The sequence below is a fragment of the Bidens hawaiensis genome, unplaced genomic scaffold (genome assembly GCF_021521415.1).
Source record: "Bidens hawaiensis isolate Kalapana, Puna unplaced genomic scaffold, B.hawaiensis_p1.1 tig00000237_1, whole genome shotgun sequence".
NCBI classification, from domain to species: domain Eukaryota; kingdom Viridiplantae; phylum Streptophyta; class Magnoliopsida; order Asterales; family Asteraceae; genus Bidens; species Bidens hawaiensis.
The window spans coordinates 3,108,356-3,180,444 of NW_027491021.1; the positions used below are offsets into that span (position 1 = coordinate 3,108,356).

A 72,089-nucleotide genomic window follows, 5' to 3' on the forward strand; every position below is an offset into this window, starting at 1 on the left:
TAATCGAATAAACCAAACCTATTAACCGAAAACCGATCAGTTGATTCGGTCCCAGCCGTTAATATCATGGACACGGTAACTCCATAAAACATATAGTAATTACTACAATTTTGAGCTATGTGGTTTGGCATTTTTAACCCTTTCAGCCCGAAAAGGAATCTTTACCTTTACTCAACTGTTTGATGTTAATAAAATAAGGATCAACACTGAGCCCGCAAGCCACATCATCCGTCTTGATTTCTGTTAATTTTCCATTATTGCTTGTGAATGAATATTCACGTTTTTTTTTTTTTTTTGTCAATTATAATAAAACATGAATTTCTGGGCCGGTAAAAGCATACTACGCAAAGTTGTTGTATTTTCTTTACCCAAAGCCTGTAACAAACCATCCATCATCAGTTATCATGTTTCGCCAAGATTTTACTATGTCGCCTGCCACCTGTTCGACGAAATGCCTCAGAGAACACAATCTTTAAACACTACTGGGTTTTTTGATGTTCTTAATCTTATTGAGCATTGTAAACTGAGACCCTGTTTACAAAGTGTGGTAAATGCTCATGCTTTAGCATTAAAAGTTGGTGTTCTTGCTCATTTACCCGCCTCCACGTCTCTCGTGATGGCCTACTCCAGAGCGGGAGATTATTCTTCTTCGGTGGCGGTTTTTGGTGAGGTTTCTTGTTAAGATGTGGTAGTGTGGAATGCGATGGTCACCGGTACGGTTGAACACGGACTGTTTGTAAATGCAATAAGTGTGTTTGGTAAAATGCTGCAGGAGGGAATCAAGTTTGATTCTTTAACTCTTGTGATTGTTGTTTCAGCTGTTTCGAGAGTGAAGAGGTAGGTCCCAGCAAAGCCATGTTGGACCCGCAAGACTCACCTTGAAGAGGGACGTCTGCGCAAAGACCAACTGGATCCGCAGGACCCACCATGCTCAGAGAAATGAAGACCTTACACGCAGTAAGCCAGCTGTTCCTGCAGGAAAGCCTCCCTTGGTAAAGTACCCTGCCTGTTCCCGCAGCTGCAGATACAAGCCAAGAAGGAGGGCTACCCGCACTAACAGTAAGGCTACACGCATAAGGCACTAACTCTTATACTTCAGTAATGTCACCTGAAGAAGGAATGAGCAGGGCGGGAATATTCCCGCCTAAAAGAGCCAGTCCGTACGCTTCTAGAAGATCTTTTGTACTATACCTACCAAGGTATGGACAAATAGACAAGATCTGGCAAAAGCAACCCATGAACCAATCACAGGGTGACAGCTCACCGACAATAGTACGAGGAGCAGCACGCTCCAGTACAAAATGTCACTATCAGCCGCTGCCTACCCACCAACTCCCATCGTGGCACGAACATAGCCCGTAGTTGGTAGAAAAGGAATATTATACAGCTGGCCGTACCTGCTTGGAAACCTACCTTCGGCTATAAATACTCCAACACCTTGGAACGGTATAATCATCTTATCTTCTCTCTAGCTATTTCTCTCTATATACACTTATATTCAGAGCAATCTAGTCTGATTCGCACGCCGGAGGGTGGTCACAAGGAGGAACCCCCCCCCCCTTCTCAGTGACGAGCTCACGGTGTCTGTTTTGCAGGTCGAGAAGAATAACCATCTTTGCTGGACCTAACCCTCGTGGGAAACATCTACTTAACCCCCAGATTATCCTTAATCTACCGGGGTCATCTAGTGTTTCTTCATTGGCGCCATCCGTGCATTAAGCTAGAACTTATTCATCTTTTTTCTCAGTTTTTTCAAACTTCTGGAAAGATGGTTAGGGTTACTCCGATGCCAAAGCCACCGAGTGACCAAGAAACTCCGGTAACCACAACCCCAGCTACTGGGGGAAACACCGGTGAATACACGATTTTTACGAACACTACCCCGGTTACCCAAGCCGGGGCAAGTGCAGTAAACGATCCTCCCCTGGGATTCATTGATACCCAGTTGGAGAAACAACAGATGAGGCTTCCCCGCCAAACACTAGAACAAGTTAAAGCTTGGGCGGAAACACGTCAGAAAGAATTCCAAGCCGAGTTGGATGAACGTTTACGTTCATTCCAACAGGCCAATGACGAATTCGGAAACACTCGACAACAGCTCAACATGAGCAATGATTGCGAGTATTTGGATGATGAAGATTGGGAAGAATCTGATAGTGACGCAAACCCTCGTCGTAAGGCGAAAGGGAAGCGTAAATAAACAGACTTCCACTCGAGAAGAAATCTCGAAGAAACGTTCAAACCAAAGAACACAGAGGGAAACCCACGTGACTTCTCCAAAACTTTCAGACCAACAGCTGCGAATGCGGGAACGTCCAAATTTGCAAGGGACATTGTGGAAGCAATCGCCCCAAAGAGTGCCAAACAGATGTCCAACATAGGCACTTATGATGGCGTATCTGACCCGGACGATCACTTGAACAGATTTATAGCGGGGGCAACCGTCAGTAATTGGACGGAACCCACATGGTGTTACATGTTCCAGATGACGCTCGTCGGGGCAGCCAGAGCGTGGTTTGATCGTCTACTGGTCCACCACATCTATGATTGGGCAGACTTCCAGCACAAATTCAGCCAACACTTCAGTCAACAAAGAAAATATACTAAAGAGCAATGGACGATCCTCAACTGCATCCGGGAAGAAGACGAATCTTTGCTAGACTTCATCACTCGCTTCAACTCAAAGAAGCTAAGTCTGGGCAATATTAGCGAAGATCTTGTTCGCGCCGCTTTCATCCAGGGCGCTGAGTACCCAGAGCTCATCCGCACCTTGACAGGTAAAGACGGCATGCCATCCACGTGGGATGCCATCATGACGGCAGCTAAACGCTTTGCCGAAACGAAGAAGCAACTGGGTAGAGATCTTCCCCGGAGCACAAATCTCTACACCCAGAGGACAAGAGAAAATAACGCCCATACCGCCCGACAAAACAAAAAGAGGAAGCTTGGTATTTGGCAGTCAAGGGTAAACTTTGACACCTCATCCAACTCTCGCCCTCTCTTAGGCGGAAGGGACAACATGCAGTCGTCGAACCAGAATCCCAGATGGACGCCACTCACCAAAAGCGTCACCGAAATATTTGCCACCGAGAGGCTCCCATGGCCAAAGGCTCCAATAATTCGACAGCGTCAAAACGCTGATCAGAGCAAATCCTGTGACTTCCACGGGACAAAAGGACACACCACGGAGGAATGCATATCCTTAAAGGATGTCGTCGAAACATTCGTCAGAGATGGGAAACTCACACACCTCGTGGCGTAATGGGTGCTGAGCAGGCTAACGCGTGTAGAACCCCAGTTGAGGAAACAACTACAGCACGCGGGTGAAACTCTGCAACTACAATGTCGGAGACTACATACTGCGTAACAACGAGATTCCGAACCAGGAGCGCCCAGGAAAGCTGGCCCCGGTTTGGGAAGGGCCATACATTAATTTCTGGGAAAGGGCGCATACCGGCTCGAAAGGCTCGATGACATCCCCATCCCAAGAACATGGAATGGAGCTCAATTACGCAGATGCTACATGTAGATCAATTCCAAACTTGTAAAGAAAAGGCCTAGAGCCACTTCTAATGGAAATGATTCTCCTTATCACATTGATGTTGATAGCCTTACCTTTATACTTATGAACTGACCACACTGATATGCCGGTATTCACCGCATAAACACAAAAACGGTAGAAAATTTCTAAGGAAAAGATGAGGAAAACCTTCACGCAAGTCAGATATAGGTGAAGTTTGGTCATCCTACTAAGTGAAAGTGACGGTCCTACCCGCACAATCATGATAGAGGAAACTGAACATTAACCTATTATCAATCACGCGTCGAAAGGTTAACTTACTCAAAACACTTAGAAAATTGTTAAGTTAAACTAAAATATGCATGAGCAAATCATATAACGTTTATAAAGCAAGCCATTAAGTGAAAGTGACAGTCCTACCCCGCACAATCATTTATATTCACGATAAAAGCTGTTCAAACATTACAAAATGGCCAGGTATCTACCCGCCTACAAAAAATACAAATTTATCCTAACGGCTTGGAGGAATCTCAAGATTCAGGCTTCGGGACCACTCCCTCCAAACCCACTTGAACCCGCACCATCAGTTGGCTGCGGCTGTTCAAGGAAAGATTTGAGAACAGTTAGCCCGTCATCAGCAGCAGCAACTTCGTTCACCTTCTCCGCAACCGGATGAGAAAAAGCAGCATACTGGTTCACAGCTTGGTCGTAGGCAGCTTCAGTGTCAACATCATATAGAGGAAATTTGGAAGGCGGGATGCCTTTCTCTGCAAATCCTAGACCAAGCAAGAATCTAGCTCTCTCTCCATCCTCATGAGAAGCGTTGAGGGCTACACTCATGGCATCATCATAGGATGTGTTCGCGAAAATCCGATGCACAACCTACACAAAAAAAAAAAAAAAAAACTTTTCTAAGTATAAAGAAAAAGAGCAAAAAGCAAAGAGTTACGGAGCTATGCGTACCTGCGGCAACGCTTCTCGCAGAAGCCAATCCTTATGGGACAGAGCCTCCTGAAGGGTAGCTTGAGTTTGATCGTGTGCGCGTTCAGCTTCATTCTTATTAAGGTTGGCAAGCAACACCTCCTTGGCAGTAGCTTCCTCAACGCCTTTAAGCTTGCGCTCAGTGCGATCAAGCACACCCTTCTAATCCAAGAGCTCTTGTAGCTTCTTGGCGTCCTCCAAAGCCAAAGCATCATGAGCCTGCTGAAGCTTCTCCAATTTGGCTTTCAGCTCTTCATTCTCAGCGCGCAGAGGCTCAGCAACAGCTTCAGCTTTGGTGGCCCTTTCAGTTGCATTACGCGCAGTTTCCTTGGCCAACCTAAGCTGTTCGTTAATAGCTTGGGTAGCCTTGGAACGAGCCTCATGCCTAGCTTGAATTTCAGCCTCAAGAGCCTTGAAGGCCTTCTCTTTCTCCGCAGCGGTGGCGGCAAGCTTCTTGTTCTCCTCCCGCAGCGATCGAACCTGAGCCCCCTCCAAGCTACGCGCAGTCTTTAACTTGTCGTTTTCACGACAAAGTAACTCGACGCGCGGCTGCATCCGGGCGAGAAGGATTCGGAGCTCGTTGGACAACCTGCCCTCCTGGTAGCTAGCCATGGCCTCCCCCAATGCACCGTTTGGAGCGGCATGGCGCGCCCAGTCAACGCAGTCTGCAGCCGTCCTCAGAGTTGTCCCTCGGCGGATATTCCACCTTGGCGCATAGACCTCATTGGAATCCGAAACTGCGAAAACAAAAAACAGTTAGGAAAAAATGACAAGGAGGGATAAGAGACCAAAGTAACCCCACGCACCTGTAGGGTCGATAACAGGCCGATAGCCGCTAAACCCATCACCTGAACCTAGAAGATATCCATCCAATATGTCAAGGAGATGGGAAGGAGGCAAAGATGGGACTCCCTCATCAACAGAGGTAAGTCTAGAGGTCCCAACTCTAAACATACCTGAAGAACCGGCCGTAGACGAGGTAGTCGCCGACGCCGAATGTGACGCTGTAGAAGCCACTGAGGTAGAGACCATCGGAGATGAACTCATTTGAGATGAACTCATAACCGTGGTAGCCGCCGCAGATGAGCTCGCAGGAAAAGTCACCGCCGGTCCGGTGAAGGATGTAGTAAAGATGGCACTGACGGCCGGCGGAGACGTTGAACTGCTCAACGCGGCAACAAAACTGGACGCCATCGTCGGCACAGCAGCCATGACAGATGACGTCATAACTGGAACAGTTGCTTCAACAGTATGAGCAACTGAACCAGCACCAGAAACAGGCGCAACCGCCTGGGTCATCGCCTCGGATAGGTTGACCAAACCTATCGTCGTGGGTCCTGAACCGCTTCCTCCCGCACCGCTCTCGAAAGCGGATAAGTCCACTCCTGCATGAAGAAAAACAAAAGATAAAAAAAAAACAAAGGCGGAAGGAAATGCGGAAAAGGTACACAAAAAATATACTTACTGGCTTTCTTGATCCTGAAAGACCTGACAGGCGGAGATAGACCCGATGAAACTGGCCTCTTCGCGCCAGTCACCTTCGCAGCGCTTGGTGGCTCGGAAGTGACAGCCGTTGTCTAAACCTCTGAGACAATGGTCTCGTCACCACCACCAAGGTTCCCCGCCGCCTCCTCACTTTCAGTCTCGGAATCAGACTGATTCCCCAGGTCGACGACGGAAGCAACCTTCGCCTTGCCCTTCACGCCAACAGCCTTCTTTTTCCTCACAAAGAAAGGCCCATCTGCGGATCCCTCATCAGAAGATGACAAAATCAGAGGAATTCCAGCAGAAGTTTGAGCATGGAGAGGACGAGGATTAAAGAACTCCTTACCTGGCCGAGTGGCGCTTAAAATTTCGTGGCCCGGCGGGTAGACCTCTACGAATCTATCTGCCGTCTGCTCCAAAATGGGCAACTCGTTCTCATCGAGATCACGAGTACCCAACCGTGCGGGACCACCAGTCTCCCGCGGATGCAAGAGCGACTGTAAGTCGTTCCCCTCTGAAATAAAACGATAAAAATGTTAGAAGGAAAACCCTAAACCAACACAAAAGACGGGGCGTACCAAAAGGAAGATAGTTCAAACCGTATTCGAGAACGATGGGTGTTTGCGGCGTCCCGGACCCAGCATCCTTCCACACACGGCTCATCCCAAGCATCACCATCCCAGACTCCGCGAAGCGATAAACCGGAGTCTGAATCTGGGAGATCTTGGTGAACCATTCCGTCTCCTGGTAGTTGGAGGCGTGAAGGTTAGGAAGTGCCCTCCCATTCTTGAACGTCATCGCGATGGGGACGACGCGAGCGGAGATGTAGAAAAACTCCCACTTCCAAGAACGAAGACTACGCTCAGTAGCGCAGATCTTCAAACCCTTGATCCGAGTAACAAGGGTATACCAACCCTGGATGCACCTCCAAGTATAGAAGGTTATCAGGCGGTCGACGCGAGGCTCGATACCCAAAATACGGCACACCCATTCGAAATGGCGAACTTTGGCAATTGCCATTGGGTGCACCTCCATCAAATGAACACCGTGTTTCTCCAAAACACGGTACACGAACTTCGTTAATGGGAATCTTAGATTCCCATATAAAAAGAACGAAGCGTAAACCCCTATCTTGCCCTTAGGGGCATCGTACACCGTCTGGTTGGCCTCCGGAAACTCAGGCTCATACGGCTCCAGCATGAACTTATTGACGATGTAATGGTATACATCGACAGAAAGAGTACACTGACACTCGCCAGCAGTACTCTTATCGTCCTTATCAGACGTGGACGTCGAGTTCTCGAGGTATACGTCGGACTCCTTGACGTTAACCTCAGGGTCATGAGTAGAAGACATTTTTTAAATGTTAATGAAAGAAAGCGGTTTCATGAGAATGCTCGCCGGAAAAGATGAGTATTCGCCGGAAATCGCTTAAAAGGAAAAGAAAGGTGAAGTGAAGGTATGGGACGAGATAAACCCTCTCCCCCCCTTATATACTCATCGCAATAAATGCGATGAATTTAATGCGGATGAAAGAGAAAGCGCAGGCGCAATGACACGGCGACACGTGTGGATACAGCAAGCTGGCAACAGGTGTCGGAATGGCGCGTGTCATGAAACTCGCGCCCACGCGCCTGAAAAAGCGTCCTGATTGACCACATGCTGTCACGTCGTCATAACTTCCTGCACGTCCTGAAACCGTCAGAAGACGCCAACGTCCCTTCAACCGTTTGGACTGTCCTTATCCTTTCACCAACTCTCCGAATTCCAAAAAGATTCAAAAAGATTCAAAAATAAGAGGGAATATACCCCCTTACCTTGGAAAACAAGAAACCGTAAGACAAGTGCGGGTACAGTGTCAAGGCGGAACCCTTCACATACTTAGCACTTGCAGGGAATTGAAGCCAAGAATACCTTGGAAAGCAAGGAACCATAAGACAAGTGCGGGTACAGTGTCAAGGCGAAACCCTTCACATACTTAGCACCTGCAGGGAATTGAAACCAAGAAGGATCTTATGGGCCATGCTTGCGGAAAGAGAAATAGCACCCCCGCATGGCGGGAACGTTGAGAACTAGATTGTTTGAAGCTTCAAGGTGGAATTGGTTGTTTAACATAACTAATCACTATGTCAAACTACCAAAACCTCGTGGAGAATCTACACAAGTGAAACTCAACGCTCCCGACTTGCGAGGAGGTTACACACCTACCCGTATCATACCCAAAGATCAGGCAGAAAAGTCGGGAATTTCTGCAAGTGACATTAGGAAAACTGCGGGAAGAATCCCCACGGAAAACCTTAAAAAACGAAAAACCCTTTTCAAAACCCCTTGCTTAAAGTCCAAAAGTTCCCCTCATTAACAATTCATGAGAAGAACAATGGACTGGGGGGACTTGAAGAGGTAGGTCCCAGCAAAGCCATGTTGGACCCGCAAGACTCACCTTGAAGAGGGACGTCTGCGCAAAGACCAACTGGATCCGCAGGACCCACTATGCTCAGAGAAATGAAGACCTTACACGCAGTAAGCCAGCTGTTTCTGCAGGAAAGCCTCCCTTGGTAAAGTACCCTGCCTGTTCCCGCAGCTGCAGATACAAGCCAAGAAGGAGGGCTACCCGCACTAACAGTAAGGCTACACGCATAAGGCACTAACTCTTATACTTCAGTAATGTCACCTGAAGAAGGAATGAGCAGGGCGGGAATATTCCCGCCTAAAAGAGCCAGTCCGTACGCTTCTAGAAGATCTTTTGTACTATACCTACCAAGGTATGGACAAATAGACAAGATCTGGCAAAAGCAACCCATGAACCAATCACAGGGTGACAGCTCACCGACAATAGTACGAGGAGCAGCACGCTCCAGTACAAAATGTCACTATCAGCCGCTGCCTACCCACCAACTCCCATCGTGGCACGAACATAGCCCGTAGTTGGTAGAAAAGGAATATTATACAGCTGGCCGTACCTGCTTGGAAACCTACCTTCGGCTATAAATACTCCAACACCTTGGAACGGTATAATCATCTTATCTTCTCTCTAGCTATTTCTCTCTATATACACTTATATTCAGAGCAATCTAGTCGGATTCGCATGCCGGAGGGTGGTCACAAGGAAGAACCCCCCCCCCCCCTTCTCAGTGACGAGCTCACGGTGTCTGTTTTGCAGGTCGAGAAGAATAACCATCTTTGCTGGACCTAACCCTCGTGGGAAACTTCTACTTAACCCCCAGATTATCCTTATCTGCCGGGGTCATCTAGTGTTTCTTCAGAGAGTTACAAATAGATTAAGATGTTTACAGGCTGTTCATAGTTTAGGTGTGAAGAACGGTTTGCTTTCGGATTGTGATCTGTGTAATGCTCTGATCAATGCATATGCGAAATGCGGTGAGTTAGGATCGTCAGAAAGAATGTTTCTTGAAACGAAAATCAAAGATAAAGTTTCTTGTAACTCTATGATAAGTGGTTGTTTAAGCAACGATCAGCCCCATAAATCTTTTTGGTATTTTAAGAAAATAGTTTCTTGTGGGACCGAGGTTGATAATGTGGGCTTATCATGTACTATTTCAGCTTCTACTTCTTTGCAAGATTTGAGTAACGGAGAAGTTGTTCATGGGTTCGCGATAAAACTAGGGTACGACGAGACGGCTCATGTTTCTGTACTGAATTCTCTTGTTTCGTTGTACTCTAAATGTGGAGATGTTGATGCAGCCGGCGCTGTTTTTAATGGGATTAATGTCAAAGATTTGGTTTCTTGGAATACGATGATTAACGGGTTTGCTTCAAATGGAATGATTCTTGAAGCATTTCATGTTTTAAGAGAGATGCAGTTAAGAGGATCGATCGAACCGGATAAAGTGACTATACTTTCTTTGCTTTCATTATGTGCAGAATCGATGCTTTTAATAGAGGGGAAAACACTTCATGGGTTTTTGATAAGAAAATTTAACCGATCATGCGGTTTAGTGATCAACAGTCTTATGAACATGTACTCCAAATGCAACCAAATGAAAAAAGCTGAGATTTTGTTCATGTCTTCACAAGATAAAGACTTGGTTTCTTGGAATACAATGATATCCGGATATGCCCAAAATGGGAATTCTTGGTTTGCTCAAATTCTATTCAAGAAACTGATGGATCAGTGTTTGAAATGCACTCTATCAACTGTTTTAGCAGTTCTTTCGTCTTGTAATTCACCAAAGTTTCTGAAATTTGGTAAATCTGTACATAGCTGGCAACTGAAATTAGGGTTTTCAAACAATGTTCTTACAGTGAATTCATTAATCTGCATGTACACTAACTGTGGAGATTTGAAAGCTTCCTATGCATTGTTACAAAGTGTTTCAACAGTTGCTGACACCGCTTGCTGGAATGCCATGATTGCAGGCTGCACGCAAAATGGATACTTTTCAGAATCTTTAGAAACTTTCAAGTTAATGAGACGAGAATCGGATGCAAAACATGATTTTGTTACACTGGTCAATGTGATATCAGCTTGTGGAAACCTTAATTTGGTGTTTCATGGGAAACTGGTTCATGGATTTGCTCATAAAACTTTAGTTGATCAAGATTTCTGTGTAATGAATGCGTTAATTACAGTGTATGGTAGATTTGGGGATGTTGACTGTGCAATGTTGTTGTTTGACTTATGTTCAAACCGCAATCTTTGTTCGTGGAATTGCATCATTTCAGCTCTTTCTCAAAACAAGAAAGCGAAAACCGCATTACAACTGTACCAAAATCTTGATTTTGAACCTGATGAGATCACAAATTCCACAATTCTGTCAGCATGTACACAACTTGGATCAATTAGACATGGAAAACAGATTCATGGGCATATTCTAAGATCCAATTTTCACAAAAACTGTTTCATAACCGCTGCTCTTATCGACATGTACAGCAACTGTGGAAGATTAGATACAGCTGTTCATATATTCAACTCTTCACCCATAAAGAATATTGCAAGCTGGAATTCAATGATATCTGCATATGGGTTTCACAGTAAAGGTCAAAAAGCCATGACTTTATTCGACGAAATGATTGAATCTGGTGAGAAACCAACAAAAACCACTTTTATCAACTTATTATCAGCTTGTGCTCATTCGGGTTTTGTCAATGAAGGCTTGAATTATTACAACCGTATGTCTGATGAATTTGGTGTCAAGCCTGTTACAGAGCACCACATTTGTGTGGTTGATATGTTGGGTCGATCGGGGCGGTTAAACGAGGCTTATGAGTTCATAGAGAAGATGGTGGTGAAACCAGATCATGGTGTTTGGGGGGCCATGTTGAGCTCATGTAATTATCATGGAGATGTTGAAATGGGGAAAAAAGTGGGACAGATTCTGTTTGGTTTGGAACCTAATAATGTCGGGTACTATGTTTCTTTAGCGAATACATATGTTGCTATTGGAAGTTGGAGTGATGCGGTAAAGTTACGAAACTTTGTGCAAGATTTGCGGTTAAAGAAGCCTGCGGGTTACAGTCTTGTTGATGTTGGCTTGCATTAACTTTGTATCATAGTAACAAAATAGATCAAATTTATTGTACCAAATATTGTACACTCATATTTAATCTAACAAGGCTACAGAGCTTAGAAAATGTGAAATATAACATCCAAATGAAGTCAAGATCCAAAATGAAGAAAGACTATTAAAGGTTGATATTAATTTTTGAGTAGCAAATTGGTAACAATTGGAAAATCTGGCGTTATATCAACTGGGACCTGCAAAAAAACCAAGAAAATATTCATCATCATATGAAAATATTGAATTTTTGAATAAAACAATTCTGAAATTTACCTGAACATTTGCCAATTTTTCCAATGCAATATCCAAAGGCTGTGTCATTTTACCATATTTTTCAAGAAGCTTTTGTGCTGCATCTTTGTCACCTTTGGCTTGTATTGTAAGTATTTCCCTGCTTAAGCTCTCGACTGCGCCTTCAATCTATTAAAACATATTAAAAATATTCAGATCAAAAGGTAAAATTCTTTATTTGTTGTATTTGGAACCAAATCATAACCCAAGTAAATGGGCCGGTCAAAATGGCCATCTCTGACTTTCATTGATCTTTTAATCCACTATAATTTTTATAAAAATGGTCAAAGAAAAGTGGAAAACCATGGAATATGAAACCACTTATCTAAATCTGATTTACAAAACAAATGAATGTTTGGGAAGTCAAACCTTATCAAAGTCAACCGAAAACATTTGGTCAGGATGCAAAACAAAGGCCCCTTTCTCAAATAAGTAGTTAAACTGCAGTGCTTGTCCTTTACTGATAGACATGAACAAAAACCAATTACCATAATATAATAATACTTATTATAATAAAAATAATAACAATATAAAGTTGAAAAAATGTTGATTATCTGATTTACCCATGAGCTTCCTCTAACCCAAAACGCACTGAGCGAAAGCAGCCAGCAATGAAGGAAACATACATGGAGTTAACAAGTGTTTTTGGAAGTAAATCCTGGTCAACCAAAAAAAGTCAAAACAATCTTTCAGATAAACATTTTTCATAGCAGTAAAAAAATCGTCAAACGAGAACCATAGCTATAAGAAAATTAAGGGCCCAAAGGCCAACAATGTCAGCTTTAGCTTCTTCGAGAGCCGAGTGAAGTTCTTGTAACTCCTGTTTCATAATAACAAGCTGTTAAAAGACGATCACAATAATAACTGCAAATATTATATTACAGAGAAACTGACCAATCTCACAGTAGACTTTTGACCATTTGGAAGTGTTATTGTATGTGGTCCAATCCCGTGACAGCACTCGTGGCAAATTGTGTGAGTGAAAAAAGAGTCAAAGTCAACAAGTCCACACTGCTCTTTTATAATACACAAGTCAGCTATAGGCTGAAGAATTAGCTTGAACCTGCTTGGAAGTTGAGAATATAAAAATTATGGTTATCAAATCATTTTTCCAACTTAATTCTCAGCGGCTGTAAGAATATAATTATGGAATGTTAACTTTACTTTGCTTCGGAAACATTCTTCAACATGACCATTGATGAACCACGATCTTTAACAATACGTTCATCGTTTGGAAGATTGAATGCAACAGTTTGAGGGCCCTTCACATCCTTCATTAGCATTTCAAAAAGAAATCCCATATTTTAATAATATGTTTTTCATAGAAGTCTTATCTGTACAACATTAGATGCTAACAGTACCATTTAGAGTAACTTTGCATGGATGGTCCCTGTGGTTTGGCCCAAATTATGGATTTCAACACTAAGGTTTAAAATTTGCGGATATAGTCACCAACAACCTAGTCTGCTTTCATCCATGCTCCAAAAAGTTAACAGGGTTAGTTTTAATCGTTAAATCAATGTAAACTTAACCCTTTACCCATATTTTTAAAATAAAGAAAAATCAATGAAGAAAGGACCAACACCCAAAACAAAAATCAACGTAAACTTACGTTTTCGCCCTTTTAAACTTATTTTTGTTTTATAAGAATAAGGGTGAAAGGGTAAATTTACATTGATTTTTTATGTTTTTGGGCGATAAATCAACGTACATTGAATTTTCTTTTCTTATAAATAATGGTAAAATGGTAAATTTAAATTGATTTAACGTCCAAAACTAGCTCTGTTAACTTTCTGGACAATGAATGAAAGCAAACTAGGTGGATAGGGACTATATCCGTAATTTTAAACATTAGGGAAGAAATCCATAATTTAAAACAAACCACAGGGGGATCATCCATGTAATATACACCAAATGGTATTATGTATACTTTTGTTAAGTTTTGTGGACTCACCCCTGAATTATAAACGAGTTGGATGACTTGAATAGGTGCAGCTATCACATCCGGTGATTTGTACTTGTCATCCATTGGAAGATTTTGTTCCAGAACCTACATATTCTAATTGGTTAGATAAACATAAAGCATAATTAATAATGATGAAAATATGTAAACAAGATCATGAGTAGATCCAACATTATACCTTCAAGTTATCTCCAAAGAGTTTAAGTTGAGCAGTTGCTTTATCATCCCGAATCCCAATAAATGCCTCGAATGTCGCCTAACAAAAAACCATGATCAATACCTGTGAAGTATAAATAAAAATAAAGATGCAAGACAAGTTTACCTTGTATCCAAATAGAACATCTTCATAAGTCTCATATGGGCCAATAGTAACATCCAACTTAGAGTCCTTAAAAAGACAAAACATGCAAACAATGAGAACCATATTTAACCAAAAGTAAAACATTTTCTATATTTATGATATCTTCCTAAAGTACCCCTATACTATATTTTTAATTAAATACTGACCAATTCCATCCAGGCTATATCAGAGTCATAATAATCATTTGAGAGGAAAGCATCAGCCTTGCTATGTAACAGTCTCTTCAAACTGAAAAAATCATTAAACATGAGTTCAATAAACCTCATATAATAAACTGCATATAGATCAATCAGAAACTAAATGATTTAATAAGCAATATACCTAGGTGAGCTTGTTAAATCCCCTGCTTTATGCAATAATTCAGCAGCTTTTGCAAGATTCAAGGAATATTCTTTCGAGTAAGGAATAATATAGAGATCACTAGAATTATTAGAATTAGAGTTGTTACACCTTCTAATAACATTAAAAAAGCCTTTTGCATCTTGTTTTTCTTTCTCAGAAAGTGATTCTAGCCATGATTCAAATTCCTGCCATGATAAAGAACATGATGAACAAAATGAGAATAATAAAGAAGTTTGATACATATATGACAAAAAATTAAAAACAAGATACCATTTTATCCATATCTGGAGGGTAGAAATTGGCACCGGGTGGTTTCAAAATGGGAAATGCAGCTTTATATTCAAGACCTTTCCAATTAGCAACCGCTTTTGTTGCTTCTGGAAGCAATTTCACAGCAGAGTCTACGGTTGTCAAAAATGCTTCATTTTCATCCAAACAAGACCTGTGAAAGAATATACTTTTCAATTAAATAAACAACTTTATATTTGCAAAATAGCAGATTTATAATAATGAAAAGATTGTATAGGAGATACACTATAGTGTTTTTAGGTGCATGATCATACCATGGACTCTTATTTATTGAATAATACTTCCATTTTAACATGTCCAGCTCAGATAATTGTTCACGTCCGTTTAACCATTCCCTTAAAGATGAATTGCTGCACCAAACCTGTTGCATAGCTCTTTGCTAAATAAATAAATAATTATCCCGAATACTTTTTATCTTAATTAAATAAACCTGTTGGTAAAAAATATCATCCATTATTCTTGCAGCTTGAATTAGCAAAACCAGAACTTCTTTGTCCTCCTCGGTGACACCTGTCAACTGTTAAAGAAGAATTTCATCAAAATTCTTATTTATACATGATTATACGGATAGGCCATTAGTAAAGGAAGTAATATTTAAAATTAATTACACGGATGGTCCTGTGGTTCGGCAATATTGCAACTTCAGTCCCCAAGTTTAATAACCACAGGCAATATTGAAACTTGGGGACTAAAGTTGTAATATGGCTAAACCACAGGGATAATCTGTGTAATTAACCTAAAGGATAGAAAACAACCTCTGCAGTGAGTGAGATAGGAGAATAACGGTTAAGCTTCTTTTGCAGCAGTAGACTTCGTGCTTCGGCGTTGTCTTGATATCTAGCAAATGTTTCAAGTAAACAATAAATTGCATACGAAAATACAAAAGTTTACTAAAATGGGATTGTGATAGTCAATGATGTACCTTTTGGTAATTATGTCAAACAGTTGACCGTACGGTCCATCCACATTGTAGGGTACATGATGAGGATCTCCTTTAGAAAGTAAGTTTTTGTAATCCTCAACTGAGATATATTTAACAGCGGAGACTTCAGATTCCTACAAAAAAGTCATACCGGTCAACCCTTGTATTTTCTCGAACATAAATAATGACTAGATAAAATATAATCATTACCTGAAGAGTAAAAGCTTCCAAGGGAATCGGGTCGGGTGTTGTCACGAGATAAACATCATCTAACTCATTATCGATGAACTTTCCGCCATTTGTAACACTACAAGCAATTACAAAATATTCATAATAACAATAACAGCATTTGTTACACGCCAACCCGATAGAAGGCGTACCTGTCTTGAAGGTAAACAAATAATAATTCAAAGGCGTCACTCGGGAGGGTCACACCAAGCTCTTCTTGAAGCTCTCTCCTACAAACACAACATATTTCAAAGTTATATATCGATAAACTAAACATAAAGCATAGAATTCTAGTATTTGCAATATGGTTCAAGAATCTACCTGGCAGTAATAAGGGATGTATCACCAGCAGATACATGGCCTGCACTAGATATGTCCCATAATCCGGGCCATGAATCCTTGCAATCGGCACGTTTTTGGAGAAGAAGTTGTTGCGTAGTTTCAGCAAAAATCCAAATGTGAACAGCTCGGTGATAATCGCCATCTCTATGCACAGCACTTCTGCATAAGATAAAATACAAGGATAATGTTACCTTAATACGTTATGTATGGTTGTAACAAATACTTGATCTTGACTACAAAATTCAATTTCAAAATGAACAACATTTACTTAGTTAAAATACAAGGAATTGAAATCAACTCTGACTTTGAGAAGCAAGCGTTTATGAAGGGGCAGACTATACACACACCAGTAGCATATACAGGTCATATAACCCTATAGGAAGGGTATAAGATGGTGAAATGTGTATAGAATAACAAACACATGTGCTATATATACATATACACCAGTAAGTAACATAAAGAAATGAAATTAGACCTGGGTTGTTTAGAGAATAATAATAATAATAATAATAATAAAACCTCATCATCATAATATGTTTAATGACCAAAGAAAAGAAAGGTATAATAAGTTTAGTATAAAAACATATAAAACTATAGACCTGGGTTTAGAGAGACCAGTTTTGAGACCAGATTTAGTCAGGACGTCGAAGTGTTCTTCTTCTTCTTGGCCCATTTGATTTGATTTTATTTGTGTTGTGTCCGATGATTCAACAGATGATGATGATGATGGAGTCTGTGTGTGTGGGTTTATATCGTCAAACAATTGCAAAGTGATATTCTTCTTCACCTGGAAGAAGATGAATATGAAGAAGATGCTTTGTCGACGTGGATTATCACTCCCAAAACCATAAGTTATCAGATATTAGTATATGATTAGAGAATATTATTATTATTATTATTATTATTGTAATATTGTTATTATTAATTCAACAAAAATATGAATTAATTATGTTAATTAGTCTACGTGCAGTTACCATACCGTACCAGTTAAAACGTTACATTAACGTCACGTCATGAATTTTAACAAACACGTTGTAAGTTAACTAGATTTTTTTAACAATTGTTAGTGAGGGTGGACCCGCCTTTTTTCCCTAGCCCTTTGGGCATTATAGAGGAAAGAGGGGAAAAGGGGTCACGGGCCGGTCTTTGTTTTGCGCGGTATGTTTTAACAAGGTGGATAGGTGGTCGATGACGTCTTTTATGGCTAAGCACAACCAACAGCCTTACTAAATTACTTTCAAAGGCATTCGTGCCATTTTTTGATGGCTTTTAAAAGTTTTATACTCGTTAATGGAATTTTATTAACAAGGTATTCTCTTTGGAGAAAAGTATCCACTGATTTCCAAGTATCAATTATGTTCATACATTTTGTGAAGAATAAAATAGGATCAAGAGAGGCCGATGGTGGTTTTTGTGGTACGTACCACCGGACGATGGCTACGGCCTACTGGTGTAAATGAGTAAAGTTAGATCGGCTTGTTAAAAGTTCAAATCAAACCAAGCTTAAACATGCTCGAGCTTGAAAATATCCTCGTTTGAGTGTTTTTTTTTTTTTAATAACTAACTTGATTGATAGTAATAATAATAATTCTTGTACCAAACATATTGCATTATCTACATCTTTTACTGATCCAACAACCATGGCTGAAGAAAAAAAACATCATTTTTATAAAAACAACTAAAAACAAATGTAACAAACAACACTAATGAATACGACTGCAATACAAGACTTTTGCTATTTCAAATGTTGATTAATAAAATCAGATGATCCAATAACCATGGCTGAAGCCAAGTAGCAAACCTACAGATTGCAGGAGTCAAAAACAAGCCACCAGCTACAAGATCACCTCATTAATCTCGAATACTGAAAACTCAAATCGAACAATACAACATATGTGTTTTTGATTTTAAGGAACCGCCATTCGCCCTTTATGTCCCAATGATTTCCACGACGACTCAAGCCTCAACAAATGCAACTTTTCCACAAAAGGTTCCAAGATCTCCGCCTCTTCTTCAGGTGCAAAGGCCATGCAAATACTTAGTTCTTGGACCGCCTCTCCATATTCCCTGCCATTTACAACAAAAGATCAAAAACCAAAGCATACGCGCGCGTTGGATTTGGTGGGAGAGGGGTCTCATACCTGTTGAAGTACAACAACATGCCATGATCTCTTCTTAATGCCCAATTATGAGGCTGTAATATCAGCAGCTTCTCGGACGCAATGATAGCCAGCCTAGTGCATAACAACAGATGCAACATGCCAAACACAAGAAACCAACTGATAAGGGTACAAGAAATATACTTGATCATATAAAGATTCCAAATCTACTTATAAAGATTCCATTAATGGACTAATTTTGCACATTTAAGCTCAAAATGAGTTCAAGAATGGACGCTTTGCATGTTTATAGTGGATTTTATATTAAAAGTTATGATCTTTTTGTTTCTTTTTTAATATTAGAAAGTGGGATTATCGGGCATTGGTCACAGTTTAACAAAATCTCCTGTCAATTCTCATGTCAGTCTTGAAACCTGTATGAAAAAGAAACAGGTGCCTAAAGAATTAGTGAAATGGTAGCGCGATACCAGGGGCATATAAGTAATTTGACATATTTACCTTAGATCTTGAGGACGCAACAACAGTATGCTTGAAGCATCAGTATTATCATCATCAACGGGTCGGAGTGGAGAAGTCAACATTAACCCGCGATTCATTCTTGACGCACGTTTCCAATGAAGCCTCTAAAGAAAGAAAAAAGGAATCAAGATAGTAAAGGTCAAATAGTCAAGAAGTCAAAGCATTTTAGAGTAATTGTATATAATTAAGTTGAATTTCTTACAATCAAATTAGCAAGATAAATCCCAATAATATCCCGGTTTGTAGCAATATCAAGTCCCAGAAGTGAACTGCTGTTTAAATCTGATGCCTTTGACTTTGGGTTTTCAACACACCGCCCGTTGACTATCCCGAATAAGCTTTGACCCGAATTTACCTTAAAAAGCTCCTGTTTAAAAAATTATCAATTTTAAAACTGACTATTTGACCCTCAATAAACTGGTAATCAAATTTATCCTAACTTTCAAAGTCTGTCAAATTATCTAACCTCAGGATTTCCTGTCTCCGGCCAGATCAAAAAATCTTCCCCGACACGCGATCCAACAATAGTCAAACTAAGTATTCTACAAACTTCAATGTAAATAATGCTAAGCAAAATTGCTGTCAAAAACATTACATAACTCTCATGTAAATATCTTAAATCAAGCAAAAGTTAAAAGCTTGCTAAAAAAGGAAAGATGGTTTACCACTGCCACATTTAGAACTTAAAACAGAATGCAAATAGGAACATTTGGAATCCACAATGTTTGACCTTTTGAAGCCCATTGAGTCAAACAGGACTTTGTTGACCGCCTCTAAAACTTCGGTCAAATGGCAACCAATGTCTCTAGATATCAGTTCAACCTCAACTTCTTTTGCAATGGCATCAAGTTCGGACAACCAGTCTTCAATTTTCTTTCCCGCCAAAAGCATCGGCTCTGTTTGACTTAAATCTTGACCATCGGATGACGATTTGGTACCCTCGCGCTCGTTTTGGAATGAATAAGCATCCATCTCACGGTTATAAGCAATAAATGCCTCGTCTTCAGCAGAAATATGCAACAAAGCCTGCAGAACACATTGACAATCAATAACTTATATTTGATTTTTTTGACAAATTGGAGCCTTGAGTAAAGGGTCAAAACGAATGATTGACAGATTTTTTGTCTCAACATGTACTCGAGAAACTAAAACAGCTTGTGTTGAATATGATTATAAGAACTATATTATAACATTTATAATCTGATTTATTGATAAAACAAGTTAAAAATTATATGCTTTTAAATTCCGCTTTGGGCCGCTTTTGACCCGTTTGACATGTTTTGTATATTAATAGATAATTTTGATTTAAACAAAGTAGTGGAACATAACCCGAACCGACCATTCTCAAAGATAGATGAGCAACAATTAAAATATACATCCATTATCCAGTATCAAACATTAAACTAAACAGTTGACTTTTTAAAACATCATACTTGACTTTTTGTGGCAAAAACAATGAATTGTTTGCAACAAAAATACTAAGTATGAAACTTGAAAGTCAAAAAGACTCCATAAAGAGCAAGAAAGAATAGATTGCAGATCATTATCATGCTTATTTAGTGTAACAAGAAAGATAATGCCTTTGATTTCTAAGAGATGAATTCTTAATTAGGCAAAGATTTCAAGAAAATGGTAACCCGAATGAACGACAAAAAACTAGCATTAGACAAATAGAATACTACAGTTACATCACTAATCACTAAAAAGTTGGCCAATTTAGGTACAATTAGTTATAGAGAGTATTCAGGTACCAGAAAAGATAGCAATCATCAAAAGGTTGAGTAATTTAGGTAATATTTAAGTTTTAAAAGCCACATCAGGATTAAGATTTCACTCATGCACTCGTTCAAATTCAAGATTTACGTAAACGTCATCATTATCGGACCGAAAAGAGTCACATGTATCTATCTACACATTTGTGCAAATAGTCAAGAAATTTGATCCTAATTCAATGATGATGTCTTCAAATACTTAGTACATAAAAACAAACTTATGGGGCCCTGAAAGGATAATATTATTCATGATAGTGTCTTTTTGTACAAGCCAATAATTTGAGATAAAGCTACCTTAGCAAGGGATATATCTTTGTCTTTAGATTGGAAAGAAATTTCTTGTGTAAAATTTGCTCTTGCAGCTGTTAGAACCTGCAATTTTTCATGATCAAAATGTTAATCCCATTTTCATTAAAATAATTTACAGAAAAAAACAAGAAAGTTAAAGATTATTCATAAAAGGGTATTAAAAATGTTGAATTCCAATAATAAATTCCCAATTTCATTTAAACAAATTACAGAAAAAAACAAAAAAAGTTAAAAATTGCAGAAATTCATAAAAGGGTATAAAAAATGTTGAATTCCAATAATAATTTCCCAATTTCATTTAAAGAAATTACAGAAAGAAACAAGAAAATTAAAGTTTGCTGAAATTCATAAAAATGGTATTAAAATAAGACAAAAAAAAAAGACATGATTTCAGACCTCTTGGTAGAATTTGGGAGATGAATAACCACCAGTTTTGACCGGAGCAGCTGCAGCCAAGGGTGATAATAAGCTCAGCCGCCTCTTCTTATGCTTGATCACGGCGGTAGAAGTTGTGACATCTGTCAAATTCCGGCTAAACCCATACCTGATAATCACAAATTATCCCAAAATTAACTAAAATAACCAAAACCCTGATATAAATTTTGCAAATTTAACCAAAAAGATTAAACCCCATTTGTTAAAATCTTGAAATAACAAGAACCCAGATATAAATTTTGCAAATTTAGCCAAAAAGATTGGAACCCATTTGCTAAAATCTTGAAATAACCAAAACCCACATCTAAATTTTGCATATTAAACCAAAAAGATTGGAACCCATTTGCCAAAATCTTGAAACAACACCACCCAGTTAAAAAAAAGAAACTGAACAAAAGTACCTCAAAACAGGCCAATGAAACAGAGTACAAGTCATCTGTTGATGACAACAAGCCCCAGGTAATGATGCAAGCACCATACTTTCTTCAAGAAAGTGACAAAAAAGATTAAAATTTCACAAGAAGCAGCTGATGAAACACAAAGAAAAGATGACAAAAAAGTATCAGTTCAGTTGTATTCTTCAGCAGAAAAATGGGTACAACAAGAAGGGTTAGATGAAGAAGAAGATGATGCAGACATCAGATTACAAGACATCAAAGATGAGTGATTGCAGAAGTTGAAGTGAGAAGAAATGAGGGTGATTCTTGAAATATTACAAGAGTTTCCAAGATCCATGGATGATGGCAGTATTCAATGTTTTAGTATGTTTCTCACTCTATATAGATATACATATAGAGAGAGAAAGGATTAAAAGGGTGGGGTTTAGAGTTGTAGGATGATGAACATATAAGAGGGTGGTGGTGGTTGAGGGGATAGAAAGATTGGATATATATAGATGGAAAGGGGTAATGAGTATGGAAATTATTATCATGTAACTATTTTATATCAATCAAATATATATATTTGTTTATGCTTAAAAAAGATTTTAGTCTCCCTCCTTCAATAGTTTTAAATAATTTTTTAATATTTAGTAAAAAGTACTTGTAAATTTAATTTTATTTTCTAGCTTTTGGTGTATTAATAGGTAGTTTATATATATGGGTAGCTATTAAATGTAGTATTAAGTTATAATATGACTTAAAAGGTATTCTTTTGTTGACTTAATGAACTAAATGTTTTTAAAGTGATTAATAACTAGGTGGGATAGGAAACTAAAGCATTCTCATCCAAGCCCTCATATTATGTGAGGTGTGTTTTTATAATTTAGAGAGTGATTCAGGGTGTTGTGAGTGGGGAGTTTTTATATTTTAGAAAAAGTAGTGATTTTTCTATATATTTGAAAAGTTACTATTCATCCCCTATAATTTTTTAATATATTTTGAAAGTGGTTGTGAGTGAAAGAAAGAGAAAATGTAATGATAAAAGGTATAAAAATTATTATTTAATTGAAATGAAGAGAGAAAATAAAGTGAGTTTTAGTGTAATTTTTGGTTTGGAGATAGTGGGTGGGATGAGAATGCTCAAGAAAAAGAAAAACATGGATTGGAGAGGAATCATGATGTGATCAACTTGAATGTGGATTGAGTCACCGGTTAGCATCAAAAGTATAAATAGACTATCGAAACATAACATGTTCGGGTTAATTACATGCCAATAATTCTACACGAGTTTGTCTCTTTGGATCCTTATATAACTTAATGTATGTCAATGTGACCGTTACATGTGTCTTAAATACAAAAATGTTAAGTTAAATGTATCCTAATCTAAAAGTGTATAACATGTAAACTACACTTTACAATGCGTTTGTTTCTTTTTTTTCTTCAATTGGTATTTTAAACACCCACCCACTAAGCCACGGATCGGCCAATCCGCCGCATATTGGTTGGGTGTTTTGAAAACTTGTGTTTTTTTTGTCATTTTGTTGTCTTTTTTCATTATTTTATTGTTTGTTGTCTTTTTGTTGTCTTTTCTTTTCTTTTATTTCTTTTATTTCTTTTTTTTTTATATTATTAATCTTAAAAAAAATATTTTTTTAATATTTTTCATTCTAAACCAAGTTTCAGGTAAAACCGAGTAAAAGTCGAACTTCTCGTTAGAAAAAATGTGTTTTTTTTGTCATTTTTTTGTCTTTCGTTTATTATTTTTTTTGTTTTTTTGTTTTTGTTCTCTTTTTTGTATTTTTATTTCTTGATTTTGTTAGTTTTGTTTTTGTGTTAGGCCGTATGTAGTGGGCGGCGAAATAGGGCGAAAAGAAGAGATAGGGAGCACAAACACCCCCCTGGCGATTTTAGGGGCGATAGGGGGCGGGGGTTTTGTCGCCGTTAAATATTATTATATTAAAATATGACCGTTGGGCCCCAAACGATCATTTATAAAAAAACAAAATTAATTAAAACAATATATACATATATGCATATACTATACATCTTCTTCTCCAAACTCATATCCATTTCATACACTACACATAACCAAATTCTTCATAAATACAACAAAAATGAATCCTAGAAACCACTTGAACCACCCATTCCCTCCTTTCGGTCAATTCCATGGTTCGCAAAACCAACTGAACGTAAACATGTAATGGAACCCGAACACCCAAAACCAACCGAACCAAAACTATCAGTTTCCTTTTCCCGACCCGAACCTAAACATGTATGCCAACTACCTCATACCCCAAAACCTCATGTCGGCGTTCGGGTCTACCCAACCGGGGGAGCCGATTGCTCAACATGATCCATACAAGCAATGGACCGAAGAGGAGGAAGTAGCCCTCGCAAGGGCTTGGATCGTCATTTCAGAGGATCCCGACGTTGGTAAGTTTTTTAATATTAACTATTTATATAATTTTATATAGTGTTTATTAAAAATTTATACTAACTGTGACACGTGTTGCAATTCGCCTAATTTGTAGCCCCTCCTTAGTGCGGTGTAACCAATTTTTATTTTCAATATTTTTTTTGTTTTCAATCTATCGGTTTTCAAATTACAGCGAAACAACAATTTTAAAATTGAAACGAAACAACATAAACAAAACAAAAATTATATAATAATATTAAATACATAACACCGAGTTCGAAAAAAAGAAACAAAACACAAAAACAAATCTAAACTGCAACACCACTCGCGCCTTCGTCTCATCTGCGTGTGGTGGGCTTTTCCCCAGCATCATCGTCATCGTCGTTCTACCGTCGTGACATCTCGGATTTTTGTATTTGTATTCATTTATGTTTGCCCGACTCGAGACTGTAATTCGGAACTTTCTTATTAATAAAAACTTGTATTTATGAGTATTTAATTTTGTTTAATTCATTTTATATCCCCGTATTATTTAAACTCGTCAAACAATACTATTTAAATATATGAATTACTTCAATAAAACCAGTAGCTTAAACAAGTTTGAGAATTTTTATTAATTAAAGTCCCAAACTCGGGTTTAAGAGGATGTAAATCCACTCGATCTTGGTATTAAACCAAGGTTGGTTCCAAGACATCACAAACTTAAAATTTAAATAATATAAAATGAAACATAAATTAAAAATGTTAGGGAAATATTTTTGTTGATTTGAACAGTGACTAGCTCGTTAAAACGAGAAGTTTGACGTTTACTCGTTTTTTACCCGAAACTTGGTTTAAAATGAAAAATATTTAAAAAGTATTTTTTTTTAAAATTACTAATACAAAATCATAAACAAACAAAAGAAAAGAAATAAAAGAAAAGACAACAAAAAGACAAAAAAAATTAAAATAATGAAAAAAAACAACAAAAAGACAAAAAAACACATTTTTCTAAAAGACCCCACCGATGTGTGGCGGATTGGCTGATCCGCGGCTTAGTGTGTAGGTGTTTTTAATTTTGGGTGGTGTCTCTAGTAGGACCCTATTTTAAAGACATATTCCTGATTTAAAGGAGTACATGATTTCCGTGTAGTTACAATTTCAAACACTAAATCATTGTATGTCATAAAAAATAGACAAAATGGCAAAACATGTCATTTATGTTTTCTTGGTTTTTCAATAGTCGTCCTTTGGAAAACTTAATGACTGAAATCATATTCTGTGTTTTCAAAATGTTTCACATTACGTCCTTTTCCACTAACTCAGTTAGATTTTTTCGTTAACTTTGGTCATGTGCAAAGTATGTGAGGGCAGTGTTTGAAATTTACATATTTATTTATTAATTAGAAATAAATTAAATAAATATATTTTAAAAACAAACAACTCTCTCTCTCTCTCTCTACAATCCACATGCATCATCATCTTCTTCTCTGTCTCTCTAACATCGAAAACCATCACCACCCACCAAGCACCACATGCCACCGCCACCACTTGCCTTCGCAACCACCACTCTTCACCAGCCACAGCGACCACCAACCGAAAAGCCTCCCCGTTAAATCTCTCTACAATCCATATGATAACGCCTCACCAGAAAGCCAATCAGTTGTCGTAGGTGATCCAACAACTGCTCAAAACCAAAACCCAATAAAAAATCCAGAAGACAGAACCCAATAAAAAATCCGACATACTAATCGGTACCGGGCGTAAACCCGACCCAGATCCATCTTCATAAAACATCTCATATCCGGTATGCAGACAGCCACTTAAGACGATAACCGGGTCGACGGAGCTCCTACTATCAACAGTGTTATACATATCAGATGCCGGAAAATGGGTTCGGTGAGAGTCCGAAAGAGTGGGTTCGGGTTATGAATCTCTTCAATGAATCCTCCATTGCAATCGGAGCAAAAGACAGATTCGGTGAATCGGTCACATCTGTAGCACCAGTTGTGATATCCGTGGTGGTGGTGATAGGCGGAGATGGTGGTGGTTGCTGGACGTTGGTTGGTGGCAGGACAAGGCGGTGGCGGTGGTGGGATCTGTGTGGTGGTGGTGATAGGCGGAGATGGTGGTGGTTCGAGTTATGCACCACCGTCAATGGTTGTAGGTTCGGTGGTGCAGTTGTGGTGGTGGTCCGGTGGGTGTTGTGTAGAGAAGGAAAGGGAGTAGAGAGAGAAAGAAGAAGAGAAAGGGAGCGTGAGAGAGTATAAAAGGGGGGAAATGAGCTAGACCATGAAATTACGGATTTACCCTCATGTGCAGGTCATGTGATCAGAGTTAACGAAAAAATCTAACTGGGTTAGTAGGAAAGGGCGTAATGTGAAACATTTTGGAAACACAGAATATGATTTTAGTCATTAAATTTTCCAAATGACGACTATTGAAAAACCATGAAAATATAAATGACCTGTTTTTCCATTTTGTCTAAAAAATATTATAGTAAATGTATCATAACTAGTAGGTTCGCGGCGGGGTGTGGATAATATTAACAAAAGGAGTTACACATCTGTGGCTTGCAAAATTAAATGTTTACATTGTAATCTAATAGCCCTTGCTTACATCATATTTGAGGGTCTTTTCAGGTGTAAAAATATGTGTAGTTACTAATCACAAAATATCATAGCTAGGTAGCCTTTTGAGACTGTTGATACTACCAAAGAAGACGTTTGTTAACTGCTGGTCTACTGCCACAATGCGGTTAACCTATTGTTGTATGTTGCACGTTAGTATCTGTTGTTTTGAAACAGATTATGTATTCAAAAAAGTGTTACCGTTTGAGTGTTGGTGTTGGGAAAATGGGTGCGGTAATGCTTGAAGTTATCTTCTATTTCTTTGATCCTTGATCTGCTAGACATTTAGAACATGCATTGTAATTAGATTTAGCAATGATAACATGATACAACTTACGATAGCCACAACTTAAAACTTTATTAAACAGTGGAGCACAATTGGTACAAAGCTTTATTCACAGGGCTTATAGTTGCTCCATTTGACTTATTAAGTAGCAGCCTAAAGAACTATAAGTACCATATTATGCCACATAACAAATGCAAAGAATAAATATAAGTACCGTTAAATTGTGAATAGTGATAGCTCACAAATAGTGATGGCGCATTCTCCTTTATCATGCATAAAAAAAACATGTGTATGAACAATAATTCAGCTCAAACTAAACGGATATAATAGAATTAGGTCATCAAATTAAATACGCCGTAATAAATAAGAATGAAGATGCGATAAACTCACCAAATCTGAGTCTAATAGAGAGAGACAATGAGGGCACCAAGGTGTGGCGAAACCGAGTTTTATGATGTGCTTGTGGGTACAGATTCCCTGTTTGTATACCTACCGAGCCCATCACATACCAACCTGCAATTTCACACAGTTACACAAACTGCGTGCATCGCGTAGGCTCATTAATTTTTACTCATGCATATTATCGCATAAATACCTGCACTGCATCTCCAAGTTCAAGATCCCTTTGCTTACCATTATCCAATGGATCATTTCTCATCAACCGCTGTAAACAATTTAACTAAAATTACCAACAATTCTGTTAAAAAAAGAGTAAAAATCGAATTGGGTATTGTTTGATACTTACATTCCTGTTAAGGAGTGGAGTCCTTTAACCTCCTAAACCACACATACCAATCATTATGGAATCTATCTGTCAATGTAGATATTATGAGCATCAAACAAAAATGTAACAACATATCAGACCACAAATCAAACAAAACAATACAATGTCATACACGAATACCCTAAAAACATTACCGAAAGATGAACCAACAGACGAACAGTTCATAGCCACACTTCGGATCTGCAAAAAACAAAGAACCTAAATTTTTATAAGACATAGGTTATTAGCAGAATATTCTTCGTAACACCTTCAAACAATACAATGATAAAACTTGTAATGAAACTATAATTTGTAAATGAATTATTATATTTTAAAGGTACTTACATTATATCTTCAGGCCACCAAACTTTAACTTTTGTACCAACCAAAGTTGCGTCATACTTAGTAGCATTAGATGCCTGAGAAAATTTCATATTCTTAACAGTTAGAAATTAATCTAAATGGTATTTTAAACTAAATTAATCCAATCTTACATTTGTAAAACACTACCAGACATGTTAGAGGCAGAAACACTTTCAAATATTATTTCAATTAGCCACGAAGCCTAGCTAATGAAGCATGTTGACTTTAATTTTCAACACATGTCGTCATCTTCTTTTTGGAGCAGGTAAGTGTTTTAAGTATACCATTTGTAAGCATTTGAATCAATTTTAGAGTATTCTTTTATTTTCCGTAATGTAATAATCAACTCCAAAGTTCTAATCCTCTAACATAATCATTCGATGAAATCCTAAAAAAGCTAACAAAAAACTAATCAAATTAACACAAACCTAATTCTAATCAAATTAACGAAAACCTTTAAAACAAAAGTAAAATTAACATAAATGACGATATCAGTCTAGGTTTTAATACCTCATGCCGACAGAAGATCGAACAACCCACTTCTCGTTGTTTTGACCGACACAACGGATGAAAGATCGGATTTACAGTTGACGCCGCCGCCACCATCGCCACCTAAGGCTTCGAAATCGAACCCAACAACAGTAGGGCGGCGACACCAGAACACCACACAACCGCAACCTAGGGTTCCGAGATGGAACCCGGCAACAAAAGGTGATGAAGAGAGTGCGTCAGCGAGTAGATCGATGATAATCTCGAAGGTTGATACTCATGAGAGGGAGAGAGAGAGAGAGAGAGAGAGAGAGTATGGAAAGTGAATGGAAGAACCTTACAGATAGAGAAGACAAAGAGGGGACAAACAAACGTACAAATTATTTAACAAAGTGTGCAAGCCATTAAGCAGAAAGAGATGGTACAAAAAAAATTGCATATAGTACATAACAATATGCAACAAACCAAGTGAATAGTGAATTGTAGAGACAAAGCAAATCTGATAATTGTTATATATATAATTTAAATGTGTGAATAATTTTCTGTGTAACACCCAATTTCAAACATTAAATCAATTAAATCTATATATATAATTTTCCAAGTAATAATTTTGAATTTCTTGTCATTTTACATTAATCAACTTATTAGTATTCTTATTATATTTTGACAGAATTACAGAAATTATCTTTTATGTTTGCACCAAATTTCAGTAGCTGTCATTTATCTTTATAAGTAACATAATTTGTACTTTACATTTCAAAATGTTACACCGTTTGTCCTTTTGGCCTAAATCAATTAGTTTTTCTCGTTAAGTTAGGTCATGTGCGTTGCACTTGAGGGCAAATTCGTCAATTTACCAATTTAATTATAAACATTTTAATAAACTAAAAAACAAATTATATATATATATATATATATATATATATATATATATAATTTAACCAACCCACCCCTGTCCCCTTCCTCCCTTACCTGCCACCGAGCTTCATCTTCGGCAAGCCACCGCCGCCGCCGTCTTCTCAGACAACGAAAACCATCTCCACTCCCACCATAAACCACCACCAACAATACCTAATATGAAATCAAAACACATAATATAGAATTTTGCTTTCTCAACTCGCTATCTCTCTCATCTTTCTCTCTATGAAGACAACCACAGTCTAGCCGCCGTCATCGCTGGAACACTGCTACGCCTCCACCATCGTTCGGCCACCATTATAATCCTTGCAGATTTGAAATATTGATGTGGGTCTGCTGCGTGAATTCTTAAAATTATAACTGATTGGAGATTTAAGCTTTGCACAAGATCATGTTTTAAATTTATAAAAGTGATTTCTACTAGAACTAAACACACACAAAATAGGCAAGTGTACCTATCGTATATGTAAGATAGTATTGGTAAGAACCAAGTATCGATCCGTGGACATAAATATTTCTAATAATGAATCTTCGTCTTACTTTAATCAGAGGGTTTAATCATTTTTTAGATTGACTTTTAAACTTTTTATAAAATGGAAATACTTATATATAATATATAGGTGACAAGAAGAGAAATTCTAAGTGAGTAATTCAATTATATGAAGGTTTACCATCTAATATCAAGAATCCACTCCATTATTCCTTGATGATTATTAAATAAACATGTGATGAACTTGTCATAAGAATATTTGATAGAATAGTCCATCATTTCTAAGTGAACATTTTCTATGACATAAAAGAAAGTAGCATGCGTATTTTAAATTCCATCCGTTCCTAATGTCATACTACCACGAGAATATCAATTTAAGTAGACAAGCAGTTTGGTATAGTAGAACGATTAGGATTGACTTTTATTTCTCAAATACCAATCCTAACAACTTCGAGTGATTGTAGTTAACTCACACAACCTCCCATTGGTTGATTTAATTAGGTTATAATTACACATTCCATTAACATATGATTTCTTTAACTAGCATGATAACCTAAGCAATCGTGTTAACAATGCTATTTCAGAATTATCAGAACTAGATAAATAGATCATAGCTTATATCTCATCATTTCTAAGTATATCATAAGGATCCATGTTTTATCTTGAATAAGGTATCAAAGTATTCTTTTTACCATTTCTAGTTTCCAAGAATATGAGTTAACATTAATGATTATAAATCATCAACTTTGATGTATTGAGTTAAAGTGATAAAACATTTTTTCATCAATGGAGAATTGTAAAATAACCATGTACTATACCAAACTAAACCACATGTTTCACATAATCATCAAGTAAAACAAAGTTTCTTCATAGATTATAGATGGTAATTGGATTTTAGCTCATAATGCGCATTGTTATGAATATAAAATGAGATGATGATAAAAAAACACATGGTTAAACTAAAACAATATAACCAAATGTGGATGAATCTCCCTTCTCAATGATGATGGATAATGGTGATGTTGATAGATGATGATGATAACCTCCATTCAAACTCCTCACAAGATCTTCAATATGAGTGTAATGTGGGTGTTTTTATAAGAGAACCCCGTTTAGAAATATACTTCAAGCACACCAAGTGAGTGCAACATAAGCCTCTATTTATAGGTTGTCTGGAGGGAGGAGCATGACCCCGTGCTTAATAAGGCACGACCCCGTGTCCACGTGTCCCAGTTGTATGTTGTCATATCGTACATGATGACTCACCACGGGGGTGTGCTTCTGGGGCACGCCCCCGCGCTTTTTATTGACATGCGCCTAAATTCATTTTGTCTTATTTGAAGGTGACAACGGCCCAGTGGTTGATGAGGCACGGCCCCGTGCTTTTGTCTTCAGTGTTTGTCATTTCTTGTAGATTTTTGTCTTTTCTTGTGATCAAATGCATGGGGGCGTGTTTCTTGGAGAATGGGGGCGTTTTTCTTGTCTTTCTTGTGTCTTATTCCGTTTTTCTTTGTCTTTTTGCTTGTTTCTTCGTTTGAGGTTTGGGTTTACCTGAATTTGAATTTTATTATGATAAGTAGCCTTCTGAGCTATGTTATTTGATAGAAGTTGCAGTTTTTAGAGATTATTTGATGCTGAAAAGATGTATAATTTTATATACATCAAACATCCCCACACTTGAACCTTGATTGTCCTCAAGCAAGCTACTTATAAATATTCTCTTAAATAGCAAGTTAGGACCATAGTTTCAGATATCCCCAAAAGAGTTTTAAGAAAATGGAAACAAAATAACCAACCTTAAATCATAGTAATATACGTAGTGATATATAAAAAGATAATTTGTTTTTATGAGCTTCTGTTTATGCAAAACGTCACGTTCTCACAATGTCACTCTCACTCTGTTTATATATCTGATCATACCTGTGATGTATGTATATGAACACTCTTAGTCATGATGTAACCTGTGAAAAATAAGCTTGTAACAAGTTCAAATCTCCACCTATGTGAAGGGTTGCATAGATCAAAAGGTAATTCGGGTTGGTTTGTCTGAATCGAGATTGGGGTTTTTGTGGTGGTTCAAGGGTTTCGGTTAATGAGGATGGTAAATACAAATTCTGTTGATTTCTTGGGAATCTTATAATGTCTTCATTGGTCAGATTTTTCTCCCGTTTGTGAAACTCATATTTATATATTTTTTTAAAACAAACCTAGTGATTCTTTTAAGGTCGGATCGTCAAGACCAGTTTTGTCGAGGATGTGAATCAGTTCTTCCTCAATCATGCTATGAACATAACTCTCAACTCTAGCGGATCCTTCGGCTTTGAGCCTAATAGCCCCCACCCTCGGTATATTCATGTTGAGACCGAGTTTGACTCTTTCTACATCTTCCTCCGTGGGACCACTTTCCGCATCCTAAGCATCGTTCATATCTTTTTGCTCTTCTTTTCATTGCGCTTTTGAAAACTCCACAAAATGGTGGCCTTTGTTCGTTTTGGCACCAATTTTTCCTCACCTCATTGCTCAAGAAAAAGATTCTCTCCCTAAGTTTTGGAGGAAACCTAGGTTTTGCGAAATGTATGCAGCAAAGGAAATTGAAATCGAAATAATGCATTTCCAGTTCTTTAGGGTCTGCCGGTAAAAGATCGTTGTTGTATTTTATCGGTTTGTGAGGGATAAAGTGGTAAGGTTTTGGTTTAGGGTTTCGTAATTTGGAGAATGATTTGAGAGGTTTGTAGTGATATTACCTTCTTCCTTATATAACGTTTCGTGCGGTCTTGAAATGACTATTTGTGACAAGTTCTAATTCACATGAAACATATGACTCACTCAAAGCTTCCGGAAAAATATTTATGGCATGAGGTTTATCTCACATTAACGAAGTGATTAGGTATAAACGCCATATTTTGCATATATTTATTCTCAATATTACAAAACTTCTTTTTACCTTTTCACTTTTTTTTTGTTATTATAGATTTTTAGTTTTAGGTTATTTGCAAAAACAATTTTCCTACAAAATTTTTTAGTGTAACAGAGAATTTTATAATTAGTTGATCAAGCAATTGGTCAAGTGATTCCCCTCCCACACTTGAATCTCACATTGTCCTCAATGTGAAAAGATTCATAAGAAGATTAAAATTCTAATTAAGTATGGTGGGTAAAATGGAGAGGTACTTCCCTATGGGTTAACGAAATTTCGACAGAGCGTCCCCTGTTTTTCATCCGTTTTCCTGTTTTGAACCTGTATAATATAAAACTGCAAACAACCACAAACAACCAATCATAATTCTACTGAAAATTGGGTATGGAATCATCCATAACCTGCACACACGAGCTAAATAAGTACCTTCTACGATGTCTTGGCACCCATGGCCATAAAAGGTATCCAACCAAACAAACAAACAAACAAACGACTGAATGTAAATTGTTCAAACAAGCATAATAATAATGTCATGAAAATACTACCACCTGAGCCCATACCCATGCCAGACTTACCATCGCCGCTGCTCGTCAGTTACTCGTGTCCGGGTCGAACGGTCCCCACTGCCTGCCCATGTGATATCCCAAACGGTCAATCTCTCGCCTCGTTTCTGCATATTCAGCTGCTCGCTGTGCGTCCGAGGCAGCAATTTGTAGTGTGATCATGTCAAACGAGGCGGTTGTGTTCGCTTGGAACTGGTTAATGAGCCTGTATATGCCCTCAAGTGAGTATCGTCTATCGTGTGACGAGCTAGGGCCGGCCCTTGATGAAGATGGGCCTCCATGCTGGTGGTAAGTATGGTGGCGGGTCTGTGGAGGTGGCGATCCTCCTTTCCTCTCGGGATCGTCCTGGATCATCATGTCGGCAGGGTCCTCGGGATCCCAGACCTGATTATAGGCATCATGAAATCTCCACACTTCCGGGTCTCTGCCGATCTGCTGGGCCATCTACATGTTGATACAAAAACCAAGGTTAAGAGCAATCGGGTCTGGGCTAAGGGTTCCTTCTCTGTCTACATGGTAAGCTTTATACAGCTTATAGATCCATGGTCCACCAAAAATCAGGGTATTTCGGCTTTTCGCATTTGCATTCGTTGTGAACAGTTTATAGAACAAATAAGTGATGTTGCACGCTATGTCGGACTTCATGCAATACAGGCCCATAAATCCCTCAAGTTCACAACCCCTTCACTTTGACCACGTGTTGTGACAGTGTGGCTGAGTAAGCGGTGAATGTATCTCATAAGTGGGTCGCGCAATGCCGTGCTCTTTGAGCTGCTTGCAATGTAGGTTTCATCCCCGTAGCTTAATAGTTCCCATGCTTGTACCCGTGCGTTTCCAACCTTTGTGTCTTCATCAGCATCTTCATCTACGAATGTTGTTGCGGCTGTGTACCGGATAGGGCTGTCTGTTTCATCACTTGTATAAATTCCCAAATCAATACCCAAATGAGTCATTGATGTCGTGTACCATGTTCCCCCCACACCTAAATTCCACGGCTTCTTCATCCCACATGTCCAAATTTTTTGTCTTAAAAGAGAAGAAGCTAAGAATTCCTTTGTTAACTAGGTAATAGCCTTCCCTTTTGACTAAAAAATTGTCGCCATGGCCCTTTCACAATAGTTTTATACCTGTTCTACTGATTAACTTGAATTAGTGTATCCTTGCAAGCATAAAAGTTCGGTTCTGGTAGGCGTTAGTTAAGGTAGGTCATTCGAGTTTGAGCTCTTTGATCCCTTTCAGTGCGTTCTGGGAAGACTAGGAATGCGTGTACATCGTCCCCATACTCGGCCATCTGGCAATTTATACCGAATTTAGTTGAATTTTAACAAAAAATTTGGAAAAGCTGGAACAGAGACAGAACCACGGTGCCGTGATTTTAAAAGCATGGCCCCATGTTTTACGACAGCACGATACCGTGCTTTTTGGAAGCTCGACCCCATGATGCGGGTCTTTTGGCAGTTTAACCTAATTCCTGATTTTGAGTTTTTGTTGACCAGCAGGGTGACCACGGATCGTGTTTTGTAAAGCACAGCCCATGTTTAAAGTCCTAAATCTACCACAAACAAGATTCGAACTTGCGATTCCAACCGGTTTAGACATGTTTTTCGGGTTTCAATTGTTTAAGAAATCATCCAAGATCCGAACCCGAATCGTTTTTCTTAACAAAACACAAGTGTAATCCTATCTAACAATTCATTATCCTAGATCTAAACAACTAACCCATCTAATTTTCGGGTTTTTACCCGATTTTATCAATTGGTGAGATTCGGGGTTATATTAAGACCTAAAAAGATGAATTTGAACATTAGATTCGATAAATTAACATACCTTTTGTTTGAATTCCAAGATTTGAGGCAAAGATTTGTGAAACTGGTGAAAGGTCGGCGGTTTTCGGTGTTAGAACGAAGTGGTGTTAGGGTTAAATGTTTGGAAATATTATTTTATTAATTTAAAAATCGTAACTGTTATGGACACAAAAGCACGGCCCCGTGCTTTGGAAGCACGGTACCGTGCGGCATGTAGCAGTCAGTTTCCTTTTTATTTGCTGTTTATTTGTCGAGCTGGTTCATTTTTAACTGATTTTTTAAGGATTTAAAGTTAAGATATAATTTAAAAGTCCTAAACTTCATTAAACATAAAACGCATAATTAAACATAATTAGAAAAGAAAAGTAAACAACAATCCCGAATCACGAAACATAAAACTAGCACGAGTAACTCCTAGCACGACAAAGTCTGGAATTCTAACGACCACCATTCCCGAACAAGTCTTTAATTGTAGTGTTTTTTAGGTGGTGTTTGTTTTTGAAGACAAAAATTGTCTGCAATCTGATTTCATCTTATTTAATGTCTGCAACTGAAGATGTGGTCCGAAGGTCTACAATCTGAAAATATAATACTGTTTGTTTTATAAACTGGATATCGTCTGCATAAGCTGAAAATTAGTTACATATCATATATATTACAGTAGATAAAAGTCATTTAACGTTTGTAGACTACTAAAATAATTGGTAGCGGTGTACGAACTATGGAAGTGGGTGGTGGTAGACGATTGTGGTAGGCGGTGAACGGTGGGTGGTGGTGATGAACGGTTGTGGTGCTTGGTGGTGGACGGTATGGTGGTCGACAATGGGTGGTGGTGGTGATGAACGGTGGTGGTGGGTGGTGGACTATGGTGGTGGTGGATGGTTGTGGCGGGTGGTGGTGGTGGTGGCGGGGTGGTGGTGGCGGCGGACGATGGGTGGTGGCGGTGGCGGGTAGTGGTGGCGACAGACGATGGGTGGTGGTGGTGGATGGTGATGGTAGTGGACGATGGTTGTGGCCGACGGGGGGGGGGGGGTGATGGTGAGTGGTTGACGGTGGTGGTGGCGAACAGTGGGTGGTGGTGGTGGAGTTGGACGATGGGTGGTGGTGGTGGTGGACGGTGGTAATGGCGGCAGACGGTGGTGGTGGGTGGTGGTGGTGGCGGACGGTGGTGGTGGTGGCGGAGGACGGTGGTGGCGGACGGTGGATGGTAGTGGTGGTGGCGAACGGTGGGTGGTGGTGGTGTTGGACATTGAGTGTTGGTACTTGGTATAATGTTAAGAAATGTGAAGAAGTGTAAAGATAGTGAAAAAAACGTATTCTTTAAGACCATAAAAGCAGTTTTCAGATCTTAAAAAAAAAAAATAAGCAGTCTTCAAGAGCTTATGCCTGCGCGCCTACAGACATGGGCTCCTTGCAGAGCTTATAAGCAAAAACAAATACAACCTTAGTATAATTATAGAGATAGGAATGAGGAACGGGTTGAGAAGGCTCTAATGGGAGATATATAACAATTTATTTGAATATTTGATATAAGATAACTATGTTTTATCATACATGCATGTAGCATTTATATAAACTAACTCAAATATGATAAAAAGTAAAAAAAAATGCAATGGTACGTACGTTGAAAAGGCTTAAAAATGAAAATTATTTAGTTTTCAAGGTAAAACAAATTTTTTTTTGTTTGTTTATTTTAAAACTTTTACTAAAGAAAAGAGTTTAAAATTGTTTTAAGGATAAATTCATATGCAGAAACATTTGTGATTAAAACTTACTTGTACAGCCATTATAACCATAAGTATTAAGTATTTAAATTTTATTTATACTTCCAACTTATTTTTCAATGCCATATATCTGTTTATTTAATAAACCATGCACTGATGCCTCAGGTGTGCGTGTGATGTGCGTGTGGCGAGATGATGGAGCATGCGAGTGAGCGTGCAAGTAAGTGATCTGGGTGTGTTGGCATCTCGCGGTCAACACTGTTAGCAACTTCGGCCCGGCCGCCCGGGCAAGAGCACCGGTGGCTACGATTCTCGGATTAAGTGTAAAATGGATATAAGACCAACGTAAAATGTGAAAAAAGCTGACGTAGGTGTCATTGTTGGACTTAATTGGATTGAGTAACATGAACATCGGTAATTTGTGAGAACTACTCACAACTCTTTTCAATATTATTAAAAACGAAAACCACATAAAATACAATAACCTTAACAATTTGATTTATACTAAAACTCTAAGTTGCTTAATAAGACTTCACACTAGACTTATACCAGGAAAACAAATAAACTAATTAAAACAAATTTATCATTAACTAACACATATCTCCTAACAATAAATTACCTATTTAATTTATACTCTAATATTTATCTTATTTATCTTCAAACTCTTTATTCAATTCACCCCTTTGTACTTCTCGCTGTTCATACTAAATCCTTGTTTATATGTGAAATTAAGATTATATCATTCAGCCAAGTGCATGGTAAAGTTGTTCACATTTCACACTCAAGAACATGTGTTGTATAATGTAAAATGTGATGAAGTGAGGGAACTTAAAAAAAATTAATGAAATGATGATGTAACATTGTCTAATTGGCTTGAAGAACAATTGTTTTCACTAGATCGTGGAGGCTTTCACCAAAAAGTAGGGCATCAACGCCCCTTTCACCATGCATATGTAATGGTGTTCATGTCTCATTTGATGGCTTGACAGGTGAAACGCCCTGAAACCTAGGGGTCTAAGTAGTTGAGTTAGCATATACAACATGGTTCTTAAACTTAGGAAATTCCATTAAACATGCAGCGGAAATACGTTAATTACAAAAACTTTGTCCATCACCTGGATTACAAATCAATAACTTCGACATAACTATCTTAAAAAATAAACATAAACATGATGCCAGTCTTGGATAGGGTAGCCTCTTCCAATGTCATCATGCCCAACTATCATCATGAGAACCTACATTTAAGCTAGTGTGTTTAATAAAATTCAGTTTCACTAAGTGAGTTCTAGTTTCTATAAACATGTAAGTAAAGAGGATCATTCATATAAACATTAAACTCTACTTCATAATATATCATGACATAATAGAATCATCGCATAACATAAGTAATGCACACCATAAGGCATACAACGTTTAAACATACCAGACCTTCATCACAATTTCATGTGTTAACGCTAATACCTAGATCTGTTTAATACACTTACACACTTGAATGATCGTCACCATGCCTGGTATCCATAACTAGACAATATCCGGTATACATAACTGGACCACAACCGATATCCATAACTAGACCATAACCTAAAGTCCTTACTAGACCTTAACATTGTTCTAGCATATAACGATACATCCAACTTATTTAGGAATGAAGCATAAAAGAAGTATTCGTGTGTAATTGTGTATGTCTAAAATCATCATGAACTTAACAACCTATACACTCTCATTTATACGGAGGTCGGGACGCAACCTGCAGTGACGGATCCAGTTTATTTAGTCAGTGGGTGCAAAAAAAAAGTTCAACCTAGTACTCATCAATTCAAACTAAAGCAAGTCAAGCCAAAATGGGTTGGGTCAAACCGAAACGTGTCAGAGTAGAAAAATTACATTAAACAAACTACGTATAGAAATGTAAACAATAAATTTCATTAAAGATAAACAATATACATATTACAATTGACCTCAACGTGATTTCATCTTTAAAAACGGTCAATTACAACTTAATTTGTAATAGTTAAAAGTGCTTTTTTTTCAACACTACAAATTACAAAAGCATTCAAAAAATCTTCACCAATCCGATTATGTAAATTTGTCTTTATGATCTTCATTGCCGAAAAACATCTCTCAACCGTTGCGGTTGCAATAAACAAAACTAATGGTAGCTTTAATAATCGATAAACCAAATGAAAATAGATATGTTTCCTTGTTTCCACCATAACTCTGGCAAGATCCGCAATACCTTACCGATTAGCAAATATTTCATCTTTTCGTACGCTATCAATGTACAAGCCAAGTTGAGATGCAAGAACAATTTTGTCCCAATTATCAAAATTAACTAATATGTGCTTAATTCTTATTGTTCATAACAAAATTAAATTTGAGCTTAAAATTTAAAAAATTAAGTTTCGAGCACTAAAAAAATTATGAATGGGTCACTAATTTTTTTTAGATGGGTCATTTGGGTCTTTGAACCTAATATGTTACAAATTTATAAATGAAACTATGGATTTGAGTGGGTGCAAACGCTCCCCTAACCGAACACTGAGTCCGCCCCTGACAACCTGTATGATATCCATTCACCGGCCAACAACTCATCAGTTGTCCTTGAACCTGCAGGAATTTGCTACCACTTGTGCCCCATTACCCATGAACCCACACGCTCTCTCTCCACTTCTCTCCTATACACACACAAACATCTCACTCGTCTTTCCTTTCTTTGGATACTAATCACCACACCCACTACCCGAGCTACCATACCTGCACCACCGGGCACCGGCTATTGTCCTTGCTCTACCCGTGAGTGTCACGAGTCCCGTTATATAAACGAGTTATGTCATGAATATTTTGTACACTTTATATTTAAAAATCACTTTATGAAACCAACCCATTGAAACTTTTAATATAAGAAAAAACAATGAGATGGATAAGAATATGACATGGACAAGCAAATAATTGAAATGAAGGGTAAGCCATGCGTGATGAGGATTGATTGAAGTGCAAGACGCAACCCACTCCATGGGCCATATATTAATTTTGGAAGTAACGGTGATGATTGATAAACGTGTTTTTATATTCATTCATTCTATTTATAATTTCATACACTAACTTTAGATAATTCACTCCTTTCTACATCATTCCCGATCAACCATACGTACACCAATCATCTACTATAAATTATGTACACCTTTATAAAACATAAATGTAGATTGAAGTACATCACACAACATTAGCTTGGTGAAGTTACCGTTTTTCAACATAACTACACGAAATTAACAGTCCGTCTAGGTAGAATACAATCTTGACCTTTAGTTATTATATATAACACAAACCGAGCTACATCTGGATAACTACACGAATTTTGTGAATATGCTGAGGACTGGTCCATGTACTCTACACTTGTGGGGGAGGTATTAACTTTTTAAGATCAGCGTGCTAAAAGCTTGAGTCTGGCAGATAATAATTGAGATTGAGCTCTATATCAAGTCTAAAAATATATTTGTTTAATAAACAGGTGCAGGCTTCACTTATCAAGATCAAGTAAAACTCTATCAAAGTATCAAACTAAACACACTTAGCAACCCTTAAACATCATATGCAATATTCCAAAGGTATTAAAACTTAGCACGTCAAAAGATAATTTCATCCTATCTAAGTCTAGGTTTACACCCCATTTCTTAAAACATCAAACTATCCTTCTCTTTTCTTTTAATTTTGAGATTTCACTTTAAAAAGGAGACACATTTACACATGTGTTTTAGACAATTTCTATTTTTCAAGTTGCGTTTAAATACGATTTGAATGTAAACAACCTAGTTAACATTATGTGTATCTTTTTATTTAGTTAGAGTAATATATAGGGGTATATAATACCAGTTATGACTATTTTTATTTAATTTGATAATAATATTTCATATAAAGTATATACCATGTTTACTTTTTTTATGTATACACATACAGGGGTACGTTGTACAAAAGTCAGTTTGGCTCAGTTATATAGGCTTAACCATAACCAACTGATCGCTTAACCATTGGTTTCGGTTAAGTTCGGTTAACTATCCAATGTATTCTATTAATGTTTTTTTTGTCCTTTGTCAAGTTGAAAATGATTCTATTATGGTGCTCCAAGCTTAATATTGAAGTTTCAAAGATGAAATAGGTTGTTTTCAAGCTTGGTTATTGTGTTCCAAACTCGGTGATAGACCGTGTTGCAGCATGAGGTTAGATGTTCGAAGCTGGAAATGGGAGTATAAAAGATGGAAATAGAGGTATAAACTTTGGAAAAACACTAACATATTTAGTTCGGTTTTGGTTAAGATCGGTTGGTTAACGAAGACACAATAACTATAGCCGTAACCGAACTATCGATTGGCCAAATTCACTTAAGCATAACCGATCTTGTCGGTTATGGTTATTTAATTTCAGTTAGCAATTTAAATTTTGTTCTGGTTTGGTTTTTGCTCAGCGATAGATACATTTATTTTCCCTTTTCAGATAGTTCCGTTATATAGTTTATAACGTATATTCTTTTATAGAAATATCGTGTGCACATAAGATATAGATATGGATTTATATAAATTATCTAACACAAGTAATGAAATCATGTATTTGATTTATTTGTATTTTTTTCACCATTCAACACGTACAAAACTTTACTTTATAAACATTTTATCTATTTTTTAAGTACCCACAAATGAATCCTTGGTGGGAGATTTAAAGAAGGTTTTAAAATTGTTTATACGGTCGTCCCCTCCATCACCAAATACTATAAACTCTCAACAAAATATCATTAGGAGGAAATGTGTAGTTGCGATCAGTTTGTCTACTGTAAGCCATATTGCATCATGCCCTTCGAGTGTCATGGGAAGCTTTGTTAAAAGTCGACAATGTAACCATACGGTTTTTACCTTTTAGTGCTTTGCCTTGGTGCACTTAAGCACTTTCCCATATTTAGCTAGTGTCACTAACTTCTTCATCACATGGCATCAACAGTTAAATTTTCAAGTTATTGTGTATTGCAAGAGCATGGATGTATATGTTGTGATACTTTAGATCTATGTCGTGAAAACAAACTTTTCCCATGTACTTACCTCACACCCTTTCGTTCCCGACTAGAGCGTTGAGCTAGGAATCACACGGTTTAGACTTTTTAAAGAAATGAGAATATGATATTAAGGAACACCAAGATCTAATGATCTTAAATATTTATTCTCTGTCCCCAGAAAGGACAAAAGGTATATGGGCCTTTCCTAGTTTTGGTGTCATTCATAGAAGAACGTATGAAATTGAAAACCATAGGTTGTTTGGTGTCCAACCCAATCCATTTGTAACTTCTTTTATTGAGTGGTGCACACGGTTTCAAATGATGCCGGTTGTACCTTGATTATTCCTTTTTCTAGCTTCTATTATACGAAAGACTTGAACTTAACATCATCCGACCTCTATATGTTTTAAAGGCCAGGCCAATCCATATATACAACTTTTCTCTCTTTAAATAAGTACAATTTTGTTTTATATATTTAATTTATTTTTTCATAAAACTCGAGCTTGACTTGTTTCAAATTCCTTTTCTAAAGCTCGAGCTATTTATTATTTAATTATAACGAGCCTAAGGTTGGCTCAGACTTGTGAGCAGTACCTTAAACGAGCCAAAGCTCAGCTCACCTCGGTTTTGTAGTGTAAATTTAATATATAATAGCCCCATACAAGGCTCTAGCTCAGGCTCGATAACCAAACAAGTTGTATTTAAGGTTCAAGCTCGATAGGGCTCGCTCGTTTCGTGCTTTTTATTGATTTGATCAAACTGATCCCATACAAGTCTCTAGCTCGCGCTCGATATTCCAACAAGCTTTATTTGAGGCTCAAGCTCGATGCTATTCACATATCAGATCTCAAACTAATTGCAAACGGCTTGGCCTATAAACACCCCTAGTTGCATAGCGCATCTGTTGAAATAGTATGTGGGCTAATGATCTTGGGGCATCTTTCTTTTCCAAGTGTGCAACGACCCTTTCCCTCACCCACAATCACGTTTGTAAAAATTGATCGCTCACGTTGAGATTATGTAATAATTAATTAAGTGGTTTAAATGCATTTATAACAAGTTAAGTAGCAAATTAACAAGTGATATCATAGCCGCGGTTTAGCCTGATTGTTGATTATTTGGTTACAAACGTGTACACAAAAACAATGCCTCAAAAGTCAAAACAAACCTCACAAGTGAAATATAACCTTCAATCTCATTCCAAAACCAAAGCCTTTATCTAATAAATTACTTGTAGTCAAATGAAGGCGGGTTTGGAGCATCAAAACTTTCTAAAACCTGTGTCTTCGCGCCATTACTCGGGGCAGCTTCCTCCTGTTTTCCGCCACCAAACAACCCTCCAAACCATGAAGACGATGATGATGATGATGATGATGATGATGATGTCATGCCATCAATGTTTACTGGAGCCTGATGGCCCTGATTAGACATACGTGCCATGGGAATTGGCGGCATGTTAGGCGGCAACGCCTCTTCCATTGGAGGCAAATTCTGCGGTGCACTCATGATCTTATTCAACATGATTCCAGCCCCCTCGATCATAGCAAGTAAAACCCCACCAAAAGCAGCCGATCGTGAAGCTGCACCGAGCCCCTGCCGCATCTGGAGAAACCCTCCGGTGGCAGCACCGGCTATTATGGAGTTCCACGGATCCTCTTTCTGGCGGAAGTACACCATCGTGCAATCAAAAGTGGAGAAAAGCCCGCCCCAGATCGCAAAACTGCCCCCAACGCGTGGGGCATTCATCTGCACCGCTTGACACCCGCCAACAAACCGCAAGCCTTTGGGTGAGTTGTAGGTGCCTTTCAGGAAATGAAAAGCCGAACCCCCAACCGCACCCATGCCAAAGGCTCCACCGATGTCGTCTAGTATCCGGTCGGGACATGGTTCACGAGAGGTCTCGGGGGTTCCCATTGTGGATAATTAGATGCAACAAATAATAAATTTCCTGCAAATAATAATATGGAAATTGACCTTGTAACACAGTATGTTGTTGATCAACTATTTATATAATTACAATTAGAAAAATTATTATGTTTCAATAAACCCTAATTTATAATCTATCTAATACACACAGGTATCAAAATTTCATAAATTTAAATATGTTATAGATCGTGATATTAATTGATCTATAGATTCATAAGATCCCTAATTATTATAAACGTACATCAAATCTATATACGACGCTACTGTATATAGCTGAATTAATAAGCAAATAAAAGCGTAAATTGATATTCTTTTTTGAAGAAATTAAGCAATTGAGTATTAAAATTAAAAGTTTACCTGGTCGCCGGTATTTGAACGGATGGATTGACGGTGACGGAGTGTTTGACGAAGAAATACATAACGGAGGACAGAGTTTATAAATGTTATTTTTTTCAGTTTGTACCCTGAAGTTTTATTACTTACTTACCTTACCAACTATTTTTATTTACTTTTTTTAAAGTTTGAAAGTAAAGTGAACCCCAACATTTATGTCGACTATTCTATTCTAAGTTGGTTTTTCATTAGACTTATATATTGGATTTCAATAATCTCTGATCTCAATTATTGTCAGAATTAAAACCTTGTCTCTATTTTTAGTAATCGTACACCTCTTCTCTCTATTTTTTACTAAACGTATACCCTCCTACAAGTTTCATATTAATATAATTTAAACCTATTTGTTCACTTTTTTTTTCCATTTTGCTATATCTTATTATATTAGTTTAAAAAATCTTTTTTTCTACCATTTTATATATTATAAAACATTTTTAAATTATTTTAAAACAACCAAAAAGGTTTTTTTTTTTTACATTTTTTATAAAGTGTTTTTTTAATAACAATAGAGATGGTTTACATTCAGGGGTGCACAAATCTAAAACCTGACCTGACCCGAGGACCTATATAACAGAAATTCAGGGTCTGAATACTGAACTGTTGTTTAAGGTCCGGCATCGGTCCTAACTGATGTTGGTCTATCGGTCATTGAACAAAGGAACGAAACCGGATTAACTCTGTGTAATACAGTGTGTATGAATTAAATCAAAGTTAGCAGATCTGGATACGAATACGATTCAATGGCAGAGTCAAACTCGTTTCAATTGACACATGAATAACACATACAATTGGGTCTTTATCAAGTAAATTTTACTCAATTTCATGCAATAATATCATTATTTTTTATTAAATTTGAAGTATATGTTAAATTTTGTCCATGATTCTTTCTTTTTTTACTAAATTAGTACAATATGAAATCTCAGTTTGATGCTTAATTGATCAATATAGGTTTAATTTATTGTTCTTATCATGCCCCCCAAGTGTTTAATGAAATGTCTTAAATGATAAGTGCTCGTTATCGTTGTTTCCTGGATATATGATTAACAATATGTGATATAATGAACTAATATAACTAATTTATGGTTAACAATATGACAATATTATGGTTAACAATTTAATTTTTTATTAGGCAAACCAAGAATTCAAAACACAAATACGAAAAAGAACCAACTAGCAAGTAGCAAACACAGACAAATAATAAAAAGAAAGAAAATCAATCATTCATCTTCTTTTCAATAGTTATACCTAGCCACCGTCTTTTATTCGACCTCGTGATTACCAGGGAGTTGCGGACATCTAAGAAGATGCCATTACAACTGAAATTGATCATAGTCTACCACTCAATTTGATTTTAATTAATTATTATGTTGTTATCATCGTACTCGGTAAATCTCATAAATAGAAAAGTTATGTTAGGGAACGCTGTCTCCAACATGAGAGTCATCGAAAACCCACATAGAGCATAACCAGCTTGCAACAATAGTTTTGTGATTACAGCACCGGGTAAGGTCAAGATCACTGGTTTCCAGCAGGAAAACACATGACTTCTCTCTCTCTCTCTCTGGACTTTCGTCAAACACCTAGTGTGCACCAATGAATTAATCAATAACTGAGGAGTGTATCTGTGTATAAGTTGGGCTTAGATATGACTTTTGAGTGTGTGATTTTGTATGTATATGGTTTTCCGTATGTGAGTGATGATGAAATGTCAAATCTATGGTAGATATTTGAAGTAGATGGTAAAAATGGTTTACATATTAAAGTTATATCTTATAAATATTTGAATAAAGAGGGGGAGTTGGACCAAGAGGTGATTGAAAGCCTGATAAATTTTAGTTTAGTTTAGATGTACTCCATAAAAATGATTAGTATTAATTTAATTTTACAACTGAAATTGATCTTAATTAATTATTATGTTGTTGTCATTGTACTCGACAAATCTCATAAATAACAAAGTTATGGCAGGGAACGCTCTCTCCAACGTGAGAGTCATCGAAAACCCATATAGAATATAACCAGCTTGCAACTATAATTTTGTGATTACAGCAACGGGTAAGGTCAAGATCACTGGTTTCCGGCAGGAAAACACATGACTTCTCTCCCCCTCTCTCAGGACTTTCGTCAAACACCTACTGTGCACCAATGAATTGATCAATAAGTGAGGAGTGTATCTGTGTATAAGTTGGGTTTAGCTAATACTTTTGAGTGTGTGATTTTGTATGTATATGGTTGTCTGCATGTGAGTGATGATGAAATGTCAAATCTATGGTAGATATTTTAAGTAGATGCTAAAAAAGGTTTACATATTAAAGTTATATTTTCAAAATATATGAATGAAGAGGGGGAGTTGGACCACGAGGTGATTGAAAGCCTGATAAATTTTAGTTTATTTTAGTTAGTACTCCATAAAAATGATTAGTATTAATTTAAATTTACAACTGAAATTGATCTTAGTCTAACACTAAAATTGATCTTAAATTAATTATTATGTCGTTATCATCGTACTCGGCAAATCTCATAAATAGAAAAGTTATGGTGGGGAACGCTCTTTCCAACGTGAGAGTCATCGAAAACCAACATAGAATATAACCAGCTTGCAACAATAATTTTGTGATTACAGCACCGGGTAAGGTCAAGATCACTGGTTTACGGCAAGAAAACACATGACTTCCCCCCATCTCTCTCTCTCTATCTCTCTCTCTCTCTCTCTCTCTCTTTCTGGACTTTCGTCAAACACTTAGTGTGAACCAATGAATTGACCAACAAGTGACGAGTGTATCTGTGTATAAGTTGGGTTTAGTTCTGACTTCTGAGTGTGTGATTTTGTATGTATATGGTTGTCTGCATGTGAGTGATGATGAAATGTCAAATCTATGGTAGATATTTTAAGTAGATGCTAAAAAAGGTTTACATATTAAAGTTATATTTTCTAAATATATGAATGAAGAGGGGGAGTTGGACCACGAGGTGATTGAAAGCGTGATAAATTTTAGTTTATTTTAGTTAGTTCTCCATAAAAATGATTGGTATTAATTTAATTTTACAACTGAAATTGATCTTAGTCTACCACTAAAATTGATCTTAATTAATTATTATATTATTATCATCTTACTCGGCAAATCTCATTAATAGCAAAGTTATGGCAGGGAACGCTCTCTCCAACTTGAAAGTTATCGAAAACCCACATAGAACATAACCAGCTTGCAACAATAATTTTTTGATTACAACACCGGGTAAGGTCAAGATCACTGGTTTCGGGCAAGAAAGCACATGACTTCTCTCCCTCTCTCTTAGGACTTTCGTCAAACACCTAGTTTGCACCAATGAATTGATCAATAAGTGAGGAGTGTATCTGTGTATAAGTTGGGTTTAGATCTGACTTCTGAGTGTGTGATTTTGTATGTATATGGTTGTCTGAATGTGAGTGATGATGAAATGTCAAATCTATGATATATATTTTAAGTAGATGGTAAAAAAGGTTTACACATTAAAGTTATATTTTACAAATATCTGAATGAAGAGGGGGAGTTGGACCTGGAGGTTATTGTAAGCCTGATAAATTTTAGTTTAGTTTAGTTAGTACTCCATAAAAATGATTAGTATTAATTTAATTTTACAACTGAAATTGATCTTAGTCTACCACCAAATTTGATCTTAATTAATTATTATGTCGTAATAATCGTACTCGGCAAATATCATAAATAGCAAAGTTATGGTAGGGAACGCTCTCTCCAACGTGAGAGTCATCGAAAACCCACATAGAACATAACCAGCTTGCAATAATAAGTTTGTGATTATAGCACCGGGTAAGGTGAAGATCACTGGTTTCTTGCAAACAAAACACATTACTTCTCTCTCTCTCTCTCTCTCTCTCTCTCTCTCTCTCTCTTTCTCTGGACTTTCGTCAAACACCTAGTGTGCACCAATAAATTGATCAATAACTGAGGAGTGTATTTGTGTATAAGTTGGGTTTAGTTCTTGTTGGAAATATGAACGGTTCGAGTCAAGTCAAAGCGGGCCGACCCAATTATGACCCGTAAGAGTTACACCGAGGATAACGAACATCAACTCCACTTACTTAGCTAACTGGGCTAGACAAAATTAAATGAGATTATTGGTGGATTAAGGCTTTTAATATGGTGATTGGGCTCAATGCCCATTGGGTTTAAAAGATGATTAAACCCCGGTTTATTTGTATATATAGCATCTCTTTATTATCCTTTTTGCTTAACCATCTCACTAAATATATAACCTTAGCCACCACCTCACATCTGCTGCCGCCGCCACTCATCGGCGCCGCCACCGTCCGACTCCATCACTCGCCGGCGCCGCCGTCCTCTAGCCGCCGCCGCTTGCCGGCCTCCCCGTTTCATCAGCCGTTGCTGATCTCTGCAGCTGCTGCTGCTGCCCCTTTGCTGCTCTCCGCCTACCGACACCACTGCCACAAGACGTTGCCGTCGCTGGAACAGCTGCCGACCACAGCCGCCGCCGCCGCCGCCGCTGTCGCCGGATTTGTTGTCGAATCTCGTTGTGTCGCTTTCTAGCTCCGTTTGTTGCTCCTTGGTGTCTCTACCGGTTGTGTATAACCGAGGTACAAGTTAAATACTGTTATTTACGTTTAACGCTATTTGGTTGTTTAGATCTCATACTCGTATTGTTTGTAACTGGATCCTCGTTTGGGTTTCGTTATTGTGGTTACTCGTTTATTTTTCGCTGCGTTTCATTCGTTTACTTGTTAATATGATTAATAATTATTAAACGAATATTAAAACCGTTTTAAATCGTTAAATTGTTTCTTTTACCACCGTTGAAACTCAACAGTGGTATTAGAGCCGTGGTTACAACGTACTAGTCGACACCGGTCTTTTTACCGGATCTACATCATAAACTTTAATTTGTTAAAGTTTTTGATCTAGATATTATTTTGGGTATATTTGTATATGGTCAAAGTTTGTTTTTTTATTTGACCAAAATATTACCCGATCTTATTTTTATGAATATGTAAATCCGGCCCCGACCTTTATGTGTTTGGTTGTTTGAGCTTGGTTTTGGCCATATGGATGGTTCAAAGTTGTATTCGGTTATATTTTAATTTTATGGTTTTTTTGCCATGTGGATGGTTCAAAATTGTAATAGGAAAAATTGTTAGTATTATATATTTTGTAATAAAGAAGACCCGAAGATAACCGAGGACGAGCTCACGGAGTCGTTGGAGTTAGTGGGAGTTTGGACAAGATGATGGGATGCACCAAGAGTCCATCCTTGTGGTTGTTTTGTGTTGTGACCCCTTGACCCGATCGTTCTTGCTAATTGGCTCTAGCAAAATCGATCACCTCTTTTGGCCATTAAGGATTTACATATTATTATTTGCTATTGTGGTTGCTTGGTTGTTTATAATAAGTTATAATATCACCAACCTAATACCAAATAAATTTTAAAATAAATATTTTAATTAACCAATTATGTTTTGCAAATTAAAGGCTTTTTAATTTCCAAAACTAATAACTTAATAGATTTTCTATTAACTTAAAATTGGTTAGTCATATCGCAGCAAACTTATTTTTAATAGGTTATTTAAAACTAAGTGTCCCGAGAGATGAAATGGTTCATCAAGTTATCCCGATAATATACAGTAAATTTAACTTTTACTCTATTGAGTAATTCTAAAAATAATCCCAATTTAAAATCAATAGTCTATGCCATCCTACTATAAGTCACATTTGAGGCATACTGCGAAATTTCAAGTGTTTGGAGCTACAGCACCGCACTTGATTTCTAGCCTATCCCATCAAGATGAAAACGTTTCGCTGACACATCCAGCCCTTTCACATGTGACTGTACTAGGACGACTATTACTTTACTCTCCTGTTACGTGCTACAGCTGTTTAGAGACTTAAAGTGGGCATAGATGAGGCTAAATGTATCTATTTAGGCAATCGTTGTCTTAATAGGCCTCATAACCGAGAGTTGTGCTCTATTCGCAATTGGCAATCGTTGTCAGTCTGCCTAACCACTTATTAATGTTGTGTGCTACAGCTGCCATTAATAACTGGAAGCAAAATTCTCAGGTTCCTATTTTATTAATGTTAATTGGGTCATTAATAAAAGGATTAAAACGTCAAAAATACTAATGAACTTTACTTTTGCTTTATTAATCAGATGTCAACTAAGAAAACTCACCCTACGCCCTTAAGTCTATCCTTGAGAAGGATGCACTGAATGGCACCAACTTCATCGAATGGCACCGCAACTTGAGATTTGTTCTCACCATGGCAAAGAGGCTGTATGTTCTCGATGGATCTGTTCCAACCGAGCCTGAAAACAACACAGCCGCTGCTCGAAAAGTTCTTTAGAAGCATAAGGATGACTCGGCTGAGGTCTCCTGCATTATGCTAGCTACCATGACTTCTGAGCTTGCTAAAGACTTGGAAGACTTTGGTGCCTATGAGATGCTTGAGCAACTCAAGGGCATGTTTCAGAAACAAGCCTGTCAAGAACGTTTCGACACCATGAAACAGCTCGTTAGCTGCAGGATGGTAGAGGGGTCTTCCATCAGTGTTCATGGGTCAAGATGAAGGGGCACATCGATCAACTCATGAAACTTGATTACCCCCTGTCGGATGAGATGGCATCGAATTTAATCCTAAACTCTCTCCCCAGCTCTTACGACTAGTTCGTAATAAATTTCAATATGAATGCCTGGGTGAGGATAGTGCCGGAGCTTCACAAAATGCTCAAGACGGCTGAGATAAACATTCCCTCCAAGGCGAATCAAGTTCTGATGATCCGATCTGCTGGTGTCAAGAAGCCTAAACCCAAGAGTCAGGGTTATAAAGGCAAAGGCAAGAATAAGGTTACCATTGCTGCCCCTCGTGCCACCAATGCTAACAAAGGGGTTCCAAAGATACCACCGCCGCCCCGCTGAGGAGCGCTAGTGCTACCGATGTAATCAAATGGGACACTGGAAGCGTAACTGTCCCGAGAACCTTGCTGAGATAAGGAGGATGAGAGCCAATGGAGGTGAAGGCTCCTCTCGAGGTATTTCCATATACGTTATTGAACTTTTCACTTTCTCTAGCAACACATGGGTATTTGATACCGGATGTGGTTTCCACATTGTTAATGTCTTGCAGGAGTCTGAGAAGTGGAGGAAGCTGAATAAAGGCAGCATGGAACTCATCGTTGGTGAAGGGAAGAAAGTACAAGTTCTGGCAACTAGAGTATGCCATTTTACTTTTCTATCCGGCCTAGTTTTTCCTTTGAATAATTGTTTGTATGCTCTTGGTTTAACCAGAAACATCATTTCAGTTTCTTTGTTGTTTGAACAAGGTTTTAAGTTTAGTTTTAATGGAATGGCTATTTATACTTACTAAAATGGTATCTTTTATTTTGAGGCTAGACCTCGAAATGGTATTTATGAAATTGATGTTCAAACTAACGATAATGTATACAATCTTTCAAAACGTATCAGATCTAGCATCAATGATACATTTCTATGGCATTGCCGACTTGGTCACATAAGCAAGGCAAGAGTTAACAGACTCCAATCCGAAGGGATTCTAGAATCCACAGGACCGGACTCTTTTGACGATTGTGAATCTTGCTTAGCTGGCAAACTCGCCAAGGACTCCTTTACTCATAAAAGTGAACGATCAAAAGATCTGTTAGGAATCATACATACTAATGTGTGTGGAGCTTTTAGAACCATGTCTAGAAACCATGAAAGACACTTCATTTTATTAATCGACGATTATAGTCGATATGCATATGTGTATCTCATGAAACACAAGGATGAAACTTTTGAAAAGTTCAAAGAGTTTCAAAACGAAGAAGAAAACCAACTTGGGAAAACCATGAAGATACTTCGATCAGATCGAGGAGGAGAGTATCTTAGCTCAGAGTTCATTACTCATCTAAAAGAGCGTGGAGTTGTTTCATAGCATACTCCACCTGGAACACCCCCAACATAATGGCGTGAGCGAGAGGAGAAATCGAACTTTGCTAAACAAGGTTCGATCAATGATGTGTAGAACTAACTTGCCTCACTCCTTTTGGAGTTTTGCCCTTATGGCCGCTGCCCACATTGTCAATCTGGCTCCAACTAAGAAGTTAGATAAAACCCCATATGAGATATGGCATGCGCGAAAGCCCAATTTGTCTTTCCTTAGAGTATGGGGAGGTGATGCATATGTCATATTAGACTATGTTGGCTAGATTGGTTTATTATTATTAATTGTTATATTGTAGAGAGTAGCTAAGTGTATTTAGTTACTCTATATATATGGATGTAATCTCTTCATTATGTTTTGAACAACAATATCAATCTAATTTGGTACCAGAGCCAAATCAAATCCTACTTTCTCTCTAACCCTAATCAACCTTCTGCCGCCTACCCTCTACAGTATGCCTCCTCTACCTCTGGTCAGTTTTTTATTTTTCTTTTCTTCAATGGCAGCCATCATTACTTTCTCAAACCAAGAAAAGACCACCCACAACTCACACAAATTCGCATTTACTCTCAAGCCTACCAACTATGGTTACTGGAGATCCATGATCGAATCTGTCTTAATATCACATAACCTTTTCGGTTATGTTGACTAAACAATTCCGTGTCCAGAAAAAAAGGTTAGTGTTGAAGCTGCAACTACTGACAATCCCAGCTACGTTCCCTGGATTTCAAACGATGCTCATATCCGCACCTTGATCATCTCAACTGTTTCTGAAGAATCGTATCGGCATGTTCAAGGAAAAACATCCCGGGAAGTATGGCTATCCCTGGAACGGGCTTACGCACCCGTCACTGCTTCTCATGAATTCACCCTCAGAAGTCAACTACTCCGCATCACTATGAAGGGGGACGAAAAACCAGTTGAATATCTTTGCAGAGTACAAGAATATGCAACCGCACTTGCTAACATTGGAGAACCGGTGAAAGATAAAGAACTTGTTATGCTCACTCTTGCAGGGTTACGAGAAGAATACAATGGCCTGAAAGGAACCCTGCTGGGCCGCCTACCACCTGTCTCTTTTCACGAAATCTACTCACTATTATCTGATCATGATTATGTGGTCACTAAACTGGTGCAAAACAACCCGCAAGCCTTACTTGCTGCAGCCTCAAACTCCTCGGTTGCGGCTGCCCCTGGTCTCCTGCCAACTCCACCAAACCTTGACCAGTTGCAACAACAAATCCAAAATATACAACTTATGGCCTCCCAAATGGGTTACCATCTGAACCCAAACCTGTCACCACGACCCTAGGCCCACTTTGGGTCTCGTACCTATAATACGAATCGTGGCAATTCTTGTGGCAACCGTGGCTATTCTCGGGGCAACTCTCGTGGCTCCTTCACTTCACGTCCCAGAGATAATGGTGGCACTCGACAATTTCAATGGGCTTCCACTCAAAACACCGTATACGGTCACTGCAACCGATGTGGCATCGGGCATCTTCCATCTCAATGCCCTAACCAGCCTACTCAGCAGAACCGGCCACCACCTCAGGCAAACTTTTCTGTCTTTTCGGATGCGGCCTCATCCTCTGGAAGTGCTTGGAAGCCTGACACGGGTGCAACCCATCATGCCACTCCAGACTTAACCAGCCTGGACAACTCTGAGGCATATTATGGTAATGACTCTTTACTTGTTGGCAATGGTAATTCGATACCTATTTTGCACATTGGCTCATCCAAATTCTACTCAAAACACAAAACCTTTAACCTTTCTGATATTCTTCATGTCTCTGACCTTAAACAAAACCTTTTATCCGTACAAAAATTTTGTCTTGACAATGATGTGTTTTTTGAATTTCACTCTACTTATTTTGTTGTGAAGGACGAGTCTACACGCAGTACCCTCCTCATGGGTCCCAGTGAACAAGGATTATATTCTATCCGCCTTCCACAACTCAAGTCGATGCCCAAGTTTGCCTTCACAGCTGTCAAAGCTTCTTCGAATAATTGGCATCAACGTTTAGGACATCCTCATGCTCAAGTTTTTAATTCTATTGTTTCTCATTGTTCTTTACCTGTTTCAGACAAATTATCAAACGATTTATGTTCTTTTTGTCAAATGGGAAAATCATCAAAACTGCACTTACCGGATTCTAATTTTTGTAGTTATAACATTTTGGATCTTGTTTATTGTGATGTTTGGGGTCCATCTCCGAAACCATCTATTGATGGTCATCGGTATTTTCTGTTGTGTGTTGATCATTGTACTCGTTATATGTGGCTTTATTTCTTAACACAAAAATCAGTTGTCTATGCTATATTAACAAATTTCATCACAATGGTTGAACGCCAATTTAACAGAAAATTAAAATGCATTCAGTCCGATTGGGGGGGTGAATTCCGACCTCTCACGAACCTCTGTCGCAACCTTGGCATCATCCATCGCCGCTCGTGCCCACACACCAGCGAGCAAAACGGGTTTGTAGAACGCCGACATCGGCATGTCGTTGAAACGGGTCTCTCCCTATTGGCTCATTCAACTCTGCCCCAACGTTTCTGGCACTTCGCCTTCGAAACAGCTGTTTACCTAATTAATCGGCTTCCCTCACGCGTATCCTCCAACAAATCTCCCTTTGAACACGCGTGTCTTCGCAAACCTGATTATTCCTTCTTACGAGTCTTTGGTTCTCAATGTTTTCCCTACCTCCGCCCCTACAACCGTCACAAAATTGAATTCCGCTCTACTCCGTGTGTCTTTCTTGGCTATAGCCTCTCTCACCATGGCTATCGATGTCTTGATCCCTCCACTGAGCGTATCTATATTGCTCGGCACGTTCGATTCAATGAACAAGTCTTCCCTTACAAACCTTCACCACAACCGAGCCCATCACCACCACCCGCTTCCCCGTACATCTCTATCTTTCCCAACCCACCTCCATATTTCCCACCTGAACCTAAGTCAGCAACATCAAACACACCCACCGCCAATGAACCATCCTCAACCCATCAGCCACTCAATGTTGAACCTACTCCCATTAACGAACCCGTTACAACCCACCAAAACCAACCAGCCCCACCTTCTACATCTCAGCTCTCTCCAGCCCTCGACACACATACGGAATAGCCCGCTGCCCAACAATCATCCACAGCCCACCATTCCAACAACCCACCACCCACAACAGCTTGTTCCCAACCGCCCAACCTCCGATAGAAACCTAAACAACCTGATCGGTATAATCCGGCTGCCTATCTAGCCAAAACCACCTCTTCCTTACCCATTGAACCAACTAGTATTGCCAACAAGTATAATGAATGGCGCCATGCTATGTCCGAAGAGTTGGACGCACTTCATAAAAAATGGCACGTGGACCCTTTTGCCACCTATACCTAATGCTAATATCGTTGACTGTAAGTGGGTTTACAGGTTAAAAACGGATGAAAATGGGAACATTAGCAGGTTTAAAGCCCGGTTAGTTGCGAGGGCTTTCATCAACAACACGGTGTGGACTATCATGAGACGTTCAGTCCAGTTATCAAACCTGCCTCAATTCGGACCATTTTATCATTAGCCGTTACAAACAAATGGTCCCTGCGACAACTAGATATTCAGACTGCCTTTTTGCATGGTGATCTTTAGGAAATCGTATATATGCGCCAACCGCCAGGATTTGTTGATCCTACCAAACCAGATCATATTTGTCTTTTGAACAAATCTTTATACGGTCTCAAGCAGGCTCCCTGTGCCTGGTTTAACAAATTATCAAATGCTCTTCATCAGTTGGGGTTCCATGAGTCAAAGACTGATCCATCACTGTCTATTCTCAATTCACAGGGTTCATTGGTGTATCTCCTAGTTTATGTGGATGACATCATCATCACCGGTAACAATGTTGAAACGGTGACCAAGCTCATTACCCGTCTCAGTTCTCTCTTTGCTCTTAAAGATTTGGGGCGACTACATTATTTTCTGGGGGTGGAAGTCATTCACAAGAAATCTGATTTAGTTCTTTCCCAACGAAAATATATTGGAGACATTTTACATCGGGCGGGTCTAGCGGATTGCAAGCCTATTTCCACTCCTATGGGCACTTCTCATGTCTTGCTTCCTGGTGATAGTCCTCTTTTGGACGATCCTTCTCGGTACAGACAAATTGTTGGCGCTCTCCAGTATACGACCCTTACCCGTCCCGATATTGCATTTGTGGTTAATCGGGTGTGTCAGTTCATACACGCCCCAACAGAAAACCATTGGGCTGCTGTCAAATGCATTTTACATTATTTAAAGGGTACAATGAACATGGGTCTTTGGTTCCATCACAATACAGGCTATCGACTACAAGCCTTCTCTGACTCTCACTGGACTACTAATGTGCAAGCCTTTTCTGATGCTGACTGGGCTAGTTGTCCAATCGATTGTCGCTCGACGGGGGGATTTGCTATATACTTGGGCTCAAACCTTATCTCTTGGTCTGCTCGTAAAGAACGACCTGTTTCTCGCTCCTCAACTGAATCTGAGTACAAGGCTATTGCAGACACTGTTGCAGAATTAACTTGGCTAAAGTCTCTTCTTCGAGAGCTCGGTTTACACAGTGAAGCACCAACACTTTGGTGTGACAATCTTGGTGCCACGTATCTCACTGCTAATCCGGTGTTTCATGCTCGTACCAAACATATTGAGGTTGATTATAATTTTGTTCGTGAACAGGTTACTCAAGGTCATCAAAATGTCAAATTCATTTCTACTGATGATCAAATAGCCGATATATTTACGAAGCCCTTGTCGTCTCAAAAGTTTGAGTTTTTGCGATCCAAGTTACAGATCGCGAACCGCCCTGAACTTGCGGGGGAATATTAGACTATGTTGGCTAGATTGGTTTATTATTATTAATTGTTATATTGTAGAGGGTAGCTAAGTGTATTTAGTTACTCTATATATCTGGATGTAATCTCTTCATTATGATTTGAACAACAATATCAATCTAATTTGTCACAAGTGAATCTGATGACAAAATCGATCCCCGCGGCGTAAAAGTTGTTTTCGTCGGAAACTATAACCAAAGCGGTTATTACTTTTTTCATCCTGATACAAATTCAATTTCTATCAAGAGGAAAAGCCACTTCCTCGAGAAGGAATTTCTCGATCGAGGAACTAGAGATAAAATTGTCGATCTTGAAGAAATTCAAGAACCACAAACAATCGCTGGGGAAGTTGGAGCGTCTGATCAACAAGTTGTTGTTGCTGATACATCAGACATGAACACGAGCGTTCGCAGAAGTAGTATATACTTATGGCATTTAGATGGTCCCGAAGTCTTATTAGTAGCCGAGTCTAACGACGAACCTACTAATTACAAATCTGCTATCTTAGATCCGAAATCTGAGAAATGGCGAGATGCCATGAACGCCGAGATGCAGTCTATGCATGATAACCAAGTTTGGAACTTGGTTGAGCTACCCCCCGATGGTCGGGCAGTAGGGAGCAAGTGAATTTTCAAAAGAAAAACTGACATGCATGGAAATGTACTAACCTATAAAGCGCGGCTAGTAGCGAAAGGTTTTACTCAAACTCAAGGTGTTGACTATGATGAAACCTTTTCACCCGTTGCTATGACTAAGTAAATAAGGATATTTCTTGCTATAGTCGCGTACTATGACTACGAGACATGGCAAATGGATGTCAAAATTTCTTTTCTTAATGGACATTTTTCTGAAGATGTTTATATGGTTCAGCCTGAAGGTTTTATAGATCCCAAATATCCTAATAGGGTTTGCAAATTAAATAAGTCCATTTATGGACTTAAACAAGCGTCTCGCAGCTGGAATCTTCACTTTGATAAGAAAATCAAAGAGTTTGGTTTTATCAAAAATGAAGATGAGCCTTGTGTTTATAGAAAGGCTAGTGGGAGCACTATATCATTCCTCATCTTGTATGTGGATGATATACTGATCATTGAAAACAACATTCCTATGCTTAAGATATTTAAGCACTGGTTGGAATCTTGTTTTGAAATGAAGGATCTTGGAGAAGCCACATATATTCTAGGAATAAAGATCTACCGAGATAAATCTAAGCGGCTTTTAGGGCTAAGTCAAAGTACTTACATAGACAAAGTAATGGCACGCTTCTTAATGGAAAACTCCAAGAAAGGAGCTATTCCAATGACTAAAAAAACCATGTTAAACAAATAGCAATCTTCGGCAACGGACATTGAATCTAAGCATATGCAAGCAATTCCATATGCTTATGCGGTTGGTTCTATCATGTATGCTATGTTATGTACTAGACCTGACGTCTCGTATACCTTGAGCATGACCAGTCGTTTTCAGCAGAGTCCTGGCATTCCCATTGGACTTCTTTAAAGAACATTCTAATGTACTTGAATAGGACCAAGAATATGTTCTTGGTGTTTGGGGGAGCGGAAGAGGAGCTCACTGTAAGGTGTAACAATAATGCTAGCTTCCAGACTGGCCGAGATGATTCTCGCTCACAGTCAGGTTTCCTTTTCACTCTCAATGGAGGAGCTATTTATTGGAAGAGCTCCAAACAGAGTGTAGTGGCGGATTCAACAACCGAATCCAAGTATATAGATGCATCAGATGTTGCTAAGGAGGCTGCTTGGATGAAGAAGTTCATCACCGACCTCGATGTGGTTCCGAGTATCAACAAACCAATAGAGGTGTTCTGTGATAACACAGGTGATATTGCTCAAGCCAAAGAGCCAAGGTCTCATCACAGAACTAATCATATCCTAAGGAAGTTCCACCTTATTCGAGAAATGTTGGAATGAGGTGACATTGTGATAAGCAAAGTAGACACAGATCAACATTTAGTAGACCCGTTCACTAAGCCTATGACTCAGGACAAGCATGATCAGTATAGAGATGCTATCGGGCTTAGATTTGCTAGTGATTTATTTTGATTTAGTATTTGGATGTATGAACGTTTAAAAAGTTGTACTTTTCAGTTCAAATGGTTAAATGCAAACGTTGAATAATACAATTGTGTTATTTTAATATGTTTAATCCGTGAATATTATATTCTAAATTATCAATAGTCGGTCAGATTCGTGGGAACGATTCTGAATTAAGACTATTCTGACTTTGGACACAAGGAGTTGACTTCCAAACTCACAGACCTCATTATGAATGACGTTGGATGTAACTCACATCAAATCATCTTCATGGATCTTGTCATAAGATGCTTTGATAATGGTATATTCATTTAGTATCCTTAGACCTGAGATACATATTAGAACTTTCGTTTACCGAAGAGTATTCTTTGATCATGTTAACCGCTGTTGCGTAACTGTCAGTCATAAAGGCATTGATTGAGAATATTTTGGAGTTCCGTGGGAGTTGTATGTAAGCAATATGGAATTCTGTACTCTTACATGAAATGTAACAGTTAGACATCTTGGTGCCCTCGTTGATTCAAACTGGTAAAGTGTGAGGCCTCACCCAAACTTACTGTGTGTTAGATTGGACCACTTTGACTCAATATCGAGAACTAAAATTATTGAACACTACGTGAGATTGATTTGATCCATGTCTCATTGTTCAATTGATGTCTCATATAGAAATGATAGATGACAACGATTACTATAAGTTAATTATCTTTCAATAATGTATTCCAAGATATTTTGGTTAAGAATTTTAAAATTTCATAATTAGTTGGGGACAACTATGCGTAGCTAGAACAACTCTAGCTGTCAGCGTTGTGCTACTTGATCCAAAACCGTCCAATTGGGAGACTGTTGGAAATATGAACAGTTCGGGTCAAGTCAACGCGGGACGACCTTATTATGACCCCTGTAAGAGTTATACCGAGGATAACAAACATCAAGCCCACTTACTTAGCTAACTGGGCTAGACACAATTAAATGAGATCATTGGTGGATTAAGGCTTTTAATATGATGATTGGGCTCAAAGCCCATTGGGTTTAAAAGAGGATTAAATCCAAATTTATTTCTATATATAGCATCTCTTTATTATCCTTTTGCTTAACCGTCTCACTAAATATATAACCTTAGCCACCACCTCACATCTGCCACCGCCGCCACTCACCGGCGCCGCCATCGTCTGCCGGCGAGTCCGTTTCATCAGCCGATGCTGATCTTCGCAGCAGCTGCTGCTCCTTTACTGCTCTCCGCCGACCACCGCCGCCTCTACAAGCCGCTGCCGTCGCCGGGACAGTTGATGACCACAGCCGCCGCCGGCGTGAATCACCGCCGTCGCCGTAGTTGTCGGATCTGGTTGTGTCACTTTCTTGCTCCGTTTGTTGCTCCTTGGTGTCTCTACCGGTTGTGTATAACCGAGTAGAAGTTAATCACCGTTATTTACGTTTAACGCTATTTGGCTGTTTAGATCTGGTACTCGTATTTTTTGTAACCGGATCCTTGTTTGGGTTTCGTTATTGTGGTGACTCATTTATTTTTAGTTTCGTTTCATTTGTTTACTTGTTAATATGATTAATAATTATTAAACGAATATTAAAACCGGGTTTAAATCGTTAAACCGTTTCTTTTAGCACCGTTGAAACCCAACAGTTTTGACTTCTAAGTGAGTGATTTTGTATGTATATGGTTGTCTGCATGTGAGTGATGATGAAATGTCAAATCTATGGTAGATATTTTAAGTAGATGGTAAAAAAGGTTTACATATTAAAGTTATATTTTCAAAATGTTTGAATGAAGATGGGGAGTTGGACCATGAGGTGATTGAAAGCCTGCTAAATTTTAGTTTTGTTTAGTTAAACTCCATAAAAATGATTAGTATTAAGTTAATTTTACAACCTTAAATTTATCCTAGTCTACCACTAAAATTGATCTTAATTAATTATTATGTCGTTATCATCGTACTCGGTAAATCTCATATATAGCAAAGTTATGGTAGGGAACGCTCCCTCCAACGTGAGAGTCATCGAAAACCACATAGAACATAACCAGCTTGCAACAATAATTTTGTGATTACAGCACCGGGTAAGGTCAGGATCACTAGTTTCCAGCAAGAAAACACATGACTTCTCTCTCTCTCTCCCTCTCTCTCTCTCTCTTGTCAAACAACTAGTGTGCACCAATGAATTGATCAATAACTGAGGAGTGTATCTGTCTATAAGTTGGGTTTAGTTCAAACTTCTGAGTGTGTGATTTTGTATGTATATGGTTGTCTACATGTGAGTGATGATGAAATGTCAAATCTATGGTTGATATTTGAAGTAGTTGGTAAAAAAGGTTTACATATTAAAGTTATATTTTCAAAATATTTGAACGATGAGGGGGAGTTGGACCAGGAGGTGATTGAAAACCTGATAAATTTTAGTTTAGTTTAGTTAATACTCCATAAAAATGACTAGTAATAATTTAATTTTACAACTGAAATTGATCTTAGTCTACCACTAAAATTGATCTTAATTAATTATTATGTCGTTGTCATCGTACTCGTTAAAATCTCATAAATAACAAAGTTATGGTAGGGTACGCTCTCTACAATGTGAGAGTCATAGAAAACCCACATAGAACTTAACCAACTTGCTACAATAATTTTGTGATTACAGCACCGGGTAAGGTCAAAATCACTAATTTCCAGAAGGAAAACACATGAGTTCTCTGTCTCTCTCTCTCAGGACTTTCGTCAAACCCATAGTGTGCACCAATTAATGGATTAATAAGTGAGGAGTGTATCTGTGTATAAGTTGGGTTTAGTTATAACTTCTGAGTGTGTGATTTTGTATCTATATGGTTGTCTGCATGTGAGTGATGATGAAATGTCAAATCTATGGTAGATATTTCAAGTGGATGGTATAAAAGGTTCACATATTAAAGTTATATTTACAAAATATTTGAATGAAGAGGGGGAGTTTTACCAGGAGGTGATTGAAAGCCAGATAAATTTTAGTTTAGTTTAGATTATACTTCATAAAAATTATTAGTATTAATTTAATTTTACAAATGAAATTGATCTTAGTCTACCACTAAAATTGATCTTAATTAATTGTTATGTTGTTATCATCGTACTCGGTAAATCTCATATATAGCAAAGTTATGGTAGGGAACATTCTCTCAAACGTGAGAGTCATCGAAAACCCATATAGAACATAACCAGCTTGCAACAATAATTTTGTGATTACAGCATCGGGTAGTTCAAGATCACTGGTTTCCGGCAAGAAAACACATGACTTCTCTCTCTCTCTCTCTCTCTCTCTCTCTCTCTCTCTCAGGACTTTCGTCAAACACCTAGTGTACACCAATGAATTGATCAATAACTGAGGAGTGTATCTGTCTATAAGTTGGGTTTAGTTCAAACTTCTGAGTGTGTGATTTTGTATGTATATGGTTGACTGCACGTGAGTGATGATGAAATGTCAAATCTATGGTAGATATTTTAAGTAGATAGTAAAAAAGCTTTAAATATGACATTTATATTTTCAAAATATTTACATGAAGAGGGGGAGTTGGACAAGGAGGTGATTGAAAGCCTGATAAATTTTCATTTAGTTTAGTTAGTACTCCATAAAAATGATAAGTATTAATTTAATTTTATAACTTTAAATTTATCTTAGTCTACCACTAAAATTGATCTTAATTAATTACTATGTCGTTATCATCGTACTTGGTAAATCACATATATAGTAAAGTTATGGTAGGGAACGCTCTCTCCAACGTGAGAGTCATCGAAAACCCAAATAGGACATAGCCAGCTTGCAACAATAATTTTGTGATTACAGCACCGGGTAAGCTCAAGATCACTGGTTTCCGGCAAGAAAACACGACTTCTCTCTCTCTCTCTCTCTCTCTCAGGACTTTCGTCAAACACCTAGTGTGCACCAATAACTTGATCGATAACTGAGGAGTGTATCCATTTATAAGTTGGGTTTAGTTATGACTTCTGAGTGTGTGATTTTGCGTGTATATGGTTGTCTGCATGTGAGTGATGATGAAATGTCAAATCTATGGTAGATATTTTAAGTAGATGATAAAAAAAATTTACATATTAAACTTATATTTTCAAAATATTTGAATGAAGAGGGGGAGTTAGACCAGCAGGTGATTGAAAGCCTGATAAATTTTAGTTTAGTTTAGTTTGTACTATATGTAAATGCTTAGTATTAATTTAACTTACAACTTTAAATTGATCTTAGTCTACCGCTAAAGTTGATCTTAATTAATTATTATGTCGTTATCATCGTACTCGGTAAATCTCATATATAGCAAAGTTATGGTAGGGAACGTTATCGAAAGCCCACATAGAACATAACCAGCTTGCAACAATAATATTTTGATTACAACACCGGGTAAGGTTAAGATCACTGGTTTCCGGCAAGAAAACACATGACTTCTCTCTCTCTCTCTCTCTCTCTCTGGACTTTCGTCAAACCCCTATTGTGCACCAATGAATGGATCAATAACTGAGGAGTGTATCTGTGTATAAGTTGGGTTTAGTTCTGACTTCTGTGTGTGTGATTTTGTATTAATATGGTTGTCTGCATGTGAGTGATGATGAAATGTCAAATCTATGGTAGATATTTTAAGTAGATGCTAAAAAGGTTTACATATTAAAGTTATATTTTCAAAATATATGAATGAAGAGGGGAGTTGGACCACGAGGTGATTGAAAGCCTGATAAATTTTAGTTTAGTTTAGTTAATACTCCATAAAAATGATTAGTATTAATTTAATTTTACAAATGAAATTGATCTTAGTCTACCACTGAAATTGATCTTAATTAATTTTTATGTCGTTATCATCGTACTCAGTAAATATCATATATAGCAAAGTTATAGTAGGGAACTCTCTCTCCAACGTGAGAGTCATCGAAAATCCACATAGAACATAACCAGCTTGTAACAATAATATTGTGATTACAGCACCGGATAAGGTCAAGATCACTGGTTTCCGACAAGAAAATACATGACTTCTCTCTTTCTCTCTCTCTCTCTCTGGACTTTCGTCAAACACCTAGTGTGCACCAATGAATTGATCAATAACTGAGGAGTGTGTCTGTGTATAAGTTGGGTATAGTACTGACTTCTGAGTGTGTGATTTTGTATGTATATTGTTGTCTGCATGTGAGTGATGATAACATGTCAAATCTATGGTAGATATTTTAAGTAGATGGTAAAAAACGTTTACATATTAAATTTATATTTTCAAAATGTTTACATGAAGAGGGGGAGTTGGACTAGGAGGTGATTGAAAACCTGATAAATTTTAATTTAGTTTAGTTAGTACCCCATGAAAATAATTAGTATTAATTTAATTTTATAACTTTAAATAGATCTTAATTAATTATTATGTCGTTATCATCGTACTCGGTAAATCTCATATAAAACAAAGTTATGGTAGGGAATGCTCTCTCCAACGTGAGAGTCATCGAAAACCCAAATAGGACATAACCAGTTTGCAACAATAATTTTGTGATTACAGCACCGGGTAAGGTCAAGATCACTGGTTTCCGGCAAGAAAACACACGACTTCTCTCTCTCTCTCTCTCAGGACTTTCGTCAAACACCTAGTGTGCACTAATGACTTGATCGATAACTGAGGAGTGTATCCGTGTATAAGTTGGGTTTAGTTATAACTTCTAAGTGTGTGATATTGCATGTATATGATTGTCTTCATGTGAGTGATGACGAAATGTCAAATCTATGGTAGATATTTTAAGTTGATGGTAAAAAAGGTTTACATATTAAACTTATATTTTAAATTTTTTGAATGAAGAGGGGGAGTTGGACAAGGAGGTGATTGAAAGCCTGACAAATTTTAGTTTGTTTAGTTAGTACTCTATGAAAATGATTAGTATTAATTTAACTTTACAACTTTAAATTGATCTTAGTCTACCACTAAAATTGATCTTAATTAATTATTGTGTCGTTATCATCGTACTCGGTAAATCTTATATATAGCAAAGTTATGGTAGGGAACGCTCTCTCCAACGTGAGAGTCATTGAAAGCCCACATAGAACATAACCAGCTTGCAACAATAATGTTGTGATTTCTCTCTCTCTCTCTCTCAGGACTTTCTTCAAACCCCTAGTGTGCACCATTGAATGGATCAATAACTAAAGAGTGTATCTGTGTATAAGTTGGGTTTAGTTCTAACTTCTGAGTGTGTGATTTTGTATCTATATAGTTGTCTGCATGTAAGTGATGATGAGATGTCAAATCCATGGTAGATATTTTAAGTAGATGGTAAAAAAGGTTTACATATTAAAGTAATATTTACAAAATATTTGAATGAAGAGGGGGAGTTTTACTAGGGGGTGATTGAAAGCCTGATAAATTTTAGTTTAGTTTAGTTAATACTCCATAAAAATGATTAGTATTAATTTAATTTTACAAATGAAATTGATCTTAGACTACCACTAAAATTGATCTTAATTAATTGTTATGTCGTTATCATCATACTCGGTAAATCTCATATATAACAAAGTTATGGTAGGGAACGCTCTCTCCAACGTGAGAGTCATTGAAAAGTCACATAGAACATAACCAGCTTGCAACAATAATTTTTTGATTACAGCACCGGGTAAGGTCAAGATCACTGGTTTTCGGCAAGAAAACACATGACTTCTCTCTCTATCTCTTAGGAGTTTCGTCAAACACTTAGTGTGCACCAATGAATTGATCGATAACTGAGGAGTGTATCCGTGTATAATTTGGGTTTAGTTCTGACTTCTGAGTGTGTGATTTTGTATGTATATGGTTGTCTGCATGTGAGTGATGATGAAATGCAAATCTATGGTAGATATTTCAAGTAGATGGTAAAAAAGGTATACATATTAAAGTTATATTTTCTAAATATTTGAATGAAGAGGGGGGAGTTGGACCATGAGGTGATTGAAAACCTGATAAATTTTAGTTTAGTTTAGTTAGTACTCCATAAAAATGATTAGTATTAATTTAATTTTACAACTTTAAATTGATCTTAGTCTACCACTAAAATTGATCTTAATTAATTATTATGTCGTTATCTTCGTACTCGGTAAATCTCATATATAGATAAGTTATGGTAGGGAACACTCTCTCCAACGTGAGAGTCATCGAAAACTCACATAGAACATAACCAGCTTGCAACAATAATTTTGTTATTATAGCATCGGGTAAGGTCAAGATCACTGTTTTCCGGAAAGAAAACACATGACTTCTCTCTCTATCTCTCTGGACTTTCGTCAAACACCTAGTGTGCACCAATGATTTGATTAATAACTGAGGAGTGTATATGTGTATAAGTTTGGTTTAGTTCTGATTTCTGTGCGTGTGATTGTAAGGCCTCGTTACCGGTGTCCTACTTTGGATGTTGGATTTACTAATAAACTTAGTTCTACAAATTAGATTTAATCAAAACTTTCTCGGAATAATATTTAATGGTCAACCATTCATTACAATCATCCATAATTTGTCTTTTAAAACATACATAAATTATTGCATTCAAAACATCAAGACGAATCTTCAGATGTTAGCCTCTTCGGATCCTGCCATGAGTCTCCCTCAAGCCAGCTGTCTCAGTTGATTAACATGTGTGTATACTAAAAGTAAGCTACGCTGAGTGAGTTCTAGTTAATCAGACGACATACAATACCTTCACATTTGCACCCGAAGGTACATACCTTTAAATTTACTTACATACTTACATACACACGTACTTTCATTCTTTCATTCATACTTACATACATACTTCCATTCATACACATACGTTTTTAAAGAGCATTCCACCCTATAACCTTCGCCGATATTATTAGGGTCAGTTCCCTACATTCGCCGATATTTTTAGGGTCGGTCCCTACATTCGCCTATATTATTAGGGTCGATGCCCTTTCTAACCGTTCCTTTCGTTTGTCATATAACCATACATACCTTCTTTATATAATCGTCCTTTCGTACGTACTCATTTTATTACGCGCTTTCATACATAAATATTTCATACTAGGCACACTTCATAATACTTTTGTTGTCGATGGGTGAAATATTCGAAGATCGTTCACGCACCCACAAGCATTCATTCACAACATTTATACATTCTATCACATTAATCAATATAGCATACGCTTACCAATTAAGGTAAGCGTACTAACATTTCACATTGAGTATGCACACAACCCCGAAAACATAATAAGGAAGTGAGGTTAGAAACTCACCAGAGCTCGATTACGTTCACCGTTAATGGTTATCCCTTTCTTTAGTTGTGCACGACTAACTTATAACAATTACGCATATTAATTACTATCACTATCCATATCGTATTTCTAGTTTAATTATAACCCTCAACGAACGCGGGTCCGGAGGCAGTGCCCCTGGCAGAGGGGTTCTAGGGGCGGCAGCCCCTAGCGGGGTCCAAGTGGCAGAGCCTCTGGCTGGGGTTAAGCTGCTAGGTCAGCTTGAAAAAATTTTATTTTCATTAACTGTCTTAACACATTTTCCATTAGAATTTTTAAATTATTAACCACTTCGCCCACTCATTCACTATAACGAATTAAGCCTAATTCGTTATCTGACATAACCTGATTCGTGGCCTAATTCAATATCAGAACATGGCCTGATTCGTTATCTTAACTTAGCGAATTGGTGAGTAACAAATCACCTAATTCGTTATATTAATCATACGAATTGGTGAGTAACGAATCACCTGTTCGTGATCTTAGTCATAACAAATTGGTGGGTAACGAATCAGCTGATTCGTTATCTTAATCATAACGAATGGGCATCGGTCTTATCCAAACTTTGACTCATAGGTCAAAGTCAAAATCGACAAGAACACCCAAACAGTCAAACTACATCAGATCTGTGATTAAACCTCTGAATCTTAACGAAACAACACAAATTTGGTACCATTAACCTCGTATTCCCAGCGCCAACAAACCCCAATCCATCAATCATCCAAATATCACGTTCTACATGGTGCGATTTATACATATATACCTACGGCTCATTTACCCTCGATTAACCTATCAAATGTTAACCAATTTCAGTAAGATTTGTTGTGTTGGATCGTTTTTATCATTCTCATACAGATATAAGATTTCCCAAACGAATCCGAACTTAAATGAATGATTTCTAATTATAAGCATACCTTAAACATTTGTGTGTGTTTTTGATGGTGTAGGCTATGGTGTAGAGATGGAATAAATGAAAAGGTTTAGGGTTTAAGGGGTATTTGTACTCCCTTAAGCCCATGGACCTAAGGCCCATTCCATCTCTTATCCCATCTTTTAAAGTCCAAGCCCACGTTCTATCAGTTTATTTATCAAAACCAATAAATGACACACTATAAAATAAACGAAATTTATTTGATTAATTCTTTTCAAAAGCGGGATGTTACAAGTCTTCCCTCCTTAAAGAGGTTTCGTCCCCGAAACCTAACTATTACATAAACAAATTCGGTTAAAACTTGCGCATCTCTTCCTCAATTTCTCATGTAGCGTCTGATCCCTTGCGATGCTTCCATATCACTTTCACTAGGGGTATAACCTTGTTACGAAGTTGTTTTTCCTTGCGGTCAACAATCTCTATCGGTTGCTCAATGTAGTTCAACTGTTCATCAACCTCAATATCCACCAATGGCACATGAGACGCGTCATCAGCTAGACATTTTCTTAGATGAGAAACATGGAAGGTTGAATGAATTCCTTCTAACTCCTCGGGTAAATCTAGCTGGTAAGCCACTTCACCCACACGATCCATAATCTTAAACGATCCAATGTACCTTGGACTTAGCTTTCCTCTCTTTCTAAAACGGATGATTCCCTTCCAAGGCGAGACCTTGAGCATCACATTATCACCAATGCTAAACTCAATCGGTCGACGTCGCTTTTTAGCATAGAACTTCTGACGATCTTGAGAAACTTTCATTCTTGCCTTGATCTGATTGAACCTTGAAGCGGTTTCTTGCACAACTTCTAAACTACTAATCTCCTTCTGACCAATCTCTGCCCAACATACAGGAGTTCTACAACGTCTTCCATATAACATTTTAAACGGTGCATACCAATGCTTGAATGGTAGCTGTTGTTATAGGAGAACTCTGCCAGATGTAGAGGATCATCCCAACTTCCTCTAAAGTCTAAAACACAAACACGTAGCATATCCTCAAGGGTTTGGATCGTCCTTTCAGACTGCCCATCTGTTTGAGGATGATACAGCGTACTGATGTTCAGTCTTGTTCCCATAGCTTCATGGAACTTCTTCCAAAATATCAAAGTAAAGTGAGTGTCTCTATCAGACACTATTGACAGTGGCACTCCGTCCTTGGTCACAACCTCTTTTATGAACAAACTTGCTAGCGTTTCTGACGAGATAGCCTCTCGTATAGGAAGAAAGTTAGCACTTTTGGTCAAATGGTCCACAATCACCCAAATGGTATCATGATGTTTAGCTATACGGGGTAGTTTAGTTATGAAATCCATGGTGATGTGTTCCCATTTCCATTCTAGTATCTCTAAAGGCTGCATCTTCCCATAAGGCTTCTGGTGTTCAGCTTTGACTTGTAAACAAGTTAAGCACTTACCAACATAATCCACTACATCAATTTTCATGCCCGACCACCAGTAATCTCTTTTTAGATCGTGATACATCTTGGTGGATCACTGATGAATGGAATATCTCGACTTGTGAGCTTCATCTATGATTCGACCTCTAAGATTTCCATGGAGTGCAATCCACATACGGCCAAACCTAGTCTTTACATCATGAGTGTTTTTCATCAACTCATCTTGTTGTCCGGCAATTCTTTCATTCTTCATTAATCCTTCATCGGCAAGCACCTCAGATTGCACCTTGATGATTTCCTCTAAGAGATCTTAGTTGATGATCAACTTATAAGACTTCACGGTTGCAATGACTTATTCGTTCTTACGGCTTAGCGCGTCGGCGACCACATTAGTACTTGATATCACAGTCATAGTCCTTTATCAACTCTAACCATCTTCTCTGCCTCATATTCAGTTCCTTCTGCTCAAAGAAATACTTCAAACTCTTATGATCGGTGTAGATAGTACACCTTGTACCATACAAGTAAGGCCTCCATATCTTGAAGGCATGTACTACTGCTGCGAGCTCTAAATCATGCGTCAGATAAGTACTTTCGTGAACCTTCAAATGTCTGGACGCATAAGCTATAACTTTCCCTTGTTGCATTAGCATGCAACCTAACCCACGACGTGAGGCATTAGTACAAACAACCAATTCCTCATCACCATCGGGTAGAACAAGGATTGGAGCTTGTGTGAGTCTTTTCTTCAATTCTTCAAAAGCTTCCTCTTGAAAGCGCCGGTCTTAGAGCGCGTGAAACTCATCACTACCTTGTAAGGGCGTTGAGAGCATATCATGTTACACGAAAGCGCCGCTTTCTCTGTAGTATTGTAACACAGTTGCCCGCCTAGAAGAGCCACTCGCTCTGTAGTGTTGTCGCACAAGATAAGCACGCTGCCCGCCTGCTAGCCGGGCGAATCTAAGTTCTCTTCCGGTCAACTGTCCACCCAGTCAAGTGAAAAAAAAAACACAGTAGAATCACGCAACGCGGTGCACTGTTCTAATCTGAAACTTATTTTGACCTAACCCCTTTCGTCTCAAAACCGTACCACACAAACCGAACTAAATTAGCCATTTTTGCATCGTCATGTTTGACCCTAATTTGGTCTTACACATTACCCTAATTTGGTATTACACATGACCCGAGCTTGCCCGACTCGACTTGTTAATGATCCTAACAGGTAATCATATAATATGTTAATTTTTTAAAGTTAAAGAAGTATAACAATATTATACTAAAATTAAAGAGAATAAAATGTTCGTTTTCATGATTTTTTTTTAAATATTAACGTGTGAAAACGTTATTGTCTTTTAAAAGGTCATTGGGTAGTTGGTTTTGAATAAGGATTAAATGTGTAATTATTATATAAATTAACAAAAGGTGATGGAAGTTCAAGTACCAAAATTATAAAGATTTAAATATTAAAAGTTTGTAGTTTTTTCTAAACGCTACTAGTTAAAACTTTTGGCTTCAAACTCTTTCTCCTAACTTAAAAGCTTCAAGACTTGAATACAAGAGAAGAATACTGAAAATTATTAAAATTTGAAATGTTTTCAGAATTTTAATTATAAAGTTTAAAATTATATGTGTATCTTGTTAACGTAGGGCAAGTTAGAATCCATGTTCATCTGCACGTTCAAAAATATGAGCACCACCATTATAAGATGATTTGAACTTGTGTAAGGTGAGTTGTATACGGAAAGTCTTTTCAGTGTCCCGATAACGAGTTGCACTTGCACATGGCTGTTAAAAAAGTAATGATATTGGTTTTGTTATTATATTTCATATTCACACATGATATAATCAAGTGGATGGAGGGTAAAATTATAAAATCAAATGGTAATTAAACATACTAATACATGTTTGCATTAATACATTTGCATTAGTAAACTTGCTGTAATGTTATAGCACTTAAATCAATGATATGTTATTGTTTTATAATAAAAAAACTGACTGAACACTCTCATACAGTAACATGTTACATTGAATCATAACTAGGTTTAAATCCGCCATGTTGCGGCGGGGGCGGCTTGACGCAAATTCGGTTGGCATCGGTTAAGCTCATCACGTCACCTGCACTAAATCAAAAAATTATATGTGAACGCCCAAAATAGT

General features: G+C 37.9%; 2 protein-coding genes, 2 long non-coding RNA genes and 2 pseudogenes across 6 annotated transcripts; 1 reads left to right on the forward strand and 5 right to left on the reverse strand.

The window, feature by feature from the left end:
• Positions 1-313: 313 nt before the first annotated feature.
• Positions 314-11,583, forward strand: LOC143612792 (pentatricopeptide repeat-containing protein At4g19220, mitochondrial pseudogene; annotated as a pseudogene).
• LOC143614956 (nudix hydrolase 3-like) lies at positions 11,244-16,943 on the reverse strand. The gene is made up of 21 exons (XM_077088260.1): positions 16,863-16,943; positions 16,243-16,422; positions 16,074-16,151; positions 15,904-16,000; positions 15,694-15,827; positions 15,527-15,608; positions 15,202-15,288; positions 15,026-15,132; positions 14,733-14,904; positions 14,442-14,647; positions 14,267-14,348; positions 14,082-14,147; positions 13,938-14,015; positions 13,751-13,846; positions 12,961-13,067; positions 12,691-12,859; positions 12,533-12,616; positions 12,360-12,454; positions 12,166-12,256; positions 11,779-11,925; positions 11,244-11,702 (listed from the first exon to the last, which is right to left on the reverse strand). The coding sequence occupies exons 1-21, from the start codon at positions 16,934-16,936 to the stop codon at positions 11,643-11,645; spliced, it is 2,292 nt and encodes a 763-aa protein (XP_076944375.1). The 5' UTR covers positions 16,937-16,943; the 3' UTR covers positions 11,244-11,642.
• Positions 16,944-17,951: 1,008 nt separating this feature from the next.
• On the reverse strand, positions 17,952-22,308 carry LOC143615050 (uncharacterized). 2 transcript variants are annotated; one of them, XM_077088318.1, is made up of 9 exons: positions 21,820-22,308; positions 21,380-21,527; positions 20,969-21,046; positions 19,568-19,928; positions 19,369-19,481; positions 19,105-19,269; positions 18,882-19,006; positions 18,405-18,497; positions 17,952-18,330 (listed from the first exon to the last, which is right to left on the reverse strand). In XM_077088318.1, the coding sequence occupies exons 1-9, from the start codon at positions 21,894-21,896 to the stop codon at positions 18,171-18,173; spliced, it is 1,320 nt and encodes a 439-aa protein (XP_076944433.1). In that variant the 5' UTR covers positions 21,897-22,308; the 3' UTR covers positions 17,952-18,170. The 2 variants fall into 2 exon arrangements, 1 of the variants encoding a protein (XP_076944433.1); XR_013150413.1 differs by having other exon boundaries at positions 18,257-18,330; positions 18,405-18,796.
• A 4,532-nt stretch (positions 22,309-26,840) lies between these two features.
• On the reverse strand, positions 26,841-27,379 carry LOC143603662 (uncharacterized). The gene is made up of 3 exons (XR_013148112.1): positions 27,324-27,379; positions 27,025-27,097; positions 26,841-26,956 (listed from the first exon to the last, which is right to left on the reverse strand). It is a non-coding gene; the product is annotated as an uncharacterized LOC143603662 (long non-coding RNA).
• A 274-nt stretch (positions 27,380-27,653) lies between these two features.
• LOC143603723 (uncharacterized) lies at positions 27,654-28,267 on the reverse strand. Its single transcript, XR_013148128.1, has 3 exons — positions 28,218-28,267; positions 28,006-28,073; positions 27,654-27,920 (listed from the first exon to the last, which is right to left on the reverse strand). It is a non-coding gene; the product is annotated as an uncharacterized LOC143603723 (long non-coding RNA).
• A 15,076-nt stretch (positions 28,268-43,343) lies between these two features.
• Positions 43,344-44,633, reverse strand: LOC143603789 (mitochondrial import inner membrane translocase subunit TIM17-2 pseudogene; annotated as a pseudogene). Its single transcript, XR_013148142.1, has 2 exons — positions 44,463-44,633; positions 43,344-44,127 (listed from the first exon to the last, which is right to left on the reverse strand). The product of XR_013148142.1 is annotated as a mitochondrial import inner membrane translocase subunit TIM17-2 pseudogene (transcript).
• Positions 44,634-72,089: the final 27,456 nt, after the last annotated feature.

Bases quoted from the DNA above. Each gene is read 5' to 3' on its own strand.
- LOC143614956 (XM_077088260.1), bottom strand. From the start codon at position 16,936: ATGGGCCAAGAAGAAGAAGAACACTTCGACGTCCTGACTAAATCTGGT. The intron at 16,423-16,862 runs GTCTATAGTTTT...TATCTTATGCAG, and splicing joins ACTGGTCTCTCTAAACCCAG to AAGTGCTGTGCATAGAGATG. The intron at 14,648-14,732 runs GTATCTTGTTTT...TTATCATGGCAG, and splicing joins CTCCAGATATGGATAAAATG to GAATTTGAATCATGGCTAGA.
- LOC143615050 (XM_077088318.1), bottom strand. From the start codon at position 21,896: ATGGTGCTTGCATCATTACCTGGGGCTTGTTGTCATCAACAGATGACT. The intron at 21,047-21,379 runs GTCTGAAATCAT...GAAAAATTGCAG, and splicing joins CTCCCAAATTCTACCAAGAG to GTTCTAACAGCTGCAAGAGC. The intron at 19,482-19,567 runs GTAAACCATCTT...TGTTTTTGACAG, and splicing joins AAGTTCTAAATGTGGCAGTG to CAATTTTGCTTAGCATTATT.